General features: G+C 37.4%; 5 protein-coding genes and 1 pseudogene across 6 annotated transcripts in view; 2 read left to right on the top strand and 4 right to left on the bottom strand.

The window, feature by feature from the left end:
* Positions 1–5104: 5104 nt before the first annotated feature.
* LOC121991265 (protein ROH1-like) lies at positions 5105–6274 on the top strand. Its single transcript, XM_042545274.1, has one exon. The coding sequence runs from the start codon at positions 5105–5107 to the stop codon at positions 6272–6274; it is 1170 nt and encodes a 389-aa protein (XP_042401208.1).
* A 7234-nt stretch (positions 6275–13508) lies between these two features.
* Positions 13509–30775, top strand: LOC121993263 (transcription initiation factor IIB). Of its 2 annotated transcripts, XM_042547989.1 has the most exons (7): positions 13509–13949; positions 26540–26564; positions 28808–28937; positions 29006–29136; positions 29297–29385; positions 30185–30261; positions 30322–30775. In XM_042547989.1, the coding sequence occupies exons 1-7, from the start codon at positions 13597–13599 to the stop codon at positions 30453–30455; spliced, it is 939 nt and encodes a 312-aa protein (XP_042403923.1). In that variant the 5' UTR covers positions 13509–13596; the 3' UTR covers positions 30456–30775. The 2 variants fall into 2 exon arrangements, with proteins under 2 accessions (XP_042403923.1, XP_042403922.1); XM_042547988.1 differs by having other exon boundaries at positions 30185–30775.
* Positions 30776–34050: 3275 nt separating this feature from the next.
* Positions 34051–35173, bottom strand: LOC121993264. The gene is made up of 2 exons (XM_042547990.1): positions 34917–35173; positions 34051–34695 (listed from the first exon to the last, which is right to left on the bottom strand). The coding sequence occupies exons 1-2, from the start codon at positions 35121–35123 to the stop codon at positions 34300–34302; spliced, it is 603 nt and encodes a 200-aa protein (XP_042403924.1). The 5' UTR covers positions 35124–35173; the 3' UTR covers positions 34051–34299.
* Positions 35174–42507: 7334 nt separating this feature from the next.
* Positions 42508–46128, bottom strand: LOC121990449 (annotated as a pseudogene).
* Positions 46129–65800: 19672 nt separating this feature from the next.
* LOC121991264 lies at positions 65801–67300 on the bottom strand. The gene is made up of 3 exons (XM_042545273.1): positions 67118–67300; positions 66417–66797; positions 65801–66340 (listed from the first exon to the last, which is right to left on the bottom strand). Exons 1-3 carry the CDS (start codon positions 67298–67300, stop codon positions 65801–65803), a joined length of 1104 nt encoding a protein of 367 aa, XP_042401207.1.
* A 2970-nt stretch (positions 67301–70270) lies between these two features.
* LOC121993262 (protein disulfide-isomerase-like) overlaps positions 70271–72089 on the bottom strand; it is a 9518-nt gene continuing 7699 nt past the window's right edge. The window contains exons 10-11 of the mRNA XM_042547987.1: positions 70997–71229; positions 70271–70499 (exon numbers count right to left, since the gene is read on the bottom strand). Of these exons, the coding sequence (XP_042403921.1) occupies positions 71005–71229 (225 nt within the window). The 3' untranslated portion in view covers positions 70271–70499; positions 70997–71004. The remainder of the gene's footprint in view (positions 70500–70996; positions 71230–72089) is intronic.

Below are 72089 nucleotides of genomic sequence, written 5' to 3'. Positions count from 1 at the left end.
GGGTGGTTGCAGACCGAACCACGCTGGATCATCGCTGATCGGTCTGCGGACCGATCATGAACTATCTGATCGGTCCCGGACCGATCGAGGTCGCTCTTTCGAAGGTGCGCGCCGATCGATGCGGACCGATCGGGCACTAATCTGATCGGTCCCGCGACCGATCAGATCGCTTCGGTGATGCTTAAAGCCTCCGATCGGTCTCCGGACCGATCAATAAACTCTGATCGACTGTTGATTACGATCGGTCCGCGGACCGATCGGTAAAATCACTGATGGGCTCTTGATCGATTTATGATCGGTCTGCAGACCGATCGGTAAACGTTCAGTAGCCACTGATCGGCAGACCGATCAGGTATAAAGGTTTCACTGGATCGGTCTGCAGACCGATCCAACTTCTTGACTCAGTCCGGGTCGAGCCCTCTCTGACCTAGTCCGGAGAAATGAGCTCCCTAGCCCTCTCCGACTTCATCTGGTCCTAGAGAACGAGCTACCGAACCCTCTCTGACTCCGCATGCCAAGTTTCCTTCTTGGACTTTTCAACACCAGATGTCCGATCACCCTTGATCCATCTGGATTTTCCCTTGCCCGGCTTCACTCACCAGGACTTGCACCTAGCTTCACTCACTAGGGTTTTCACCTGGCTTCACTCACCAGGACTTGCACTCCCAATGGATCAACCTCGATCAGTAGTCAGTCTGAGTTTGATTAATATCTGATACAAACTTAAATCAGTGTCAACATCAAAACAACAGCCAGGTCAGACTGTATCAACACAGCCGACCTGCCAGTTTTTCTGGTTAAGCCAAGCCAACCCACCAGTTTTCAGTTGGTCTTATCCAAGGACTTTGCTCCTCGACTGGGTGTCCAGCTCATGTTCGATCGATTCTACCGCTTAGACGCTCTGGTTCACCTCCACTCCGACCTGACACCTCCCCGTGCCCGAATATCTAGAACAGCATGTGAACCCCTCGTAGGTTGTCAAAATACATGGATTGTCATAATACATGAGTTGTTAGAACACATGGATATCCAAACACGTAGAGTAGTATATTTGACATAACGTGGCCCCATAAGATCTCCATAGTGCAAGATATGGATGACATCACTCTTTGACACCTTTAACATGACATTTTTTTAACGTGAACATGACATCTTGTTAGAAAATGCACCACCTCCACTGACAGCCACGGAAGTGACATATCACTCCTTCGTGCTATAAAAAGTCTCATCCCCACAGGCCAACATATGTTGAATACTTCTTACATTTATATTCATTACTCAACTATTGTTTATCTTCTCCATTTTGGACATCGTCGGAGATTGACTTGAGCATCGAAGTAGAAGGTCGGGGCAATTCAATCTACGTTTTAACCTCTTCCCTCACTCTTTTACTCTTCGCAAGCTCTTCTGACGACAGGGACAGCTCCCCCTCTTCTTCGGAGGTCAAATGTTCGGATCAATATCGAAGACGACACCCCCCCCCCTCTCCAGCCTTGTCACGACGACTTGGTCCACATTCCATTCAGCTCACGAACATTCTATCTCTTATCATTTTCAAACGGGATCATTTATGAATAATTTTAATTACTCAAACATTTTTATTTACATGACCAGAAGCTAGCAAATACCTTTAAAGTTGTGGTCATAATGGGATGATTATTTCCTTTAAATAACAGGATATAGCATCTCTAGATTATACATCGTCATTCACATTCGAAATCCAAAAAGCTCTCATCATTCCAATGGGTCAAAATCTTGTGATCGAGATATCATTCTCAAGCAACAAAGCTTTTTGTGTGTGTAATTCAAGTCACATTCTTATATTAATCTTTATTCTTTAAAATGAGACTTGATTTCTTACTTTTTTTTATTTATTTATTTGAGAGAATAGTGACTTCTAGGGATTATATTAAGTCGTTGTTTCTACTCATGTTAGAAGAATCTAGATATGTTTTTTTATATCATTGACATGTTGAGGTTTTGAGGTTTCATGCTAGTAAGGTCTTATCATTGGATTTTTTTTTTTTTTTATCTAAATATTCTGCTCTTTGAATTTATTATTCCTGGGCATGATCAATCTAATTTTATAGAAATTTTCTATTAATTATCGTGATAAATCAAAAAATATTAATGGAGACTCATCTAGTTGGCCAACACTCTTAAGTCCATTTTATTAGAGCAATCTGTGTACCCTTAAGTTTTGATATTTGGACAAATGATTTAAGTTAGAGTTTGTATCTAGATTTGATATGCGCTATTAAGTATGCACGTGATAAGTGCAAGGAAAGACCAAGTGTGATCTTGACAAAGGTGAAATCCAAGCATAAGAGTATTGGCGGTGTAAGTCCAAACTTGAGGCTTGGCTGTGTAAGTCCAACACAGCCCAAGTATGACTTGGCAAGACCCGAAGCGAGGAACTCTTGGCATAGATGAAGTCCTGGAGCGAGAAGCTCTTGGTAAGTGAAGTCCCAGAAGCATGGAGCTTCTTGGCAAGGATGAAGACTCGGAGGTAAGGAGTCTCTTAGCAAAGATAGATTCAACAACAAGGACAAGGCCAATGAAAACTCTTAAAGGTAAGATATGAAGAATGGAGAAGCATTCGAGGGACATAAGACTGATGGAGGGGACTAGAAGGTAAGGTCAAGGTTGTACAGACAAGAACGAGTGCATGAGTTATTGTACTCGGGGGTAAAATCCTAAGTTAGGATTTACCAATCGACTGGTGGTTAAGAAACAGCAAATCCGGAATAGAAATCCAAGGTTTGTGATTCTAGGGTTACTAGTCGACTGGTAAAGTTACTAGTTGACTGATCCAATCGATTGGGAGCAAACAGAATGCTTTTGTTAGCTTAGTCCATGAAAATCAGTCGACTAATCCATGGTGAGCAGTCGACTGGAATCAAGTCGTTAGGTTGTAACAATCGCATTCCAAAAAGGTCAGTCGACTGGTAAGTATAGCAGTCGATTGGTGGCGAAAACACAGCTTGGATGTTTCCTCCCAAACTCCATATAATATAACTTGGATTGGCTGACTTTGGTGATAAAATTAGAGGGGGTTACCTCCTAATAGAGTCTTCAAAGCTCAGAGCAATCCAAGAGTTCTTGATCGAGTTTGTGATGAGGTTTCTCCACCGACAAGAAAAATTGAAATAATCGGAGTTCCGAGGACTAATCCATCGACGGATTGAGGGATCGTTTATTTTACGGGCAGCTGTGAAGTAGGAGCATCATCTCGGAACCACATAACTAAATGTATTAGGGTTTGTTTTCTTTCTTCTTGTCTCTAGAATTAGCTTTCATATTTGGTTGTGTGTATTTCTGCTGCGCTAACAAGTATAAAAAAATGAACAAAATGGGTGACCGTCTATTCACTCTTCTCTAATTAGTAATCAAGGTTATAACATACTTTTTATTAGAGAAAAAATTCCTTACAATATACTACAACTAAGATTTAAATCTTAAATCCTTTGATTATTTGTTAGAGGACCTAATCATCACACTTTTGATCTGGAGGTATTTTATATATGAAAGCTGAACGTTTGGATGCATCTTCATGGATTTATTTTTAAGCTCTACAAAAGAGCTTCACACCAATGAATATATCTTTCCTCTTTTAAAATTTATGATCTTTTTCATATATTTTCAAAATAGGACTTTGATTGTATTCTCAATAATCCTCTCCTCAAATAAGGGACACCATTACTTTCATGATTTGGATCTTTTCTCAAACATTCGGTTACTATTGACATGCTCTAGGTCTCCCCGTAAATATTCGGTCACTTAATTTTGTTAAAGGTCATTTCTCATGATATACAGTCTGGAACATTACTCTAATACCACTTGTTATGATCAAAATAATTTACATATCTCAACAATGGTAAGTATTCATGGATTCCATGAATTCATTTTTAAGTTCTACCTAAAAGATTTAATACCAATGGAGATATCTTTTATCTTTTTAAATTTATGATGTTTTTTTATATATTTTTAATATAAAACTTTGATTGTATTCCTAATATTATATATCCTAAATTTATCTTGGTGGTGCATGGGAGTTTTCGTGAGGATCACGCGCCTCCCGAATTAATTGGGATTGTAAGATTTAGACATCTGGATGATTAAAAAAAAGTCTTTCATGACTCTCATTTCATAACAGACCTAGCATAATACCATTGATCATCACATACAAAATTTTTAATCTAATTTCAGCTCAACCGTGATCCTCACAATTGCCTATTTAGGTCTACTTTGTAGATCATAAATTGCTACCAAAATAAAATAACAAAAAAAAACATTATTCATCGAAATAATATATCGATCGATAGTTGAATATATAGAGATGTGTTGGAGAAGATAGTCGTGCATTGTGTTGACTTTCTAATGCTTGCTTAAACAAAAAAAAAAACACTAGAGATATTTGATATTGTCATCAAGAACAGCTAGAGCTTCCCTCATCAGAGGAGGGCAGATCCTCTGGTTCACAATTTGTGGACCAAGGAATGGTCCACTATTGTAGACCCTTGATTTGGATGGATCCTACCAATTTAAAGATGGGCTCCATCCAAATCAATGGTCCATATACAATGGACCATCCCCTGGTCCGCAAATTGCGGACCAGAAGATCCGGCCTCTCATCCAGAGAACCTTCTAAATCTTCATTGGTTGTTGAGGCGGATGTCAACCTTAATTAATTACCTTTCAGTCTCGCCAACAACGATAATACTTTATTCGGTGGAATAACATTACAATTAATTACATTTAGAAAGATCATTCGAGCTTACTACTTGACGATGAGTTCAAAATGTGAAACCGTGTGTTTCAATTTTTTATATGAACCATATTATTTCAGGTATTATAATGATATCTTTGATTATGATGTGATAGGAAATTGAAAGGGGGGAAGGATAGAGGAAAGAGATTAAGCAGAAAAAATCTATATAATTAATGTTTGATAGTGATTGGACCGAGTCGCCAAACCGGATCCACTATGGACCGAGTCGCTCCAAACTGGATCATTCTCCGGTCCTGACCCGGTCTACAAATCGGACGCTATTTGTTTATATCCTCGCCCCCTCTTCCCCTTTCTGTGTCTCTGTTTGTTTCCATGGCCTTCCGCCCCTTTTCCAGCCTCCGCCGCGGCGCGCAAGTCGTGTCCATGGATCAGGGCCAGGAGCAGGATGTCGACCTCTTTCAGAAGCACGTCGCCGATCACCTTCTCTCCCTCCTACCTTCCTCGGCCGCTGCCTTTGAACCGCCTTGCCAGCTCCAGCCGCTGCTCACGCTCGCCTTCCTCTCCAAGCTGCTCGACGCTCTGCTCTCCTGCGAGGAGGAGTTCCTCTCCCTGCTCGGCCGTACCCAGGCCAGCCTACTCGCAAGATCCCCCGCCGATCGCGCCGTCGCCGATCTCCTCGACCGCGCCGTGAAATCGCTCGACGTATGTAACTCGGTTTCGCTCTCCCTGCACTCGCTCCACCACTGGTATCGTCCGGCCGTCATAGCCTCCTCCGTCCTCCTCCCGGATCGGTGCGGAGAAGATGCTCCCCTCAATCGCGCTCGAAGGGCCCTCGGAAAGCTTCTCGCTTCCTCCCATGAATCCTCCTACACCGCCACCGCCTCCGCCGGAGGCGATTGGTCGGGGTCCTCTAGCCGCTTCGGCAACAGACAAATCCGCGCGTTCTCGTGGGGCTTGTCGAAGAACTTGTCGGCCGGGCGGACGATTCCGCCGGTGCTGGCCCACCTGGCCGCCCCGCATGGCGGTGAGGCAGGAGGCGCCAGTGCGGCCCTCGCGGTGTACGCGATGAGCTCCCTGCTGGCGTTCACCATGTGGGCCCTGGCCGCAGCCGTCCCGTCCCAGGACAGAGGCTCGACGGCGCCATCGAGTCCGGTGTCGCCGCGGCAGCACCTTCCGTGGGCAGCAGCGATGATCGAGCTGCAGGAGCGAATCACGGGGGAGTGGCGGCGGCGGCGGAGGGGATCGCCGGCGGGGCTGTTGGCGGAATTCCAGCGAGTGGAACGATCCATGGGGGAGCTGATGGAGACAATGGGAGAGCGCGGGGCAGCGGCATCGCGGGCGGAGGAAGTGGCGGCGAGGGCGGGGGAGCTAGCGGAGGCGTGCCGGAAGCTCTCCGAAGGCGTGGGACCGCTGGAGAAGCAGGTGAGGGAGGTGTTCCACCGGCTGGTGGCCAGCCGCGCGGAGGTGATTCGGTGCGTCGACCACACTTCGCTCGCTGCTGTTGCTGCTGCTCCTCCAAACCCTCCCTTAACCTCTCTTTGATTTGGGAGCTAGGGTTTCAATGGAAGGGCCAAATGCTCTTGTAGGGTTTGAGCTTGAAGATAGCAGTAAACTAGATTCTAAGTCTGTATGTACCTTTGCCGATCGATTTGTTCTTTACCTTACTCATTTCTTACCTTCTTCCATTCAGTTTGTGCGTCGTTTTACATGCAAATTGATTGCTCTCTTCTCTCCGGAGATCAACAAAGTCAGCTTGTATCAGAAGATAACACGCGGCTTTATTTGTGCAGCGTGTCATAAATATTGTAATAAATCAGTTAAGTTTAGTTGGTTCAATCAATTTTAATCGATTAGGAAAGATGCGACTGCAAACTTATCTTCTCAATGATAGTTTTCTAATAGGTCTTCAATTGACTTGAGCCCAATAAAGAGTTTCATGTTTGAAGCAGTTGACCACCTAGTCGATCAATAAATCTTTATAGAATGCACTTATATATATATATATATATATAATTAATTTTTAATAGATATAAAATATGTTATGTAATGTATAATTTTCTTCATGCAAATGATCCTGTACTAGAAAAAAATTTCTTTTCATGATTTATATGGACTGATGATACTAAGTCGTTTGAGATGAGTAATGATTTCGTCTGGAAATTGAGTCGGATGAAGATGGACCTTGATGTGGTGAAAGTTGACGGAAAGTCGTCGCGGAGTCAGATCTACCTGGCACCCCTCGGAGAGGTTGAAACGGGCGGTTGACGACGGCAGATGTCCAGGACGATGACGTTGTGACTTTGCGCATACTCAGACGAGTCCACCAGTCGTTAGAGACCAGAAATCAAGGAAAAAGTCCCCGGGTCAGGCCCTCCGACGCTCAAGTCAGGTACTTTTTTTCCAGAAAATACAGAGAAAGGATGAAAAGTAAAGACTAGTGAGAAATGACGAGTGAGCGTCCCTGCGTAAGAGACGAAGCATCCCTTTTTATACTGGAATGGATGTTTCTGGGTCTGACGGGTGTCAGGGAATGTCAACTGTCAGGCTTTGTCTGGCGGTGAATGACACGTGGTGATTTTTCATAGGCTGACGATGGAGTCAAAAAGGGGCAATGAGCCCCGACTGTGAGAATATTCCCTGACACACTGATTACTTTCTGACATTTTCTGACGAGCAGTTACGATTCTCTGGCTTGTTTGTCCTGTAGTATCTGAACGCTGGGTCTGTACACTAGGCTTGCATCCCAACCTGCTTCTGTCCCGGCATCCCGACCTGCTTCTATCTACTTGCTTTCATTGGCTAGTACGTCCCGACCTATACGCCCGGTCTGTGTCCCGACCTGCTTCTATCCGCTATTATCCAAGGCTGACTCTTCCCGACCTGCACGCCAGGTCTGTGTCCAGACCTGCCTGTATGCCTGTTATCCTTGGCTTGTACGTTTCGACCCGTACGCCAGGTCTATGTCCCGACCTGCTTCTATCTACTATTATCCATGACTGGTACGCTTCGATCTGTACGTCAGGTCTGTGTCCCGACCTGCTTCTATCTACTGTTATCCATGGTTGGCCTTTCCCGACCTGCACGCCAGGTCTGTGTCCCGACCTGCTTCTATCTACTGTTATCAATGGCTGGCATTTCCCGACCTGCACGCCAGGTCTGTGTCCAGACCTGCCTGTATACCTGTTATCCTTGGCTTGTACATTTCGACCCGTACGTCAGGTCTATGTCCAGACCTGCTTCTATCTACTGTTATCCATGGTTGGTACGCTTCGACCTGTATGCTAGGTCTGTGTCTCGACCTGCTTCGACCTGTATGCTAGGTCTGTGTCCCGACCTGCTTCTCCCGACCTGCACGCCAAGTCTGTGTCCCGACCTGCTTCTATCTACTGTTATCCATGGCTTGCCTTTCCCGACCTGCACGCCAGGTCTGTGTCCAGACTTGCTGTATCCGCTGTTATCCAAGGATGGCCCTTCCCGACCTGCACGCTAGGTCTGTGTCCAGACCTGCCTGTATACCTGTTATCCTTGGCTTGTACGTTTCAACCTATACGCTAGGTCTATGTCCTGACCTGCTTCTATCTACTGTTATCCATGGCTGGTACGTTTCGACCTGTACGCTAAGTCTGTGTGTTGAGTTTATTCTACAGTAGGGGTCTTCTTTCCTTTACCTTTAATTGGCTTGTAGGCTCAGTCCTCAGCTATATCTGGCCCACATGCCCGGTCCTTGCCCACTATCAGGGCTGGTTCTTACCCGACTTATAATCCTCTCCTTTGACTATCGCGTCAGTTGAAACTTTGACTTTGGCCACGTAAGCTTGACTTCTGACCTCCCTGATCTTCATGTCAGCTTAATTCTTGACCGGCCACGGTAGCTTGACTTCTAGGTCAGCTTGACTTCTGATCCTCTTGACCTCCAGGTCAGCTTGGCTTCTGACCCTCTTATGGTCTGGACTCATAACCATATCATCTTACCGACCCCATAAACATGCATCATATCAATCATAGATACAACTAGTTGTTTGAAAACATTTAAGGATGTCTTATAATTTTAGAATGTTTATTATGCATATTTATACGTATTCCCATACTTTGATGGTATATTCACATGATTTTCTTATTTATTTTTGAAATGGAATTTATGTATCATTGGCTGGAGTGTATAATTATAGCCCTTAGGGCAATGACTGAGTTGACTAATATGTGATAATATTGTTGTAATGGGCATGAGTCGAATCTCAATAAAAAATTATGTATAAACGCTCACCCACATGCCCTAACTATAATTTCCTGACTAATCTCTCCACATATAACCTTTTGCTGCAATTGAAGTGTATAATTATATGTTTATTTAATATATGTTTGATCATTATACTTGTTTTTTTTATTTTTATGATCGATTACATTTTTAATACCATTTGGTTATACTGATGTGTGATAAAAGGGAAGAAGTTTAAGTTAATAAATTATTCTCCGCAATCAAAAAGTAAAGATTATCTCGATGGTAGTTCACTCGGGGATGGAATCTCAAATCGGTGGGGAAACTTAGGGCGAGGGAAAACTTAATTTATTTATTTTTCCAGTTGCATATAAACTTTTTCATTTAATTTATGCACTAATAAAAAATAGTCTTTTGTTAGTACAGCCCTTAGATCTCCTAGGGCATCCCAAAAAAAAACACTTCTCATTGTTTAAATGCTTGGCATATGCATCACAACCCTTACCCTTTTTATCTCATATAAGGTATGTTCCATAGACTTTGAAGGCACTTTATTATATGTTACAATCTTAAATGTAAATCCTTATGTATTGAGGGGCAGAATACTATGACTCATCGTGAAATGAAACATACCTAATAAGGTTTGCTTACTCCTTTTAAACACACCATTATGATGTGTCATTGTGTTGTTCTTTGAGTTCACTAGACAGAATCTCTTTTAAGTGACCCAAAAACTTAATGAAAAAGTATTCATCACTTCAATTTGATTAAAAGGTGTTTAATACTTCTGTATGTTTTTCTCTACTTTAAGTCACAGTTAATGACTTATTTTGGCTACCTAAATTGTACATTAGAGCTAAGTATAGATGGAATAAGTTCTCATGACTTAGGACTATTCTCAAGTTGATCTTCTAATCAAAGAAGTTTGTAACATTAAACACATTTTTTACCAAGGAGAGATCCTCTGGACCGCTTGTCCTGATCTGCTCCTGGACCAAGACAAACGGATAGATGAGATTTAATTACCTTCACCTGTTTATGTAAGGAATTATAGCGCTAAACACGCAGAAAGCGTAGCAGAAAAATATGTTCATTTCCAGAAGATCTATGCGAAGGAAAATCATATACTAAGTATTTGTTAAAGGGAGTTATACCTTTGGTGGTGAACACGAACTTCCGACAGCTAGGATCTCAACATGATCAAACGTTTGCGCCTCTTTCGGTATCCACATGAACAAGCCTTCCGTCCGTCTCACAAACTCAAAAAGTGGAGAAGAAAAAATCACCTAAAGTTGTGCTAACAACCACATTAGGAGGTTTTAGCCAAGAGAGGGAAGAGAGGAAGAAGAATAGCAAGAACAAAATTCACATCATGAAAATGAATTAAAAATCCCCTTTTATACTCATTTATGAAATTACCTTAATGTCAATTGCCTTAATTGACATTAATATTTGTCTTCATCCAATGCATCCAATACATGAGTAATTCAAAATTGACTACTCTTCACCCAATGCGTGTTCAATTCTAAATTGAACACTTCTCTTCCTTCATGAATTCAAATTCATCTAATCAATCAATGAGTCTAACTTATTAATCATAGATCCAAATAGACTCAATGAGTCTAATTCAAATTGGACTCAATCCAATAGTTGGATCCAATTGAGTCTAACTTAATGAGTCCAATTTGAATTAGACTTAATCCAATGATCCATCATATGAACATATCTCCAAATCAACTTGTTCTTTGTGTGTGACCCAATAGGTTCTTGTAACGTTGACAATGTCTCTAAAACTATTTTGATACATAAACAATGAGTGACATCTAGCAAGATATCATTGCTACCCAAGTGATGAGAATGCATGTTGAGATCCGATCTAACCCTTCCGTGTCTATCATCTTGTATGACTCAATTATTCTATTCTTGATATTTAGATTAATCAATGAGACATAGACCATCATACTCTTATCAATCTTTGTGTTTCTTGATCTCTAAGTAGACACACTCAATCAAATAAGCTCAATATCGTATATTGACTCATTTAAGCATGACCAAGTATTCTTGTGTCCTACTAATCAAGGGGCCCACAGATATCACTTCCGTCATATGAAAGGGATAGATCTCATCTACATCACTCACATCCCTCACAATAACTTATTGCATATCCAGCGATCGACTTTATGGTCTATCCTATGAAAGGTGACGTTTGTTGATACTAAAGTATACAACTTCTTATGTAGGGAACTGTAATAACTTCAGGTCTAAAGACTATTCATACTAATAGTCACGTGAGAATGTTTATAACACTCATATAATGATCCATAAAACATTCTCATAGCGAGTCATTCAGTACATATTCTCTAATATATACCCATGTATCAACCTGATATCTCATATCCATGAATTGTGAGATTAAATCATCTGTTAACCTACATGCTAGTCTCAACATATTAATATTGTCCTTGTATATTAATAATTGAATAGGAATAATTATGTGTAATATTCTATATATGCACAACATCTCATTATCAATTTAACCAATTGATATGTTGTAGACTATAACCTACTACCCTATGACATTATTATACTTATTCATTCGGTACTGAACTAAAGCAAATATAATAACAACTTTATCTTTTATTAATAAGTGAAATATGATACAAAAATATCCTTGTCAATCATCTCATAATTAATATTAGGGCTAATACTAACAATTTAATAGGTGCGGGATCATCAAATCCCACCAATAGAATTGGTCCAATATTTACCGACTAGAGGATCCTCACTATTTTTAGATTGTAGTGATATGTTTCTAGTCAAACAATTATTCATTACATATCATAAGAAAAATAATTATTTAGTAATTACATTTAAAGGTGTTTTTTATACAAAATTAGAGAGGAAATGGAAACGAATTGATAAATTGGTGAGATTATATATAAAATAATGAAGGCAAAAGAGGAATTCCAAAGTCGAAAGGAGAAGGGAAGCGAGTAATCACAATGCAACTCCTCAAAAATTAATTGAATTATTAAATAATCATGTAATTATTGTTGATAATATATAATATTTAAAATATATAATTATTAATTAATTATATGATATATGGTTTGGTTAATATATATATATATATATATATCATATATAATCTAGCAATTAGATCTGGATTTTGGATCTCACGTGAAAACTTAAAACACTCAAAGTCTCAAACCCAAAAAACAAATATATAATACTCTAAATATGACACTAAACCTCAAATGCCTAGTTTTTAACTTTTTAGCTTTCTTTAAAGATTCTTTCAATTTGATTTTTAATTTGGTTAAAATACATTAATTTTTTTAATAAGAATCAAAAGGACTCCCCATATTTAAACAATCATCTATTTTATAAAAATCATTAAATGGGCACTCTACTATATTTTTTATTGAGAACATCTTTACTTTAAGTGGTATTGTAGTATTCAATGTTATTATAGTAGTTACGAAGTAATTATTACAATGTATAATAAATAACTATAAGTTAGTTACTATAATATAAAAAATGGACTATTTTACTTTAAACAAAATTTAAAAGTACTATTATATCAAAATACTCTTATTAACTTATATAAAATTACTTTACTCTATCAAAATTATTTTAACTTGGTTAAAATTAATTTTTTATAGTAACTATTTAATAGCCGCTATAATACTCTATTAGCTACCTAAGTAGCTAAATAGCCGCTACAATACTCACAACATTGTAGTAGCTACTATAGAATTTTAAAAATAATTTTAACCCAGTTAAAATAAATTTAAATAATTTTAATCAAATTGATAAATATTATTTTAATATAAAAATATTCTATATATAATAATTTTGATTAAAATAAAATATTATATTTTATCATATTATAAGTTAGTTGTAGTTGTTACACTCTTATGAAAGTATGATATTCTCGGGATAAAAAAAGATAAAATATTTATTTAATGACTTTTTAAAATGAAATATCAATTTGATAATTCTTTAAATGGGGTAGAGAAAGGATACATTGAGGTACTTTTATAATTTAATTTTATTTAGAAAAAAGAAATATGCATTCTGTCATCGTAGTCTGTCACTTTAAAGAATTTATCGCATAAATTCGGTTGGCATTTCTGAGGGACGAGGACCCTTTTGGTCCACTTGTTATGAATTAAGGAATAATTTATAATTTAATTATGATCAGAATGTGATCGTATTTAGTCATAATTGATTGTGATTTTTTTTATTCATCTTTTTATCCGGATTGTAATTTAGATTGGGACAGACGATAAAAGCCGTCCGAAGGTCACCGTAATGGGCAGATGACGTGGCTATCAGCACCAAGTAAGAAGCGATTTTCGACTATTTATCTTAATACAAATTATAATTTAAATGGAAAGATAAATTTAAAAAATTTATAATCTAATTATGATTAAATTATGATATCATAATTAAATTGTGGTCGCTGACTTAAAAAAAAAAAAAACATGAGGATCCGATCTGATTTACGAGGGCTGGCTTATAATTTTGAGCCGGTTTAAGCCGATTTAAGAAGCAGCGCGGAGGACCAGAGACTGAGGAAGCAGCGGGAGAGAGAGAGAGAGAGAGAGAGAGAGAGCGTAGAGTTGAAGATAGCAGCAGTTTGATGGCGGACGCTTTCTGCCCGGACTGCAAGCGGAGCACGGAGGTGGTGTTTGACCACTCGGCTGGGGACACGGTGTGCTCCGAGTGCGGGTTGGTTCTCGAGGCGCACGCCATTGACGAGACCTCCGAGTGGAGGACCTTCGCCAACGAGTCCGCCGACAATGACCCCGTCCGTGTCGGCGGCCCCTCCAATCCTCTGCTCACCGACGGCGGCCTCTCCACCGTAATATCCAAGCCCAACGGCACCCAGGCCGAGTTCCTCTCTTCCTCCCTAGGCAGGTGGCAGAGCCGCGGCGCCAACCCCGACCGCAACCTCATCCTTGCTTTCAAGACCATCGCGACCATGGCCGATAGGTACCTTTCACCTGTCTTCATTTTCCCTTCCATTTCGTTACTCAGAGCGGCGGAGAGGGCAGAAAACTTGTGTTTTTTTTTTTTTGGCAAAATAAAAAAACTGCAACGACAATTTTGGTGGTGAGCTGAAGTCCAACACTAGGGTTTAGATAATCCGCTAGAGAAATGAGGTAGGGTTTCAAAGGCGAGTTAAAAGGGAACAATCATGAAAATTTGGAGCTTTACCATAGAGAATTTAATGGGAAAATCTGTAACTGCAAGACTTGTAATCAGAATTTCTCAGTTGATTTCATAGTGCTACAATTTTCTGGTTCGGCTTGCATTTTCTTCTTAATAGAATGAGTAGGGATTTCCCCTCCCGTTTCTTTCCTGTACTATTATCTCTGATTGCAACCACAGTGAAGGGAATTATGACTTTAGGGTTCTATCTGATGGATCACACCATACACTTTGATTGTTGAATTCAGGTTGATTATACCCATCTTGGCATGACCCGAAGAGCATCATCTTTATATGAGGGATAGCCTCTTTGCTCATGACAATATCTACCACGGTATCATGATTCATAACCACAGAATAATACCACAAAAGGATGCAAGAGGTTATAATAATAATAAATGTTGCAACTTTTATTAAATATGTTAAACACGTGCTGAAACAATGTGGCATAACTAGATTTGTATCTTATGTTTGTGGACCTGAAGGATAAAAGGAAAAGTGGAGAGTGAGCACACAAGTGTAAAGTAGGGTATGAAAGGATATGCATGATATGATATCATAAAAGACAACAACAAATCTCTACGAATGTTTTCATGTTCTTTTAGCATCATGGCATCATCAATCATGTCCTTTTTAAATAGTTTCATAATTTTCTCAACATTTCCATTTTTGCAATATTACACATTTCCTCTCCGTCTTATTTTACACAATAATGAACATATTTTATAAAGAAGTGAACAACCCATAATCCACCTATATCAAAGATAACTATCAAAGGCAAGAGTGTAGAGAATTTTTCAAAAGTTAAGTCATCCCATGTGTATTACCCACGTGTATATGTATCTATCCAAATGCATAGCAGGAAACAAATAGTTAACTCTATATAGGAACCTACATACACAATGACATTGACACATTCAAAGGCTTCTCCTAAGATGCACGAGGCTTCCGTGATATGGTGTATGGTTAGTTGCTTCCATGCAAGAACTAGGGAGATTTTATGAGGGGATGATGGCTTCTGCATGAGGAAGTGAAATCTCTCTATCACAAGTGTTGACAGAGAGTTATAGAATGTTGGTTTGGAGGGCTGATGAAAGTTGGCAAACCCTTGATGGAAGAGAGAGGTTGGGTCTTGCTGCTGTGGGAGAAGTTGGATAAAGAAATACCTAGCAACAGAGAGATAGAAGGTTTTCTCTAGCATAGGGGCCGTGTGTTTAGGGAGAAGGGGTGGTATGTGTTGGAAGACCAAGGTTGAATTAGAGGCTGCAATTGTGACATCTCAAGCAAGGAAATTTCTTTTAGGCAGCTGTTGATCAAAGAATGTTTCCCTTGTCACTTGTGGGTGGGAGAAGCAAAGAGTGAATTGCTGATTAGTGATAGATTTTGGATTAAACATGCAATTATGACTAATAAATCTTACTACCTAATAACTCTTAAAAACTTGCATGTGCATGTAACAGAAATGTGACGGACATGTATCTCCAAGTCCTAACAATGCATATTGGAGAAGTTGACTCTATTGGTCCCTTTTCATTATTGTCTACTATTCTATGAGATAAACAGAATTGATAATTTTTATTGAAGAGCGAGGCATATTTACATACAAATTAGGAATCTATCTTAAGAAACTATAATTAGGCTAATTGTTAATTAGTTAATTGACAGATATATCAACTAATATATATAGATAATATGGTAACTAATATATATAGATAATACTCCTCTCAAGTTGGAGTATAGATATTAATCATATCCAACTTGTTACAAAGATAATCAACCTGAACCCCATTTAAAGTTTTTGTGAAGATGTTCCCTAGTTGTTCTTCGGTCTTCACATATCTGGTAGAAATCAAGCTGTGCTGAATTTTCTCATGAACAAAATGACAATCAATTTCAATGAGCTTAGTTCGCTTATGAACACAGGATTTGATGCAATACGAAGAGCAGCTTGGTTATCACACCACAATTTTGTTGGTACTAAAATTTTAAGTTCTTCTTCAGTCAAGAGTTGATATATCTAAATTATCTCATGCCATAGACCCAAGGTTTAAAATCTTGACCCGTGCCGAGATTTTAGTCCCAGATCGGAAAGATACCGGTTCGATATCGTATCGTGGTGTGTTGATACAATTTCGGTATTTTTTATTTATATATAGTAATTATTAGATAAATATGTTAATTATGTATAATTTAAAAATAAGTTGTATATTGATTTTATATAAGTTCTCAATTATTGAACAATTTAATATTGTTAGAAGAACAATTAAATATAGTTTCTTATTAGAAAATTGATCTATCAATAACTCGAATTGAAATTGATACATCATAATATGTTACCTTACTAATACCAAAAGGAGTGACTGAATCAGATGGAAGCATTGGTTCTTGCAACATTCTATTTAGATTAACTCCATAGTTTTCCAACACCCAGATTAAATATTCATCCCATGATATGCAATATTATGTTAGATTTGAACTGACACCACTGAAATCGAAACGGGTACAAACACATGATAAGGATAAACATGAAAGCTGAGTGTATGATGAAGTTCAATTAGAATCAATCTCAGCTAAACTCTCTCGCATATCTTGATAATTATGAGCTTTCTTTAACTCCATAGTTCTCCAACACCCAGATTAAATATTCATCCCATGATATGCAATATTATGTTAGATTTGAACTGACACCACTGAAATCGGAACGGGTACAAACACATGATAAGGATAAACATGAAAGCTGAGTGTATGATGAAGTTCAATTAGAATCAATCTCAGCTAAACTCTCTCACATATCTTGATAATTATGAGCTTCCTTTTGTTTGTCACCCTTATATTGACGTTGATATTGAATAGTTTTAGCTCCATGATCATAGTCTTGAGTTGCATATGTGTAATTTTTCTCACATGTCCATGACTCCGATGTCGGAGTAGGGGGAACATAGTTTTTACGACCATCATATGCATCACCTCTGTTATCACTTTCATGAGTACTTGCACTGCTATCAACATCACTATCCTTATTTCGAACTTATCGTCATACTACTGTGTCAGAAAGTGATGATGTTTCATCATTGTCACCATGTTCTTGCTCATCAATTGTATCGAGTGGATTTTCACTAATTCTCAATTGACCCCTTCCTATAAAAGTAGGAGGTTTGCCTTTTTCTTTATTTTTAGCAAAAATTGTAGGAGTTTTACCTTTGCCTTTGCCTTTATCTATGGACTTTGGTTGGGTTTGGGGGTTGGGATTAGGGGTGCAAACGAATCAAATCGAGCTGAATAATTTGAAAATATTGATATTTGTGTTTGAGTTCGAAAAATATATATGATATGTAAAGCTCGAAAACAAGTAATTTTGGCTCGAGCTTGATTCGAAATAAAATTCGAGCTCAAGTTCGATTCAAAATAAAATTCGAGCTCGAGTTCAATTTGGATTGTTAGAATCTTGATTCGAGTATATTCGAACTATAATTCGAAATGACTTAAATTCGAATTATTCAAACTTGAATTTGAATATATTTAAGTTAAAATTGTGTAAAAATAATTAGAATTCAATTCGAGTTCGACTCGCGAGCGGCTCGTGAACAATCGATTAAATATGATGTGTTCAAATTCTGCCAAAAAATTTATCAAACATGTTCGAGTTCGGCTCAAATTCGATAATTTCGAATACAAAGTAGATATTTTTTGAGAGGACTCAAAAAGCTCGCGGACCAACTTGATTCATTTGCACCCCTAGTTAGGATGTTTGAGAACATCCAGAAAATTGAAATTCTTATCAAAACCTTCATCATCATCTTCTTCCTCACCGATATCTTCTCTAGTTTGTATTTTTTCAATATGTTGAATAAGAAATTAAGATGGTCATGGCGGGTCTCCTACTTCATCAAGTAATGGATTCTCAGCCTCAACAGTGCTCTACCAATCCATCATTGGATCATTCTCAGTTTGGATAAATCCAATATCAAATGGGTCTATATCACCATATTCTTGTTCTTCCTTCTCTTCTGTTATTACACTTAGTTAAAGACGCATATTATAATGAACGTAGACTATCTTCTCTAAGCAACGATAAGAAAGACGATTTCGTACTTTTGTATGAATGAGGGAGAAAGTTGACCAATTTCTTTCACAATCACTTGAAGACGTTGTCTGTGAGAGAATTCGTATTGGAATCTTTTTCAAATTTAGAGCTGATCCTCCATATTGTAACCACCACTCAGCTATAAGATAAATAAGAACAAAATTAAAAGCGTATTTATATTTGTTAACAATATTAGTAATAATTTTTACTATATTTACCTCCATTTTATATTTGCACGACACTGCAATAGGATCACTAAAAGAATCATATGTCTCTCAAAATAATCAACTTTTATTACATTTCTAAGGGTCACCAATAAATCATCATTTGTGTCAAGATTATAACGGTATTGATATGTTGTATTGAGATAATAACCTAAAAAGAAAAAAAGGGCAGCCCGGTGCACGAAGCTCCCGCTATGCGGGGTCCGGGGAAGGATCCATTGTACGTAGTCTTACTTGCTTTTTTGCAAGAGGTTATTTTCAGGAATCAAACCCGTGACCTTTTGGTCACAAAGCAGCAACTTTACCTTTGCGCCAGGCTCTCCTTATGATAATAATCTAAAATAATTAAAAATTAAATATATATAATTATTAATAACAATATTAAAAATTCTTTATCATTAAAAAATGCGTACCTGCCAAATGAATATATTTTCCCATTTGGTGGGCCAATCTTGCAATGATTATATTAATGTAATGTTGATACTTGGTTGATGATTGTAGATGTCTCTTCATTTTCTCTTTTTCTTCATGAATTAGGCGGTAGATGTTGCTCATTTGTTGCTTCTTGTCCATATCGACTTTACATAGAATAACGTACAAGGGTTCTATTGCTATAAGAATATTTGCGATATAGTCCCAAAATTTAACAAATATAATATTTTTTTGCACCTCATTACCTTCGATCGTATTAGAATATCGAGAGACTTTCCAATTCTCAGAAGAGAACATGACCTTCAATCCGCCTTTTTCTGATTTAACGATTTTAACAAGAGAAAGTGAGTAGCAAACTTAGACGCTCCTGGTCGCAATATCTCCCCATTAATAAATTTCTTCATTAATCATGAACCCAATGATGATTATAGAGGAATTTTGTTAAAGATTGATCTTTTTTCACTACTTTCTTCATTATATCAAGTTATCGATATCTAACATCATCAAATTGATACAGTGTGTTGTGCATGATGTCCAAAATAATGTTGGATACTTTTGTTTCAATAACTCTCCAGTTCTCTTAAAGTTGACACCATTATTTGCAATCTCTTGCACTATATATGCTGCACCTATCTCTTGAACTACATTATCCATCAAACCATATATGTAGGGTGCATCATGATAGTCTGTAGTTGCATCAATAGATTTATGAAATATCACCTTTCTATTGCAACATAGTAGAAAGTTGATAATGTTTATTCGTGTAGGTCGTGTCTAGTCATCATACATCAGCGTAATCCAGTATAAGCTCCATTGCTTCTTGCATGATAGAATCCAAGTTGATCTTCTCCACTTATTCATCTAAAAATATGGACCGTCAATTTTATATGCAGTCGAACGTTGAATACCAGGATCAGATTTCTGGATGTTGGACACCATGCTACGATATTGTGTTGTTTACTGCATTTGGGGAAGTATGATTAAAATGAAAAATTTAATAATACTTTGACAGATTGATTTCTTCTCTTTTGTATATGCATCATCAATACTAGTCTATTTGCTCAATATCAACAATATCAACTGTACGTTTTCGTCCCGTAGAAGGAAAAAACGAGCAATACCACATTGTGTTGAAGTAATATGAACACTTGTACTCCTTTCCAATGTTCTTGTAGCTGAGCCACTTCTATGTCGCATATTTTGCTCATATTCATATTGAGTTCGAGAGGTACTAAGAGCTGCTAAAAATTCTTCGTCATTTAGAACTTTACCATGACCTTCAAATTCATTACAGATTGGTTCTTTAGAGCTTCGGCTATGAACAAGTTCACGTTGTTGTTATTGTGTATACTTTAATGTTTTTTTGCCATCAAGTTCCTCTTTCATTGCACGACGAATTTCTTGAGAAACTTTTAGACAATTTGAAAATTCAGATATCCACTAACAAGATGTTTTAGACGTGTGACCCATTGTCGCGCCCAATCAGATCGCAATGCATACATTGCCAATGGATTCAATTCTCTAATCGATGTGCATGTCTCCAAATTGGATTATAAGATTGTTGGTGTCATTACCTATGCATTATAAAAAATTAAGAATAATACACATTTCTATGTCATTTTATATTGTCAAGAATGTCTTTATTATTGTAAAGTTGCAAATTAAGTATATAAAGAACAACTTTCTAAAAGCAATCTTCTCTAATCCATTTTTATAAAGTAAATTTGAATCAATCTCCTAATAATATAAATTCAACCTTCACAATTTAGAAGGATTAGAAGTGCATAAAATTATAAATGTTTTATTAGGAATCATAAACTTGACAATATATCTTTATCAAAACTTCTGAAATAAAGGACACTTAATATTTCATAGGCAGATTATATAGAGATATTTAAGACAAAAATATATATTTCATATACTTAGGAAGCAATAATACTAAAAGTAAAAAATTAAATATGTTAATATTCATGGATCTAAATCTCAAATTAATTAAATTATTTATAATCAACATATAAATTAACACAAAATGCTACTTTATATATAATAATGATATAAATTAACTATTTATTTATTTAATTAATTATTAATTTAAATAATATATTTAAAATAGTAAAAAAAATCAGAATATCAATTAAACCATCAAAGTAAAAATATATATATATAAAATAATAATAATAAATTGTCATAATATAAATCTAATTTATTTGTTTTTTTTAGAATTTTTAAATAATATTTAAAATATTGAAAAAAGAAATTTCGATTTCAAATATATTTTTTTAATATATTTTATTGAAATAATTTAATTAGGATTTATAAAAACCTATTTGAAATACTTCATTTAAGTTGGGAATTGATTGAATTAATTAAATCAGCCGCCCCAATTTTCAATCGTGAATCGTGGGCATCACGGAGTCTCGTGATGCTTTCGACGAGCGTCCCGCATTGCTTTTGGCGGTGCCAGAGGTGTCTCGCGATGCCTTTAGGTCACTGTGTTTTGCGAAGAGGGGTTGGAGGCATCCGGGACGCCTCCAGTACACCTTGGGCTTTTGTGAAGAGTGATCGAATTCGGAGCTGCCTTAGGGACACCTTGGTCCCGTGATGCTTCCGACGGTGCCGAGGCGTCCTGTGATGCCTTCGGTATGCCTCCGCTCGCTTTTAATGCTAAAATTGAAATCATACCTGCCCGGATATTGGTCGCCGCCCTTGATGTTGCCTCGCCACTCTCTCTCGCTACTGATCTCTCGTTGGTTGCCTTCGCCGCTACCTTCCCTGCTTTATATAATGTTTTTTTATTAATCGATCGACAGAAGGAATTGATTTGATTCCTTATGTTGCGCATCGTGATTCCTTCTGTCACATGTGACGCACACGATGACGCACACGACATTGTCGTGTTTGCTGTGTTGGTGCTACTCCTGTGATGAAACCGTAAAATTATCTGTTTCGGGCAGCACAAAATGATATTTCAATCGCTGCATAGCCTAATTGCTGACCGTGCACTAGATTTAACTCAACATTTTGCTTATTACTCAGGCTAAATTTCCTCTAATAAAAATATAATAACCTGAAATGGATCTTCTATCCATTTTTAAACCTACCTAATCTGCATCTGTACAATATTTAATATGAGTGTGCCCATGATTTGTCTATACAATATCCCATCTCGGTGCTCCCTTTAAGTAATACAAAATTTACCCTAACCCTATCCAATGATGAACAGTTAGAGATGACATAAACTGACTGACAACACTAACCGAATATGCAATATTTGGACGAGTCACGGCAAGGTAAATCAACTTCACAATCAACCTTAGATATCTCTCAGGATGTTCAAATAACTCCCCATCTCCTGTGAGGTGCATTTTCTGAGTAATTCGAGCACTACAAGGCTTTGCCCCCAATTTTCTTGTCTCAGTTAATAGGTTGAGGACATATTTTCTTTGAGATGAATATATATATTTTTTACTCGTAACCGCAACACCCAAGAAATACTTTAGCAATCCCAAGTCTTTCATGTGAAACTGAGTATGAATAAAATATTTAAGAGATGAAATTCTCTTAGTATCACTTCTTGTGATAACAATATCATCCACATATACAATTAACAAAATGATACTAGCTCTTGACTGTTTGTAGAACAACAGAATGGTCAAACTTTTCATCATATATTAAAATTTTCAACTTGACTAAATTTTCCAATCCAAGCACGAAGACTTTATTTCAAACCATACTTAGATTTTCAAAGATGACAAACTTGCCTTGACTTCCCCTAGCAACAAAACTAGGAGGCTGCTCCATATACACCTCCTCCTAAGATTACTACGAAGAAGAGCATTCTTGATATCAAGTTGATGTAAAGACCAATGATGAGTAGCAACTATTGAAATAAACAATTGAACATATGTTAACTTAGCAATAGGGAAAAAAATATCAGAATAATCCACACCATAGGTCTGAGCATTGCTTTTAGCGACAAGACGGACTTTTAATCTGGCAACTGACCCATCTAAATTGACTTTAACTTCGAAAATCCATTTGCATCCAATAGCCCATTTCCTTGAAGGTAGATCAATCAAGTCCTAAGTGTCATTGTCATTTAAAGCATTCATCTTCTCTATTATTGTATCTTTCCAACTAGGATGAGATATGACCTCACGGACAGTTTTAGGAATAGAGATAGAGTTAAGCGAAGCAATAAAAGAACAAGAGGAAGACGATAAGCCGTTATAAGAAACAAAAGTAGGATAAGTACACAACGTTTACCTTGTGTAATGCAATAGGAAGATCATCGCTCGAGATTGGATCTGATGACGAAGTAGTAGGTGCAAGACATGAATCAAGAGGTTGGTGCCTGGAGTAGACTTGAATAATAGGAGGCTTGACAAAAGCTAGTTTAGTGACGGGTGCAGAGAATGTGATATAATATACCAACAAATCATTATCCTCCCTTTGACGAGTCGGAATAGGTGAGGATGAGAAATAAGGTGTGTCTTCCATGAAGGTAACATCAATTGAGACAAGATATTTGTTAATATTGGGACGATAACACCTATAACCTTTTTGAAGACGAGAATAACCAATGAAGATATAATTCGAAAACTTGATATCTAATTTAGCGACATACACATGAACATCCTAAACAAAACAAGTGTTATCAAATATCCTAGGGTTAACAAGAAACAATTTATTGGGAAAAATTATTTTATAAGGGATCTCACCATGAAGAATAGAGGATGACATGCAGTTAATGAGAAAATATATTGTAGAAATTGTATCATCCCAAAAAGGTTTGGGAACATTCATTTGAAATAAAAGGGTTCGTACAATTTCAATATGTCTATTTTTACATTCAGCCCTACCATTTTGGGATGGAGTATTAACATAAGAGGTTTTGAAGTATTTCGTTCTGATCCATATAAAATTGGAATAAACTGGACGTATATTCCTTGGCATTATCACTTCACAAAGTAGACGCATTGAACTGAATTTTAATTTCAGCACAAAAGGCTTAAAACAGATAAAATAACTTAAAATAATTTTTTCATTAAATATAATCAAGTTCCACGAGAATAATCATCCACAAAAGTAATAAAATACCTAACATCAGGTTTAGACAAAATAGGACAAGGAACCCAAATATCATAATAAACTAATTCAAAAGGAATAGTAGCATGTTTATTTACTCTAGGATTCAAACTAAGACGGTGATGTTTACAAACTGTCATGACTCACAATCTAATGAAGACACCTTATCATATTGTGAACAAAGCTTTTTGAGCTAAGGGAGAGATGAATAATGAGTCTCGAAAGGAGAAGTTTGAGCAAACAAAAGAATTTGAGAGCGTTGTGTCAAGCATGTATTGGCCTCCAAACTCACGTTCTTTACAAATAGTCTTCTTCGTCAAAAGATCTTGAAATAAGCAATAATCATGAAAAAATGAGATACAACAATTAAGATTACGAGTTAGTTGACTGGCGGAGAGCAAATTAAAGAATAGATTATGTAAATGTAAGACAAAGGACAGAGGAAGAAAAGGGGTAGGATTGATTGTGCCAGACCCACGAACGCAAGATAGAGACCCATCAGTTAAAGTAGCAGTAGGAGTGTTATCTTTGGACTGACAAATAGAAACGAGACTAGAATTATTTGTTATATGATCCATGTCACCAAATCCATTTGGAGGATGAGGAAAGAAGACTTGTGTTTTGTTTACTTGAATCAACAATAATAGTGACAGAGGGAGATGAAAATTTGAGTGATTCCTGATAGTTTGAAAACTTGGCAAATTCATCTGCAGAGATAAGGACCAATTTATCAGAGACATCATTAGTGGATGCAATATGAGCCAAGTGTTTTGCTGATTTTTATACTGAAGCTTTCTACACTCAAACTTCGTATGACCCGACTTACGGCTGTAGTTGCACATAATACCACCTAAACTCGACATTCAAGTTTCAAAGTCCTGCGAGCCACCTCCTTTGTTTCCACCATAACTAGTTGATCTTCCAAGCACATAATTAGTATTATGACTCACCAAAGCACAACTAAGAGGAATGAGTGCAGTACTTTCTGTTTGGAGAACACGACTAAATACATCTTGTAAAGAGGAGACCTCAGAACCAGAGAGAACTTGTGACTTAGCAGACTTAGGAGGTAGGCCGGCGAGGAAGCGCAGATAGCCATCTGCTCTCGTTGGCGTTGTTGAACATTCACATCAGTAGCATATTAAGCTCCTCATATGTCTTCTTGAAAATAATTGATCAGAGGTTGATCATACTTTTCCATACGGTAAAATACTTTGCAAACCTTATATATATGCCTGGGAGATTTCCTTTTCTACAAAAATTTCAAATAATCTATTAGTTCTTTAACAAATTTACAGTGATTAATCAAACCAATTACCTCACTATCAATACAATTCTGAATATGAAAGAACAAGCGAGCATCTTCTCTAAGTCATGTTTGATTCGAATCATCTGGAGGAGGGTCATTAGTTAAATGACCATTTTTGTCAATATTTCATAGATAAAGACGAACCATTTAGCTTATAGTCACAGGCATTACATCCGTAAGAATAAAAGACTTATTTTCAGTCATAAGACTATCCCAAAGGAAATCAAATAAGAGAAGAATTCGAAGAAAGATCCAAACCAACAAACGCATGCGTGCTTAGGTGCTGCCTGTGTTGAGGAAAGCAGGGCAACATGTTTAGGTTGGTGACAAAGATCACTAGCGGTCGAGATTGGGTGATGCCCGTGATGCTTTTGATAACGTGTATCGGGAGAGCGACGGCGGCGGTCTCCGGGGATAGGTCTGACCTATTGGTTTCTCATCGGCCGAAATCTGAGATGACGATGACATGGAAGGAGAACCGATGCGACAGTGGGTCAGCACAGGAACATCCATGTGCATTGTGCGCCAAGGAACAGGAGGCGCAACAGCAATCGGTGCGGCGACGAGCAATAGCCGACTTCGTGTGCGAACAAAGGAGGGAAGGAAACAGTGCCAGTGAGGAGGTCATGGTTGGTCGGTGGAGGCGCGTGCACATGGGCAATGGTAAGGCGGTGATGTGCCATGGAGATGAAAATACGTGAGAGGTAAAAGAGGCGGAGATGAAATCCTAATTTTGAATCCCTAATTTCGAAATGGCTCTAATATCATGTTCTTTGAGATAAAAAAATTGATAATATTTATTGAAGAGGGAGACATATATATATATATATATACAAACTAGGAATCTATTTTAGAAAATTATAATTAGGTTAATTGACAATTAACTAATTGACAGATATATGATACTATATACGGATAATATGATAACTAAAATATACATATAATATGGTAACTAATATATAAAGATAATATCTCCCATAACATAACATAAGCATACATCAGTTTAATTGGCTCATTATCTACCAGCATTGTGATGTTAGATTGCTTAAATGGTACAGACTTAATTAATATCTTCCTTCCTATTGTTCGTAGTTAGTCCCTAGAAAAAATTATACATGCAAAAAGGAAAAAATAATTATACATGCATATTGTTCATATGGTTGTTATTATTGTGGTTGTTTTAGTATAATGATTACTAAAGCATGTCCTGACCTATTTAGTTATTTTTTTCCAGGTTGGGACTTGTTGCCACCATCAAGGTACATAATTTACCTGGAACTAGTTATTACATTTGCTTACTTTTATTACTCTCCAAGGATTAAAAAATTGCAGCTTTCGTAGCATCTAATTGACTAGGGAAGCTTTCAAAAAGCAAATTGAATAAAATCAATGTGATCGAATCTTTCTCAAGCAATGGTCTTGAGCCTAACAAGTTTTAGAAAGGTTTATCTATGTGGAAGTGGTTGACCTACTGTATTGCACATATACAATATGAGGGAGCATATGCTCTTGATTTAAAACATTTATATTGATAAAAGTTACTAACATTTATCCAACAAAATATATACATGAACAATTATATGTCGATCAAATATAAAACAAATAATATAACAATGTAGAATAGTTCATATTTATTAGTAACATGCATATATATTTAATATCTAAACTGGTTATCATTTGCAAAATAAATGTTTTGCACTTACAAGTTGCTTCCATATCAAAAACTTAGATTGGTGTTTCATAATCAGAAGATTTGATCTTATTTAGAGCAGTCCGGTGCACGAAGCTCCCGTCATGCGGGTCTCGGGAAGGATCCATTGTATGCAGCCTTATCCTGCATTTTGCAAGAGGCTGTTTCGCGGATTCGAACCCGTGACCTTTTGGTCATATAACAACTTTACTATTGCGCCAAGGCTTCCCTTCTAAGATTTGATCTTATTTATTGGAGAAAAATCATCATAAAAGTCCTCAAGTCCTCAAAATGAACTGAATCAATTTTTTTTTCCTTTTCATCTGATAAGATAATCATCTGGCCCACCTTGATGCGTGAACTCCCTTAAGGGGTTGCTTATTGTGTGTATGATGCACTACCTCATCTAACATGCTTATCTGGCTACCTTTTAGAACATTGGTGTCTAATTCTTCCTCCAATGGTAGCCTTAAAGAGTGTTGATAAGCATAATGTTTTAGTAATGCAAAACCTGTCAATGGTCAACTCAGTTGAGTTTTTTTAAATCTTTTTTTTTATTAAAAATAATCTTTAGATTTTCAAAAACAGACTTTGATCAAATATAGCCAGCCCCACCTAGTGGGATAAAGTTGGGTTATTGTTGTTTGATCAAATAAAATGTTGGGCGCTGATGTCATTGGAACATTCAAAACGTTGGATTGGTTCTGTGGCTTGGAAATTTTTTGACAGTAACATTTTAAGTTATTCATCCTTAGTCATCATGGAAATAACATTACAAAGTTCCAATGCTTCTGACTTCATTGTTTCTTATTCCTACAGTTAGGTTAACATTAGTGTTTGTTTATCTTAATGTTTCTAGCTTGTGATGCAGGATTTGCTTTTGGTAGATGGACCAACATAAGTCTTTTTTTCTCTGACTTGGATTCGTTTAAGATGTCATAGCATGATTTTTTCCCCAGTACTTATCTGTGTTGCACAATTTGGCACTTTCAAATTGCTTCACCAATCAAGATTTCCCTAACTTTTCTACTTATCCTGCTGAAATTATATTCGCCAAATACGTAAAATATGTAATAACATATGAAATGCAATATTCAATATTCTTCTGTAAAATAATATAAGTAGGATGTATATAATCAATACGTAAAGTGCTTTTGAATAACTTAAAGTTTCAACTTACAAGTCAATTTAATTTTGTCTAAACTGGTTTTAAATGGACCAAATAGGTTTTTTTTTTTAAATGCAGATGCAAACCACATTTGCCATATGCGTTTATACGCCCACTTTGTGGGTTCATTCAAAATCTACTTTGCGGCCAAATGTGCAGCCCAACTGTTTTTTACAACCATGATATGAAACTGCGCTTGTATAAGGATAAGCAATGATTTTCTTAGATTGGCATTTGCATGATGGACTTTTCACTTGTTTCTTTTTGTAAAATGTAATTAGGCAAACTATATACATGATGACATTTTGCAGGCTTCTCAAAAGACATACATCATTTGCTGAACTTGGAAGTATTAGATCAGGTGCATATTCAAATATGCACTAGCTTAATATTTTGTTCAACATTTCTGTATTTTACTTGTATAAGCTGTCCTCTTTTGGTGATTTTTCACCTTTGCATCAAAAGTGCATTTCGATGGAAAAAATACCCCATAATTTTATTATGCTGATCTGGTAATCTCCTAAGAACAGTTTGTATGGCAATCATCATTGGTGTGTAAGTAATGATTTGTTTGGCAATGGTGCTGTGCATTGTTTTTTTCTTTTTTGATCCTTTACTCCAGTTAATCTTATGTCTTATTCAAGGATCGGGCTAACGAGATATACAAGAAAATTGAAGATCTTAAGTCTATTAGAGGGAGAAACCAAGATGCAATTTTAGCTGCTTGCTTATATATTGCATGCCGACAAGAGGACAGGCCTAGGACTGTAAAGGGTATGTAGTACTTTTTGTTTAGTTGTCTGTACGCTTGCAAATGTAACTGATATATTTATTCAAATTAGAAATTTGTTCTGTTGCCAATGGAGCTACGAAAAAAGAAATTGGTCGGGCTAAAGAGTTCATTGTAAAGCAACTTGAAGTTGAGATGGGACAGTCAATGGAGATGGGAACAATTCATGCAGGAGATTTTCTAGTTAGTTAAATAAACCACTAGTTCTATTATTTAATTATTTGATGAAATTTGACCGGTGTTTCTCTGACTTTCAGTTTTTGGGGGCTACTATTGTAGAATTTCTCATTTAGAACATTTTTTTTTATTTGCTGTTTAACGTGCCTCATCCTTGAATTTATAGAGACGATTTTGTTCACATCTTGGCATGACAAACCAAGCAGTGAAAGCCGCTCAAGAAGCAGTGCAGAAGTCAGAAGAGCTTGACATAAGGTATTGTTACAAAAGTGTTTTGGTATTGGTGGCATGTTTCTGCATGATCTTTCCTTTGATCTTTCTTTCTTTCTTTTATTGGAATTTTATAATTATAAAGTAATGGTTTCCTCTAAAAGTTGCAGTTGCTATTGAGGCATTTTTCATTTAGAAGCTATATATAACAACCTATTCCATTGGAAGAACAAATAAGTTAGAGGTTGAATGAGCATGGATGGATAGATGAGATGATGGGGGCTTTGAGGCACGAGGAGAGGTCGATGGTGGGGGTTTTGTGACACGATAATGACGACAGTGGCTGATGTAGCAAATATTATACAAAATATAGTAGTGGCTAGGAAAGGTAATAACAAAATTACTAACATCTGTCCCTAGCTTTGCCTGATTTGAGTGGACCAAAAAGAAAAGATATGTCAATTTCTACAGTTTGACCTATCCTTTTCTGATCCATCCTCTGGATCTAGTAGGCTAATGTAAACATATGCACATCTACAAGTGAATTTTATGCCTACCCGAGGAACTGACTGATATGATACGATAAAAGTCGGCTTGCATAGCAAACCACCCATGATCATGGTATGCTATGATGGGACCTGGGGGGCACTATATAGCATATTCATTACCCAATTCACTCTTTAATTTGAAAAAAGTAAAATCATATTTTACTTCGAGTTGTAGATCAAAATGAACAAAATTCCTGACAAATAACAGATTCTCTTATTGATCCTATTGCTTGAAATTCTGTCCTCTTGCAAAAGTATATCAAGTCGGCGGTTCTGACTGCAGAAATCTTACGCAGGAGAAGTCCCATTTCAATTGCAGCAGCTATTATATACATGATAACACAGTTATCAGATGACAAGAAGCCCCTCAAAGGTTCTTCAGTCTTCTTTACTCTTAGCCATATGCTCTGTCCTTATATATCTTCATTCTCAGATATTTCTCTGGCAACTGGAGTAGCAGAAGGCACCATAAGAAATTCCTACAAAGATCTCTATCCGTACGCTTCAAGAATTATTCCAACCTCCTATGCAAAAGAGGAGGATTTGAAAAGCTTATGCACCCCATAGCTTGGGTGGAGTTATCTACTACCTTAGAAGTGTGTCAGGTACCCTTCTCATTCAACACTCGAGCCATTTACTGTATCTACCTTGTATATATTTCTTCTGAGATCGAATACTCTTGTCCTGTAGTATCTGATTTCCAGTTAATCTAGTTTAATTAAATGTGCTAACCTAGGATGAGAATGCTATCACTGTAGTGGTAGATGAATTTGCAAAATGTTGTTGATGCCGATGCTGTTGTATACAAACAATGTATTGTATTAGTTCAAAACAGATTCTAGTATCTTGATAATTTCAACAAATTTAATTCTCTGGTCAGGTAATTATGTTTACACCCTTTCCCCATGTTTAACTGCATTGCCTATGCGACTTTCATCATGTATTTATGCCTGTGATGCGCTAGCAGTTTGTAGTTTCTTTTGATGTGGTGGTTCAAAAAGAACTCATCTTGTAGATTTGAAGATGCCACTAGAGAAATGTTATAATAGGAAAATCCACTAGAGCATGTGAGTTCATCCTCAACTTTAGTGTCCTTGAAATTGTGCTTCTTTTGATAAAGTGAGGAAAATTTTCAATTCGAGTTTGGTATGAATATGAATTGTTCTTCTTGGATTTTTATAAAAAAAATAATCAATATTCATATCATTATTTGGCTTCTCCAAAATGTTGTTGGAAGGATAGGATCTACTAGAACTCGATCACAAGAGGTCCAATTTTGGATTTTTTGAAAACTAGTCGTGATTTATTTATCCCAGCTTTTTTATAATTATAAGTTATGTAGAGCAATAGGAATTTAATTAATGCATATTTACGAACATATTTTTCTTATGTTTCATAAAATTGGTTAGAGGAAGATAACTTTGCTATAATGAGGTAGGTTAATTTCTAGCAGATGCATGCTCTTGAAAAAAAAAAATCTCTTCTTTCGTCTAACCATTTGAAGTTGACTTTGTAATTTACTTTCTTTCACATAGTTGGGGATGAACTATGAGAGGCATGTGTGATGAACGTAATCATCTTTTGTTATAATTATATTTTATAAAGTTATGTATTCCTTAAAATATAATTATACTTATTGTGTTGTACATGTATCCTGGTCTGAGGTCGCTTGTGGTCACCTTGCGACTGTGAACGACCTCACAAAGGCCACTTGCAGCCCCACTCGTGTGCTTGAGGTTGCTCGTGCACCCAAGGTCGCTCATAGCCGTGCTTACACGGTCGTGGTGGCTTGCAGTCATGAACGGCCTCACAAAGGCCACTTGCAGCTGTGCTCATGCGCCCAAGATCACTTGCGATCACAAGCTAATGCGACCACGAATAACCTCTCAGAGGCTACTCGTGGTCGTGTTTGCGACCGCGAAAGACATCATAGGGGCCACTTAACCTTGCTCGTGATCATGTTCATGACTGAGATGTTCCGCAAGGCTCAACTTGTGGTGGCAAGGTTAGCCCTAGCACGGCTGCAATCGTGTCTTCTTTCTTCTTCATTTCTTTCCTTCATCTTTTCGACTCCACCGTGGATCATTTCCCACTCCTTCCTTATTCTTCTTCATTCATCCTTCAGGGTGAACAAATCATTAGTGTTATACAATCTTAATACAAAAGTTTGCCAAACCCTGTGAGAATGAAAACCAATGATTCTGTTGCTAGAAATGGTTCAAGTCCAACTATTTTCCGATGGCCTGATCTGACGGGATCATCATCATCCATATGAAAGGATTTTTGGTATGAGACTGCCAATAATATTTTCAAAGATTATAAAATCTAACACCGTCCAGCCCTTTCGATAAAAAAAACAAAAGTGATTGCACGACTGACCTATGAACTAGATCGAGTCTTATATAACACGAACCAAATTTTAAGATGCTGGCTGTGTCAACCACTGCCCGACTTAGACTAAATCGGGTCGGATTGCACGATGACCGAGATAAGAGCCGGGCACGAATATTCATGTGACATGCATGGACATGACCTCGTTCCATTGTTGAACTTTGTCACATCAACTGACAAATGTGATTTCAATGAGCTCCCAATTAATTAATTTAATTGAGATAATTTCTCTATCAAATTCTAACTATCAATAGGTTTTCTCAAACAGTTGCAAACCACTTATTAGTTCTATGAGAATTATCATTCATATGTTTGAATTAGCATTCGACTATTCATGTTTATACACTTAAACATTGCTCGTGCTCAAACTTTTATGCCTTTGTCGAATCAAAATGGACCACTTTATCACTTAAATATTTTTTTCTATATTTATTTTTTATTCGTTTGAGAAATTAGTTTACAATGGTGAAATAGTCTATCCATGTACGTATTTAGTTGATTTCAGTAACATTGCACAATGAAAATTATAGGGAAGTATAAAAGGCTTAATTAAGAGTTGCATAGGGAAACCATTTCATGTGGAGAGATAATTTGCCACTTTAAACCTTCTTTAATGGAAAATTATCAGAGTTACATAGCTACTTAGTGAATAATATCTTGAAACATTTAATCGTTAGTGTAAACTAAGATAATCATACTCACACAATACCCTTTGGATAATATTTGGAAATTTATAAATGCTTTCAATTTGGATAGTCCTCAATTCAACTTATATAGGTAATCTTTTGTAAAGAATGTTCTATGATATTTTATCATACCCTTAGTGATATGTTTAAAGGAATGGTTGAGAGGATGGTTTAAAGTAATATTTTATCATACACTAGAAATGATCAATTGTTTAATGGTATTATATCATGTTGATATTTGTTTAATGGTCGACTATGATGGTGTATTATATTTGTCTAATTTGGAATGCCCTTTAAGAAGTTATAGAGCCCTTCTACTTCTTCTCCAACTCATGATATGTTTGATATACCTCAACACACTCTTTAGTGTTTTCTGATGATTGATACCCACATTGCTCATTTATCTAAACTTATTAACTTGTATACTATATCAGGGTGAGTACATGATATACATGACATGAATATTATAGTTGTGGCAAGAGCTCATGATTATTTTCCATGAACGTAGACTCTGATCTATTAGAGTTTTTAGTCTAGACTATCACAGCATTATACTTCCTTAGAATAGTCCTAATGAGATTGCATAATACTAGTTTGGATGGGTTCTATGTAGATCTCTTCTTTGAGTTTTCACATCCATTTGATGAATTTTGAGGTTGTGATTGTTGCAATAGCAATTAGTATTCAAATTGAAGTGGTCCTGCTCATAGGCAAGTAGGTCTTCCTTCTGTTTATCACACTTAGCTATAAGCCATGCCTTGTGTTCATATCATCCACCCTTCCTGCTAAAACTAAGAAAACTATTTCAAACAAGGCTTTACTGCATCTCTAGAAGATACAACAGTACCAAGTCATCATCCTCTCCTACATTTATTTCCAGTCTTGTGTCATCTTGTTCAGTTACAATAACTACCAGATACAAATTGTCAGGAAGGCCAACTGTGGAGAACAGGCAAAAGTAGCTAACAGTTTGTGAACAACAAATTCTCAATCACTAATAGTTATCACCCCCATCATTTAACTAAGATCATTCATTACAAGTAAACAAACAATCACTTCCATAACTGTAAGAAACTACTATGTCATGACTAGGAAAAACCAGAGCTTGTAAATTAACTACTTGTTAAGTAGGAAGCTTAAAGTTACAAGCACAGAGATATATAGATTGGGTCTACTACAACCATGCGTCTGCAATATATAATGAGGGAATTGCTAATCTATCGAACAGGGATATTCTACATGTAGTGATATTTACACTAGCAACTGGCAAGTAGTCCTCAATCTAAAGGTGTCAGCTTTATAGATTGAATGAGAGGAATCGAGCGACTTTATTATTAATACTTGCAGCACAAAATCTTTACCGCTGGCTTGATCGCCGTGGAGAAGCTGTGATCCGGCGGGTTTACGAACTTACAATTAGGGCAGGACAAGGCCGGCTTGCTCATCATCACCAGCATGTGGCAGCGGGCGCAGACCGCCGCGACCATCTCGCCGGCGCCGGCGTCAGCATCAGGCGAGGCCCACGACAAGGAGGGGCCTTTGGAGACGTCGCGCTGCGATTTTGGGCGGGGCGCCGAGTCGCGGCCGGCGAGGTTGAGCTCGAGGTCGAGGCTCAACGTGGATGCCGCCGCCGCCTCCGCCGGCGTCGGCGTCGGCGGGTCCAAGATCAGCCGGGGGTCCGTCGACGTCCGCCGCTGCGTCCTCGTGTTGTAGAAGTGGATTTGGCCGGACTGCGAAGCGACGAGCTCCGTAAGCACAGTTGGCAGATTATCAGAAAGGTACACTAGTTTTTCCTAATTGCACCGGCCTTTTTTTGAAAATTGAACGAGCTATTGAAAGTACTAACTCTATATATAGTTCCACAGAACAACAATCCTCATAACCTTGTTAAGAAAAAATGAAAAATCTCTGTTCATCGATCGACAAACATGATACATGCATGGTTAGTTACCTTGATATCGAGGCATCGTTGCCAATCCAAAGGCAAGGGAACATTGAGGCTAAGCTCAATCTCCTCTTCTTTCTCCACCTTCATCTTCTTAGGAAACGAACCTTCGCTCTCTTCTTCATCTCCCTTCTTCCTCTTCTTAGAGAAAAAATTCTCTACTTTATGGCACCTCTTCTTTTCCAAGGGAATGGCTTCTCGAAAGGACACCATGAGGAACTCTCCCCTTCTATTCTATGACTGTTTGGAGACTTGAGCTTAGCTTATATGTATATATATATATATATATATATATAGCATGAGTCATTGAATTTGAGGGCACAAAAATACAATCCTTATCCTCATAATCTTCCTTCATTGCTCATCATATTGCTAATCACCCAATTTAAAGTCAATTCATGCTTATCATTGAGGATTAGTTTGGAGGAAGGCATGCCTGTTGGATATTGTCAAACTCAACCATAAATTCAATAGAAATAAATATATATTAACAATGGAATCTGAATAGTAATGGCATGACATGGTTGGTGTGCATTTAGAGGCTATAAATGAGTGGTGGCAATGCTTAAGAAGAAGATGAAGGCATGCAGTTGAAGTAGTAAATGCAGTCCTCTTTAGCTCCTCTCATTAACTCCAACTTCCTCATCTGCTTCACCAAAATTTAAAGCAACCCAACACCCATTTTTAAGTCCTAATTTAAAACAATCACATCCCGTGAATTAAATGGCCCTTCCTCCCCTTCTTAATGCCTATTCAATTCCTCTGCCTAAATTTCCAAGTAATTTATGCTTTTTTCACAGAAAAATCAGTGACACATCAAATAAATTCCATACCTCCTCTGTTTCTTTTGCTTCCATTCATTAAGGAAGGTGGAAATGAAGGTGTTCTGAGTTACTTTCTAAATAAGATCTGGTTCAGAACCATGTCAGAAGGATTTAGATTTCTGCAGATGGTTTAACTGAAAAGAAGAAGAAGAAGCAAAATATAAATTATGGATCAGGATTCATGGATAAATTGGACAATGTTGGAGATTTTGAATCATGGGATACTGATGAAGCTGAGATTGAGGACTACTTGATCAAATGTAATTAGAGATCAAAAAAGGTATCAGTTCTTGAACAGTTTGATAACTAAACCCAGAAGTAGCTCTATATCTGTAGAGAGATTGTTCGTATGATTCAATCTAGTTTCCATAAATACAAGCTCCACTACACAAATATAATTAGACTTATCATTCAGATCTTTCTCTCATAAATATTGGGTCAGTAATATAGTAAATTAAGTGATAGAGGCGACTTGATCGGCTTACCATTAGAGAGCATATCAAGGGTCCACCAACCCAACAGCCTAATATTCTTTTTTGGCCTTTTGTGTAACGGTTGTCAGAGAATCATGGGAATATTCCCTATGCAGTCTTTATGATGGAAGTTTCCATCCTATAAAGTGCAAAGGTAGTGGGTCTATTTTTGGAAAGATATCATAGCGTTAGAATGGTCAATCCTTTTTTTTGAAATGCATCGATATTCGAGCACAAAGAAAAATTAACACTATATAAGGGGTCTCCTCCTAAAGGTGCAGGTACGCTATGCCATGCGACATTACGCACTCAGAGCTTACTGTTCCTTTATACTATTCACTACATTCTTTTTCCTCTCGATCACTTAACTGACTTGAGCGTCGGAATGTTTGTGCCAGGGACCCCTCCTTGGCCCGATTGTTGCCATTTTCTTCCCTCCACATTCTTTTTTGACACGCAAGATCGTTCGACGCCCTCTGCTTCTGTACAAAAGTCTTCTCATGATTAATAACGAAGGCACCTATCCAGCGTACCATCTTCCCCGATTTCAGACAGGATCAAATATCATATGATGTATCTAGAAATTTGTCAGGACAATAAATGTTTTAAATTAACCAGCTAATAAATTAAAGTAAGTTTCAGAAAAGAAAGAGATGTAATTACGTGACACTAATTTACTACTTAAAATAATTTGCTTTGTACTAGTTCAATCCAGACATTAGAAAAACCTAAGCTTGCAAAAAGACTTGAACCTGTAATATGGAAGCCAAATAAAACTCACAGATAATTGTTAGAGAATTTATACCTCTTTATATGGCAAAAGAGATAAATAATGTCATATAGAAAGAATTGATCTCACACAAAAGATTGATTGCCTAAGGGAATTGATCTCCTTTTGAAGGACCAACCCAAATAAAATTAGAAAAAACACTGACGCAAGCAAAGAAACAGCTCAATATCTAAAATGGCTCAATCAAACTACCAACTTGTAAACCACTTCTAATAGATTGTAGTCTTAAACCTTAAAAAGTCGTTTTATGTAGTTAGCCAAATTCAAATGATGATTTTCTAAGAACAAAAGAGCAACTACCGTACTTCATGAGGGGCTATGTTATCTAAAAGGTTGAAATTCATGTAAGTTTTGATCCTGTAGGCTGTAGCACACTTTAGCATTGTAAAGGCCATCACTAACTGAATACTAGATGATGACACAACACTCCGGCAAGCATCGGTAAACAGATTTTATTTTCAAGTAAGCTTAATTTTGGATTGAACAGAATAGCAGTCATGTAAGAAGCTTGCTGGAGGAGCTTGACATTAAAAGCAGGAAGAAGGTCATAGTTCATAAGTTTGAGCTCCACCTGCCACAACCAACTCCATCTTCTTCAATTGCCTTCAATTCAATGCTGGTTCCTTGCTCGCACAGCTACAGAGCCATCAATCTTCCACCAGTTCCCGTTAAATGCATCTCCTACCTCTTGTGCTCTTTAGGCATGCCATTAAAAGATTTAGCCATCACACAACAATAAGATATCAGAGAAGTAATGTAGCATATAAATGCTGGAATAGACTAGAGCTTCATGAAGAGACTAACTAGCAAGCAAAGGATTTGCAGAGTTTATCACCTGTTGATCACCATGAGCTGGTGATTATGACATGCCCAGAATACTTTTTAGCGCAAAATCTGGCAAGTCAGTATCAATGTATTGGTGAACAGTTTTAAGTCGCTTGTGCATTTAAAAAGATAGTTATTGTTGCCAACTAATCTGGTGGGAATTAAAACTTGAACTAGTTGGCAGTAACAGGAGTTGAAGCTTCTGGTAAATAACCATGTGTACTCCTAAAATTAAATTAAGTTCCATGAATCATGAAATATACAATCAAAGGATTTGATTCCATGAATCATGAGATATATAGCATAGCTAGTTTCCTTTTGTATTGTTAGGATGGTTATATGATCTTCCTTAAAATTCCATCACACATTTGGCTTGGTTTTCAGTTTTCTTCTTCCAGCCTTCATCGGTGTTTATTTTTTCAGCTTTTTTTGAATCACGTAGGTAAGTTTTTGAAATTACTAAATCGCGTAGGTTAGTTTTAAAATTATGAAATCACGTACGCACTTTCCATTTTACCCCTAATCAGTCGATTGATAAATCAGTCGAATCGATTTCTGTTTGAAAATTAGTAGATTGATTTTTGACACCAATCAAATCGATTTCTCTCTGTACCGAACTTTCGAGCAAATCAATTGACTGATAATGAAAACCAGTCGAATCAATTTGCTTCTGTATCAAAGTCGGTTTGCCCAAAATCAGATGATGGACCAAACGACATCGGATTGACATAAAACTAGTTTTTATGCGTTCGGCTAGTTCTCCTGATTATATCAAGTTTCTTAATTATATCCATGCCCTCAAATGTCAATTTGGTTCAATATATTGAGAGCAGTGATTTTTTGAACATGAATTGAATTTTTCGAACACATTCATGTTAAAAAAAATACTACTTTCAATATATTCGGTCAAATTAATGTTTAAAGGAATCAATATAATCAGAAAAAATTAGACGAACACGTAGAAAATAGTTTCATATCAATCCGAGAACGTTTGATCCATCAGTCCTTTTTGTCCAAAATTAGCTGATGAACCAAACGACCTCGGATTAACATAAAACTGACTCCTATGTGTTTCTCTGCTTATCCTGATTAAATTCATGTCCTCAAACATCAATTTGACTAAATATATTAAGAACAATGATTTTTTTTAACATGAATGTATTCGAAAATTCTAATTCGTGTTAAAAAAATCACTGCTCTATATTGAGTTAAATTTATGTTTGATGGACCTAGACAACTCAGAATGATATGGAATTATTTCCTATATATTTGTCTAGTTCTCCTGATTATATTCATGCTCTCAAACGTCAATTTAACCTAATATATTGAGAGTAGTGATTTTTTGAACACAAATGTATCTGAAAAATCTAATTCGTGTTTAAAAAATTATTGCTCTCAATATATTGAGTCAAATTGATGTTTGAGGGCATGAATATAATAAAGAGAACTAAATGAACACATAGGAATTAGTTCCATGTCAATCCGAGGATGTTAGTCCATTAGTCGGTTTTGGATAAAATCGATTGATGGACCAAACGACCTCTGATTGACATGAAACTAGCTCCTATGTGTTCAATTAGTTCTCTTGATTATATTCATACCCTCAAACATTAATTTGACTCAATGTATTGAGAACAATGATTTTTTGAACATGAATTAGTTTTTTGAATATATTCGTGTTCAAAAAATCACTACTCTCAATATATTTGGTCAAATTGATGTTTGAGAGCATAAATATAATTAGGAGAACTAGAAAAACACATAAGAGATATTTTCATGTCAATCTGAGGTCTCTTGGTTTATCAATTGGTTTTTCCCAAAACCAACTTTGATACCGAAGTAAATCGATTTGATTGATTTTCATTATCAATAGACTGATTTGCTTGAAACTTCAACACAGAGAAAAATTGATTCGACTTATGTTAAAAATTAGTCGACTAATTTTTAAACAGAAATTAATTCGATTCATTTTTTATTAATCGACTTATTAGGGGTAAAACAGGAATTGGATATGTGATTTGATAATTTTAGAAACTTACCTACGTGGTTCGATAAAAACATGTTATTTTTTTGGTGCTATTTTGCTCTTTTTCTAAAGATAAAACATTATATTTCGCTTGTGTTCCTTTCACCTGCCTTCATAGTTGGATTCCTTTCTCTATTCTCCATTAGTAGCGAGTTATCTTTGTTGTTCAACATTCATTGCCAATTTTTTTCCTATTTCTTACTTGTTTTTCTACAAGCTTTAGCTTATAAAAATGTCAGAAATTGTATGCATGTTCTTGGTTACTACTGAGTACTCAAAAGTAAGAGATGTAACACAATTAGAGCAAAAATGATATCGCTCATTCTAAATGGTCTAGTATCGCTGGCCCCACCATAAGATATAAGCAAGTACATCATGAGGGGCATTTTGCCCTACCGTAGTGACCCTTTGTATGGGAGAGGTCAGACACTCGCACCCAACGAGACATTTTGCCTCCACTGGAAATTGACCGACCTATTGGAGCAAATACTTATGTAAGTACCAACTGTGTCAACCCGTGGGAGCGAAAGAGAAGGCAAAAACAATGGTTGCTAAACAAGGTAGTAAACACTTACTAAATATGTCAATCAATTGAAAAGGTAATGGCAAAAACTTGATTATCACATGGTGATAAAAATTAAATGTTTTGAAGATGTTATTTTAAATGACTTGATTGAGCAAGATAGATTTATGATTTTCTCGTAGGATTTAATTCAGAATTTGATCAAGTGAGAATCAAGATTCTCGGTATTAGGGAAGTTTGTGGTAGCATTGATTTGAGGGGAGGAAAACAAAAGAGGCCTTAAAGGCTTAGTAGCTAATGGTGGGTCTTTATCCCACTAAGCGGAGTCAACTTAATAATTGAACCACAAACATACACATTACTTCCTAAAAGTAGAAAACTTGGACATCCAAAGGCTCGTAATCATGATAGTTTATCGTGCACCTATTATAAGAAGGCACACCATACTCGTGAACATTGTTGGAAACTTCATGTCAAACCTCTCAGCCGATATTGAAGTCATAAAAAAAGAGCAAAACAAGGGTCAATTGTAACATGCATTTGGTGAAGATACAACAAAATAACGTAGCACCAAAGAATTCAGGTGGCTCAACCAAGAAGAGGTCGAGAGGTTGAGATCACCGTGACAAGCCTTTAAGTAGTTGTTCATTGGTGTACTCAAGTAAGTTTCTTCCATTCACCGCTGGATTAAATATCTCAGATACTGATCTCCTTGTCCAAACAATAGAAAATTAGTCATATGATTCTTCATGTCCCCAAATTATCCACAAGCATTATCTCTATCCAAAAGTTTACTCGACATTTATATTGCAATTGATTTTTCATCATAGTTATTGTACATTTCAAGACAACGAATTAGCGACGATGAATGAACATGCTAAAAGGGGATCAGCTCAACTATTTTGAAACTTTGGGTCAATCAAACATTACCAAAGGTAAGTTCCCTTCCTCTTTAGTTTTAGAATTTTATTCATCTAATACAGATAAGATTTGGCTTCACCACCACTAACTTTGACATCCCTCATTTAAAATCATTACAATTATGTTTCCCGCACTATTCCAAAGTTTTGATTTGAGATTTCAATTATGAGGTGTGCAAACTTGATAAAAACAAAAGTTCTTTTCCTTTTTATCTCATTCACAATGATATTTAAGGTCCGTATGCTACTTCTAATGCTTCTGGTGCAAAATGGTCTGTGTCGCTCATTGATGATTGCCCCCGTATTATTTGAATTTTCTTAAACATAAATCTAATATCAATAATATCCTCCTAATTTTTTGTTCCATGATAAAAAAAGAATTTGGGGTCAATATAAAAATGTTTAGAATAGATAATGCTAAGGATTATTTTAATCAAAAATAATGGAAACATGCTATGAATGAAGAAATGCAGACACTAGAGAAAGAACAAAACATAGAAATTGGTGAAGTTCTAGTAGGTTGTGAGGTGTAAATGGATCTATACAGTGAAATGTGAAACGGATGGATCAATATAGAGGTATAAGACAATCAATTTGATGTCAATAATGGTGTATAAAAAATAACAATAAACTCAGTTAGTTTATTGATAACGCGCAAATATCTGGGTAACAATAAAAGCTCAACATTCTTTTGGTTGCACGTCCCATTTAGAGAAAAAAATCTTATAAATACGTCATAATTGAAGATCGAATCGCGAGTGTATGGATAACAATCTGAATATCCTACCATGCTATAATAGCTAGGGGGACAATAATGTTGCATAAAGAACTATATGGAGGTCCAATCAAGGTATAGAAATAATTTTAAAACTCATATTGTATATAAATTGAAGAAAGACTTATATGGACGTAGGCGATCACCACAAGCACAGTTTGAAAAATTGTAGGGTCTAATTCCATAAACCTTGGAATATAATCCTAGGATATGATTGCAACAGTCATAGGATATAATCATGGAACCTGGGGTTCCATGAATCATAGAATTTGATTCCACTAATGGATATGATGGCGTAGCTAACTCTACATATTTTTTTACTTTCTGAATTTATTCGGATGACCGATGACCAATGGAAGCTTCCGTGAGACGGAGTCTATCATCTTCAGAATTAGTCAGATTGTAAAACTGAGATACCTCGATCATTATAAAAAAAAAAAGACAATAGAAAATCTTCCATAAAATTATTTTTCAACTTCTGTCAATAGCTAAACAAAAATTATTAGCCACAAAAATGTTGACCAAACCAGGTACACTAAGTAAATCTTCATGTTTTAGAGACGATTACAGGGGGCATGGACAGGACTTAGAATTTACACACGTTTTGGAGGCACATACTGGACATTGTTATCAGAACAAATAGCCTGCAAGGATGACAAAATATCAGATCGGAGTTGAAACTTATAATGACATTTTCAAGCAAACAGCAAGATATGTAGGAATTCTTACAAGTAACATCACATACCTGATATTCTTCGGGAAGTTCTTCAGAGACAGCAAGTGTGTAACATCCAGGTATGAACTTCCCTGCAGAATTTGCAAGGTTATAAGTTGGTTCATGAATCAGAACATGTCAGGCTTTCAGGTTTCTTTTGCTTCAGGCTTATTCAATCATCGACCATGTCAAGACATAGTAATTGTGCAAGCATATGTTGGAAAAGAAGACATACGGTCTAAAACTGTACTCTAGAATTATATAGAAAAGCCACAACCAGCATCAATGAAGACCAAAACTCCTTTCTTACCTGTTACACCAAGACTAAATTTTGCATCCGTTGGAGATTGCTCATCTAGATCATTAGCATGCAGTGCAATACGATTGTGAAGAAAATATCATAACCAGCATAACCAATACCAGGTCTGCAATTTCATATTGCCAAATGAATAAATGAGTGAAACCTTAATGATGAAAGTGAGTACCAGATAGCATGAAAAGTTTGCAGCAACAAACTACTTATAAAAGCATAACCATATCTCTGAAATTAACCTGCGTATTAGTTTTCCTTGGTGTAACTGTAAAGCTTCAAACTCACCTATTCTCAACCATCTAGAAGCCCAACTTCTGCTTGGTCCATCATTGAAATTATTCTGCAGTCATATGAACCATTACAGTTGCGACTTAAATTTGACAAAAGATCAAACATTTCGTTTTAGTTTATACATCAGACCAATCCAAATAAACACATAAACAGAACTACATACAAATACAACCAAATCCCCTACAATTTTGCATAAATGTAGGATTCAGCACATTATTTTAATTTTTTTAAAAACATGATTTACTCTATTGAAGCAAAAGGTGATAACGCTCATTTCAGACGGCCTAGTATCGCCGGCTCCCAGCTAGATAAAAACAGGTAAATCATGGGAGACATTTTGTTCTAGCGCAGCGGCCCTTCGCATAAGGTAAGTCAGGCACCCAACGAGATATTTTACACCCGCTAAGAATTCACCCCAAAATTTATTGGAGCAACCACCCATATAGTTACCAACTGTGTCAACCCGTCGGGGCAAACATGATTTGCTCTAGTCATTTGAACAAAAAAAAATCAAGAAATAATAAAATAAGATAAAATTTATTTAAATATAAATAATGATACAGTAGGGAATATAACTCAGTGGTGTAAAAAAAATCCATATAGCCGATCCCATCTAGTGGAATAAGGCTTGGTTGTTGTTATTGTTTATTTACTCTAGTCATTGGAACAGGAAAACATCAAGAAACAAGATCAAAAATATAAATAGGAGAAATAGTTGGGTACAAAATGATCTTAATAATTCATTTGACAATTGTTGTTAACGTTATTGACAAGGCAAACTGCCTGAAGTTAAAAATGTACTCTTCATTATATCCCCAGCACGTCCACTGCATACCATATTCATACAGAATATGACAGTGAGTAAAAAGTGCAAGAGGTGGAAGAAGGATTAAGCCAAAAGTATCTCAAGTAGGCTCTTCTCCTTCATAAATCATTTGTTATAATGAGTTTAGATGCAGGGACTCCTTCATAAATCATTTGTTATAATGAGTTTAGATGCAGGGAAGGGAGTACATGCAAAATAAAGTAATTTAAGTAAAGAGAATAGAAAATAACTCAAATCATTTATGTTAGTTCCACTTTCCATTTATTGAAGGAAGGGAGGGAGCAGCTTATAGTCGACTGCCAAATGGCTAGAGGGTGAGGGGAGTTTTCTCCCGAGGACATGCACCCGTCGAAAATTAATCTATGACCCATTGTAACAAATTTGTCACCCTCTCACCAACTAAGCACACCCGTTGGGACTCGCATCACATCATCACATATAGCATATATGGAGGATCACTTCAACGGGTGGGTCTGCATGGCCTCATGCAGTGACATGTGCATTATGTAGCCTATATATCCAATGAACCAAAGTGTGGTCCATTCAAAACAATTTGAGTTGAACCAAATGAAATAAATAAAGATTGGCTATTATTTCTCTAGGTCTCTTAGCAAATAATAAAGGTTTTTACTATACTTCTCTCCTTCAAGGATGAGTTCTTGTGATTGTTAATGGTTTGTTAAGCTATACATTTGGTGAGATAACTTCTACATGTTAATTTGAACATTTGTTTCACAAGTATTCAGTTATATGCATCTTACTTACATGATATGTTCAATATTGTTAATTTAAACACTTGTTTCACCAGTATTATGTAATAGATTATAATTCTAATACATGTAATTGGCACTGCATGTGATTCAAAAAATATCAGAATATCAGGAACTCTAGCAGAAAAGATGTGTGCCAACAATCCCATTCATAGAAATGTGTGTTATGTAATTGCATAATTGCAAGTTAATATGGAAATGAGAACTCAATGAAAAACTAACCAACAAATCTAGATTACACTTGTAAATATCAAACAATCACAAGAAAGATATTGATAATATTATTGGATAACATGTGGTAGTTACCTTTCCCTGTATGATAATTGATCTTTGATCTAATATCATCATTGATGTTTGATAAATTAAAAAATAATGTCAACAGGTTTGTATGATTTATCTATATGGTTTATGATATTGTGGATGATATTACGTATTGGTATATGCAATGAGGATTCATTTGTCTGGGATTAGCAGTGTCAAATCTGCCAACATTACAACATCTAGTTCAGAGAGGTTCCAAGCAGACCAATGCAGACACCACAAATGGAAGAATGAGATATGTTGATATTGGTCTGTTATGTTTACAATGTAGGATGAAGTTTAATCATGATATTATGTTATTTGTACAGGAAATAAGTTTGCCACCGACTCACTATTGTGGTGCCTTATGTAATTTTTTTCATTTTCTATGCATAATTTATTGAAACTTTGGTATTTGCCTTAGAATGTTACTCAACATTAGTGCTCAATCGATTTTTACGAGATTTTCTAGAGCCAAAAACTCATGATTACCAAAAGGAGAAAGGGAACCTTCGTGTAGTTATCATGTTAGCATAATATTCTTGGAAGGTCGATCGACTGAATGTAATTTTTAAGATACTAAACTGAAGGCATGTAATTGAAATACTACTTGAACTTTTAAAATCAACCTGGAACTAAATTTTAGCTTCACGGAAATCTTGATATTGGAACAACTGGATGGGTATACTTGGAGTGTGGGTGTGGCATAAGAGCGTCAAATAAAACAACCCACAATAATGATAGGAAATTTAATGACTCACCCCGTGAAGTTGGGAGTCGTACAGTTGACAACGTTGTCATGTTCCTTGTCCATCTCCCAAATGGGGCAACTCTCACAGCCGGATTCCCTGAACTGAATCAAAGTAAAGGAATCAATATCAATACCCTAGAAGCCAACAGATATAAAAACACTTATTTGCTTGTAACCTTACAATCCAATAATCCCCCCTCAAACGAAGGACCATAAATTTCCTCACGTTCGAACCTTGATTCATCAGGTCTTCTTGCCCCTTGGTCCACCTGACTTACTAGGACTTCCTTGCCTAGACGCAACTAGGACTTTCTGCCTAGTGTCTGGTACTCTTGATCTGAACACGAGAGTTGCCACTTCTTTCATTCGAGGTCAATATTTCACTCACATGGTTCGATCGGACCATGACTTTTGTGCACTGTTGGCAGTTAGCCCTTCTGACAGTTCAAACTCTGATACCAATTGTTGGAACCAAAAGAAATTTAGATATCTCCGTAATGATATGATATTGTCCACTTTGGACCTAAGCCCTCATGATTTTATTTTTAGACTCTACCCAAAAAATATCATACTAATGGAGATATCTTTTTCTTATAAACTCATGATCTTTCCCATGTGTTTTCAATGTGAGACTTTATTTACAACCTTACAACCCAACAGTATGTCCCAGTCGATTGGTCGTTGAGAACCAGTAAAACCCAGAATCGAATTCTAGGGTTTGTGGTTATAAGTGTTAGGATCTTGGATGGCTAGAGGGGGGTGAATAGCCTCTTCAAAAGCTAAAACTTAAAGATAAAACTCACACGAGTGGTTAGCGCAGCGGAAAACAAGTTAAGAACAGAATAAGAATAAGAGAAGAAACAAAGCAAACCACAGTGACTCAAGTGTTTACGAGGTTCGGGGATAACTTGCCCCTACTCCTCGGTGTCCGTAAGGTGGACAAGCCGATCTTCGGTAGATCAACCCCGGTGAACACCCGGCTCTGAACTTTCTCCTTCTCGGTGGAGTGACCTCTCAACAAAATCTCAACAGGTATGTAGAATATAGCACAAGACTTACTGAGCTTGGTGACTTAGGAGAATGAAAATTAAGCTTACAGTCACGCGAAGGTCAGTGAAACAGAGAGCAAGTCGAGACAGCCGCTTCTCAGCCCCGAGCGTCAAAGCTTTTGCACCGATCGACAGAGAGTTTTGTTTTTCTTAACCCTCTCTTCAACCAGCCTTTTATGTCTCTGCCATCTCTGCCTTTCGCCCGCAACGGATCCCTGCCAAACTGCAGCAAATCTCTGCATCCAGCCATAGCATCGCCAATCACGCTTCTTTCTCATCTGATCATCTGAGCTCACACCAATGGAATTCTGGTCTTCACTGGTGTCTCTGAGCTCCACCCAATCACCATGAGTTGAGCTGATCGATGCCCGATCACCGCCAGATCGCAGCCACGACTTTGCTGCTTTAACAGGTTTACAGTGGAACATAGCAAAAGTCTCTCTGGTATCCTCTATTAATGAAGCTCAATTTGAAATCAACCAATTGCAAATTACCAGTAACCTGCACCTCAAAATCTTGCAGCAGATGGTTAGAAATATTTAGGCAAAAGCAACTTTGAATCAGAAAGAATCGGAGAAAGTGCATGCAAAACAGACTATAGTATGGATCGGTGACCGATCCATACGTTCAAATCTCTTTTCGATCGTTCGATCGGTGCGGACCGATCAGAACTAACTGATCGGTCCTCGACCGATCGGTGTCACACAAGCTGATCGGTCTCGGACCGATCGGTCATCAATCGGCCGGTCCCGAGGACCGTCGATCGATAGCATACGGTATTCGCGAGATGCTATCGAGTTCTCACCGATCGGTCGGCGGACCGATCGAATGATATGCTATCGAGTGTTTGCGATCGGTCCGTAGATCGATCGAGCACACCTTTGGATCGGTCCGCCGATCACCCGCTACTGTGCCCTGGATCGGTCATCGACCGATCCAAGGTGATTTAAGAGGCAAGCTTCCAAGCTTGCTACCCTTAATCTCGACAGACCGAGCTACCGAGCTCTTCTCCGACTATACATGCCAAGTTTCCATACTTGGACTTCCCAATACCGGATGTCCGATCACCCTTGATCCATCTGGATTTTCCTTCGGCTTCACTCACGGGACTTTCCAATTGCCTGGCCTCACTCACCAATTTTCAGCTTCACTCACCAGGACTTTCCAATTGCGCAGCTTCACTCACCGGGACTTCCCAATTGCCAGCTTCCCACCAGGATTTTCCAATTGCTCGGCTTCACTCACCGGGACTTCTCCAATTGCACGGCTTCACTCACCGGGACTTCTCCCGTGCCAAGCTCCTTGCTCGGACTTTTCCCAATCAGATTAATCAGTCAACCAAGTCAACCCTGATTTGTCTGAGTTAATTCAATATCGATTGAAACTTAAATCGGTGTCAACATCAAAACAACATCCATGTCAGACACAATCTCTCCCTTTTTGTTGTTTGACAACACGATTTAAGTTTAGATCAGAAATGCTTTCATATCCATAATTTTAGGGAAATCGGGATCCTTCCCCTAAGACGGATATATCTCAAATATCTTCTCCCCCTTTTTCATATTGAGTTTACAATTCGTCTCTAAACTTCAAATACTCTCTCCCTCTTTGTCAAACACCGAAAATATATATAAAAAAAATATGAGGACTGACAAACACCTCCCCCTTAAACCCATATCATAATCCACAAAAAGAAGTAAGATATGATAGAACTCAAGCAATGTCATATACATAGCATGAAAAAGATATCATAGGAGTACAAAACGCATGAAAATAAACATAATGTCTAAAGTAGCAACCATCCAGGACAGGCAATCAACATCGTATCTAGAACAAAGTAGCACAATCAACAATCAATCACATAATCAAAATCAACTCGCATCCTCATCATGAGGAGCAGTGTCATCAGCAACAGGATAAGAGAATCCCTGAGGGGGCACGCCGCTGCCTGAAGATGGATCGTCTGTAGAAGGCTGAGGTGGTGGGTGGCTGGCCATCCATCCCATAAACGCCTGATGAGTAGCCAGCTGATGTCTCTGTAGGGTCTCGAAGCGCTGATCAATCTGGAGGCGCAGGCCATCGAACTCTGCAGCCACCATCTCCTCGTGGCGGTCAAACCGGCTCTCCAGCTCAGCGATCTGCCAGCGCAGATCTGGATCCTCCTCGCCATATGCAGCAGCAGCAGGAGGACGAGCAACCTGTCGTGGAAGTGGTAGCTCACCCAGTGCCCTCCCATCCTTCCACCTAACCGTCCCATCCTGACTTAGGATTCCGGACTTGGAAAACGCACGTTTCCCAAGTCGACAATCCTGCCTGACCATCTTCACTATCCTCCCCCTAGAGACGTCAATACCCATGGACTCGAGCCAATCAGTAATTATATGCCCAAAAGGCATATAGATGTTGTCGCCGCTCGGTTCGCTATGGGAAATGATAGACATATAGACACTCGACATAATATCAAAATCTAGACGTCGACGTAACCCATAAAGCATCAGACAGTGATATGGTCGAATTTCTGCCAACGGTTTAGAGGTGATAGGTAGAAGACATTGTGTGACAATTTTGAAAAGAATGTAGTCAGGAGCAGAAAGTCTAAGGGCTGCAAATGTAGGAAAGTCGTCATCTAACTCATCTAAACCATCCAGTCTCGGATGACCAAAGAAGTACTCATAGATTGAGTCAGAAGAGACATTAAGAGGATGAGGTACGGGTTCAGGCAAAACAGGATAGATGGAGAACACCGTCCCCGAACACAAACGACAACCTAAATACCCAAAGAAGGCAATTATGTCGAGATCAATGTTTTGCTTAGCCACTCTTGTTCTATAACTACCATCAGGAGTCTGATGAAGATTATTATAGAATTCCGAGACTAAGTCAAGGTTGATGTCTCTCTCCAAATATACCAAGGTGTCAAGTTTGTAGTAGGCGATAGTTTCGGTTATGGACGGACAAAATTCGTTCATGTACTTCTTATCAACCGACCTACACGGGAGCAACTTGAAAGTCCTGTCCTTAAAGTTTTTCTCAAACTGTTGGTTCGGGAATCTCCCCGAACTGGATGGTTGAGGTCGGGAAGAGGTAGGAACCTTAGATTTGGACTTATCCGACTTAGAGGTACCCTCCCCTGCAGATTTCTTCCTAAGGATGGGAAATGGGACATGACCGGGGTACACATGGGAGCACAAGACCACAACAGATGAGTACCGACCCAGAAACGCAAATGCAGTGAGAACTAAATTAATGCTAAGGATGAATGGAATGGGAAGAGGAAGTTACCTTGGAGGCATTACTTCGTTCGTCGGAGAAAGAACCGAGGGTCGGCCGGCGCTGGGAAGAAGAAACGAGAGAAGCGGAGAGGTAGGGTTCGCGTGAGACGCCAAAGAGTGGGAGGTTTTAAGAGGGTAGGTGACCAACCCGATCGGACGGCCGTCCGATCAGGAGAAGGATTGAACGATCAGATCCTTGGATCGGAGATAGCGGATCGGTCCCTGGACCGATCAGGCATCCTTCAGATCGGTCCCGGGACCGTTCAAAACGCGAACAAACCTATCGGAATTTCCTGATCGGTCCAGCGACCGATCAGTGTCTGATACTTCAGACTTCTGATATCTGAAACTCGTATCAAAAGTCCTAAATTTTGTTCCAACAACTTCCTAGGATCCTAGAAGCCCATAGATTATAGTTAGTGATATCAGATGGATAATTCCTAATGATTTGCTCTCAAGAATTGAACTCATTCAAGGCTTAGAAATTCAAAATTTAAACCTTCTCGATTCTTAGCTTCAAAATCAGTGAATCTCCACAAACTTAGGAAATTGCTGAAACTACAATCTGTAGTGAAGCAAAGTCCCAAAACTGACATAGGCTACCTATAACCTATTCCAAAATTCGTCCTCTCTATGATTAGTTTCAAGTTTGTCAAAATAAGTCTTAGTTCCTAATACTTCTTTATCAACTTGTCCTAACATCAATCAAAGTCATGAAATGTATCAAGCAAAAAGTATCAACCAAACACATTAACTATGTTAGACAATTTCTAGACAAAAGTCCAACCAAGATTCCTTGGTTGGAATGTATGAGTAAGATCTAGGAACCAAATACACATGAATTGTGTAATGGTGTTCCCCAAACTCAATTAATGTCTCTTCAACCTAATTATTCAAGGGATGCATGATACATTTTGAATAATTTGGTTGATCCTAGCATCTCACCCCATTTCTAGCAAACAAAAACATTTTGTTAAACCTTATAGTGTATGTGAGATGTTCCCAAGTTGCCCAAATTTTTGTCCCAATTACTCTTGTCATTTTAATAGTCCTTATTGATCATGGTGAAACTCTAATGACCTAAGGAGCCAAACACATTCCCAACTCCCTCCTTAAATGACTAAATTCATTTCCGGAAGGGTTTGGTGAAAATATCAGCTAGGTTTGACTTTGACTCAACATATGTGAGTGCAATGTCTCCCTAGCTACATGATCTCTAATGAAGTGATGACGCACTTCAATGTGTTTTGTCCTTGAATGATGGACTGGATTTTTAGTTAGGTTAATCGTGCTAATGTTATCACATAGCACTTGTACACCCTTGTAAGAAAATCCATAATCCTCTAAGGTGTGTATCATCCACAACAATTGCGATACACTCTCTCCCATGGCAATATATTCAGCCTCGGTCGTGGAGAGAGCAACACAATGTTGCTTCCGACTTGACCAACTAACTAAAGATGACCCTAAAAATTGGCAACCCCCACTCGTACTTTTCCGATCCAATTTGCACCCAGCATAATCGGAATCGGTATAACCTATCAAGTCAAAAGACTCGGTACGAGGATACCAAAGACCTACTCTTATTGTGCCCTTAAGATATCTCAAAATTCTTTTAACTGCAATTAAATGAGATTCCTTTGCACAGACTTGATACCTAGCGCACATGCCCACAGCAAAAAGTATATCGGGTCTACTGGCTGTGAGATATAGAAGACTACCGATCATGCTTCTATATTGCGTTAGATCAACTGGTTTTCCACTCTCATCATTGTCAAGGCGAGTGTTTGTCGCCATTGGAGTGGACACTTCCTTAGAGTCACTCATATTGAATTTTCTGAGCATCTCTTGAGTGTATTTTGCTTGATGGACATAAATACCATCTCTAGTTTGTTTGATTTCGAGTCCAAGGAAGAAAGTCAATTCTCCCACTAGACTCATCTCAAACTCACTCTCCATGTGAGTGATGAACTCATTTAAATAGCCCTTGTTGTTTGAGCCACAAATTATGTCATCGACATATACTTGGGCTACAAAAATATTTTCACCATCTCTACGTAGAAATAGTGTTGGGTCTATTTGTCCTCTAACAAAGCCCTTCTCTAGTAGGTATGTTGACAACCTTTCGTACCAAGCTCGTGGTGCTTGTTTAAGCCCATAAAGTGCTTTCTTGAGCTTGTACACGTGATTTGGAGATTCGGTATTCACAAATCCCGGTGGTTGTTCAACATAAACTTCTTCCTTAATGAGACCATTTAAGAAGGCCGATTTTACATCCATTTGATAGAGCTTGAAACCTCTATGTGCAGCAAAAGCTAGCATTAAGCGAATGGACTCTAATCGGGCCACTGGAGCATATGTCTCATCATAATCAAGGCCTTCAACTTGACTATAGCCCTTGGCTACAAGTCTTGCCTTGTTTCTAACTACCTCTCCCTTTTGGTTCAATTTGTTCTTGAAGACCCATTTGGTTCCAATAATGGTGGTCTTCTTAGGTCTGGGAACCAAGTCCCATACTTGGCTCCTTTCAAATTGACCTAATTCGTCTTGCATAGCTATGATCCACTCAGGATCATGCAATGCCTCATCAATTAATCTAGGTTCAATTTCCGAGATCAAAGCGACCTCATTGGACTCATTTCTAAAGAATGACCTAGTCCTAACCCCTTGATGGATGTCTCCCACAATCTGGTCTTGGGGGTGACTAGTGTCTAACCTAGACTGCCTTGGTGCTGATGGTGCCTCATGAGTGGTCTCACTTGGCACAGACAAGGACTCAATATCAGGCAATGGATCCACCTGAGTTCTTTGTTGTCCTTGCTCATCATTATCAGAGTCAATTTCGACTCTTTCGATGTTTTGGTCATTCAAACTTAGCCTTCTAAGTTCGAATTGAATTTGTTCTACATCCCTTGATTGATCATTTAAATTAGGGATTTCTTCAAAAGCTACATCAGAGGACTCTTCAATCAATTTAGTCCTACTGTTGTAGACTCGATAGGCTTTGCTGGTGAGTGAATACCCGACCAGTATCCCTTCATCAGCCTTAGCCGTGAACTTCCCAAGATGATCCTTTGTGTTCAAGATAAACACCTTACAACCAAACACCCTAAGATGTTTAATTGTAGGTGGTTTCCCAAACCAAAGTTCATGAGGGGTCTTTCCTAAAAATCTGTGTATTAGGACTCGATTTTGCACATAGCAAGCTGTACTCACCCATAAGTAGCTCGGCAAAGAGTACTCATTGAGCATGCTTCGTGCAGCCTCTTGGGACTCGGTTCTTTCTCTCCACAACCCCATTTTTTTGTGGGGACCTTGGAGTAGAGAACTCCTGTCTATAACCCTTCTCTTGACAAAACTCTAAAAACCTATGGTTTTGGAATTCACCACCATGATCACTCCTAATGGTTTTAATTGTGGTTGATTTTTCATTTTCCGTTCTTCTACAAAAAGAAATGAAAATATCTATGGTTTGGTCCTTATGTTTCAAAAAGAAGGTCCAAGTATATCTAGTGAAATCATCAATAATCACAAGACAATATCTACTTCCATTCAAAGATATTACACTACTGCAATCAAATAGGTCCATGTGCAATAAGTCTAACGGAGTAGAAGTACTTACAATGCTTTTACCTTTATGAACCGCTTTTGTTTGCTTACCCTTTTGACATGCATCACATAGTTTGTTCTTTTGATTTTTGATGCTTGGTAAGCCTCGCACTAATCCTTTGTTTGCTAGCTTCCGGATGTTCTTCATGTTTACATGTGCCAACCTTCTATGCCATAGCCAAGACTCTTCTTCTTTCGACATGAAACACTTAATCAAAGCATTAGTAGCACTTTTAAATGATACTTGATAAATATTGTCTACCCTTGTGCCTACTAGTACTGTGTCAAGTGTGTCAATGTTTTTAACCAAACATTGACTTGAATGAAATTCAATTGTGTAACCCGTATCACACAATTGACTGACACTTAGGAGATTAAAAGTCATTCCCTTGACTAGAAGGACATTCTTGATATGAAGACATTCGGATATATGAATGTCTCCAACTCCTATTACCTTAAGACTACCATTGTTACCAAAAGACACATTACCTCTACTTTTGTTTTGAAGAGAAGCAAATAGAGATTTGTCCCCGGTCATGTGCTTGGAGCATCCACTATCAACAAACCAAGTTGATAGGTGCTCCCCCTCGATCAATGCCTACAAGATACGAAAGATAGATGTTTTAGGTACCCAAATCTTGGGACCTAATGCATCTACAAGAAGTGACCTAGGAACCCATGCTTTGGTCATACCCTTCCTAGTTCCATGAACCCTAGAATCATTTGATCTATGGTATTGGGTCCTAGACACTAATGAGATAAAACTCGATTCTTTGGGTTGATAACCTATCCCGGCTTTGTTGTAGACTGCCCTTTGGGCATTTAAGATCATGTCTAATGTCTTAGAGCTAGTTGAGAATTTCTCAAGCATTTTCTTGAGCTTCTCAACCTCACTCTTCAAAGCCTTGTTCTCATCTTCAAGAAGCTCTAGATGAAGGTCATCAACCTCATCTTCCCTAAGAGCCTTTAGCATTTCTACTTCTTCTTTTAACAATTTATTTTCTGTTTTCGACTTTTTAAGTAATGTAGATAAATGAGTAATAGTCTTATAACATTTTTCTACATGAGAAGAGGTTACCTCTTCACCATCCGAGGATGATGAGGCCGCGTTTGAAGCATCACTTGAGTTGCCATCGCTTCCGGAGTCCTCCCTTGCCATGAGTGCTAAATGGCGAGTGCTCTTCTCCTTCTTCTCTTCTTCCTCGGATGAGCTTGAAGATGACTCATCCCAAGTGGCCTTAAGGGCCTTCTTCTTTTTGCTTCTTTCTTCTTTCTTCTTGGCTCGTTCTTCCTTCTTCTTGGCTCGTTCTTCCTTCTTGAGCTTAGGACACTCACTTCGGTAGTGCCCTTTCTTACTACATTCATAGCACGTAACGTTAGATTTATCAATGTTCGGATCATTAGGTTTACCTTTGTATCTTCGGCTTCTTCTCATGATCCTCCTCACGAAATTCGCCATTTCGCTTGATGACGATGATTCGCCTTCGTCATCGGACTCGGAGGAAGAGGTGGATGAGGAGATCTCCTTTTCTTTCTTCTTTTCCTTCTTCCTTCTCCCATCCTTGCTCCTTTCTCCTGCAACAAGAGCAATACCTTTCTCCTTTTGGCCTTTGTTAGCAAGTTCATGTAATTCCATTTCACAGAAAAATTCATCTAACTTGACAATTGAAAGATCCTTGGATACCTTGTAGGCATCTACCATAGATGACCACAAGGCATTCCTAGGAAAAGCTTTAAGTGCATACCTTACAAGATCGCGGTTTTCTACATGTTCATCTATGGAATGGAGACCGTTAATGATCTCTTTAAACCTACCATGAAGTTCACTTACATTCTCATTTTCCTTCATGGTGAGGTTCTGGAGTTGGTTGAGGAACAAGTCTCTCTTGGCAATTCGAGAGTCCCGAGTCCCTTCTTGAAGCTCAATGAGCTTGTTCCATAGATCTCTTGCACTAGTAAAAGGACCTACCTTGACTAGTTGGTCCTTGGCGATTCCACATTGCAAGGTGACCATGGCCTTGGCATCGGCTTGTGCTTTGCGGAGTTGTTCGGTAGACCACCTTGACGATTCGAGCTCCTTACCTTCCTCATCTCTTGGTGGTGTGTAGCCTTCCTTGACTGAGAACCACATGGCAATGTCCGTCTTTAGGTAATACTCCATGCGTCCCTTCCAGTACTGGAAATCTGCCCCTTCAAAGTAAGGTGGTCGATTTGTGCTAAAACCTTCCCTCATGGCCATCTCTTTGCTCTTAGGTTGTTAAGCCGGATGAAGAGCTCCAAGCTCTGATACCACTTGTTAGGATCTTGGATGGCTAGAGGGGGGTGAATAGCCTCTTCAAAAGCTAAAACTTAAAGATAAAACTCACACGAGTGGTTAGCGCAGCGGAAAACAAGTTAAGAACAGAATAAGAATAAGAGAAGAAACAAAGCAAACCACAGTGACTCAAGTGTTTACGAGGTTTGGGGATAACTTGCCCCTACTCCTCGGTGTCCGTAAGGTGGACAAGCCGATCTTCGGTAGATCAACCCCGGTGAACACCCGGCTCTGAACTTTCTCCTTCTCGGTGGAGTGACCTCTCAACAAAATCTCAACAGGTATGTAGAATATAGCACAAGACTTACTGAGCTTGGTGACTTAGGAGAATGAAAATTAAGCTTACAGTCACGCGAAGGTCAGTGAAACAGAGAGCAAGTCGAGACAGCCGCTTCTCAGCCCCGAGCGTCAAAGCTTTTGCACCGATCGACAGAGAGTTTTGTTTTTCTTTCTTCCCCAAAGAAAAACTTCTCTTAACCCTCTCTTCAACCAGCCTTTTATGTCTCTGCCATCTCTGCCTTTCGCCCGCAACGGATCCCTGCCAAACTGCAGCAAATCTCTGCATCCAGCCATAGCATCGCCAATCACGCTTCTTTCTCATCTGATCATCTGAGCTCACACCAATGGAATTCTGGTCTTCACTGGTGTCTCTGAGCTCCACCCAATCACCATGAGTTGAGCTGATCGATGCCCGATCACCGCCAGATCGCAGCCACGACTTTGCTGCTTTAACAGGTTTACAGTGGAACATAGCAAAAGTCTCTCTGGTATCCTCTATTAATGAAGCTCAATTTGAAATCAACCAATTGCAAATTACCAGTAACCTGCACCTCAAAATCTTGCAGCAGATGGTTAGAAATATTTAGGCAAAAGCAACTTTGAATCAGAAAGAATCAGAGAAAGTGCATGCAAAACAGACTATAGTATGGATCAGTCGGCAGACCGATCCATACGTTCAAATCTCTTTTTCGATCGTTACTGATCTCTGCGGACCGATCAGAACTAACCTGATCGGTCCTCGGACCGATCAGGTGTCGCACGACAAGCCTGATCGGTCTCCGGACCGATCATCATCAATCGACCGGTCCCGAGACCGGTCAGTATCGATACAATAGCGCAGTATGCTACTGAGTTCTCATGCTCACGATCGGTCGGCGGACCGATCAAGAATAACACAAGATGCTATCGAGTGTTTACCGATCGGTCCGTAGATCGATCGAGGCACACTTAGTCACCTGGATCGGTCCGCCGACCGATCACCTGTGCCACTTAGCATCGGATCGGTTCACCGATCCAAGGCTGTGATTTAAGAGGCAAGCTTCCAAGCTTGCTACCCTTAATCTTGACAGTTAGAGACCGAGCTACCGAGCTCTTCTCCGACTATACATGCCAAGTTTCCATACTTGACTTCCCAATACCGGATGTCCGATCACCCTTGATCCATCCGGATTTTGCCCGGCTTCACTCACCAGGACTTTCCAATTGCCTGGCTTCCCTCACCAGGACTTTCCAATTGCCTGGCTTCACTCACCAGGACTTCTCCAATTGCCTGGCTTCACTCACCAGGACTTCCCAATTGCCTGGCTTCCCTCACCAGGACTTTTCCAATTGCCTGGCTTCACTCACCAGGACTTCTCCAATTGCCTGGCTTCACTCACCAGGACTTCTCCCGTGCCAAGCTCCTTGCTCGGACTTTTCCCAATCAGATTAATCAGGTCAACCAAGTCAACCCTGATTTGTCTGAGTTAATTCAATATCTGATTGAAACTTAAATCAGTGTCAACATCAAAATAACATCCAGGTCAGACTGTATCAACAATAAGGTTACCAATCGATTGGACTAGCCAACTGCACAATCGACTAGGAACAAACAGAATGCTTCCACTCGCTTAACCCATGTGGTTTAGTCGACTGATCTATGTTTGGGCAGTCAATTGCAATTGAGCTATTAGATTGTAACAGTCAAATTCTACAAAGGCTAATCGACTAGTAAGTATGACAGTCGACTGGTGGCGGAAACACAGCTTGGGTGTTTCCTCCTAAGCTCTATATAATGGAGCTCTGGGTGGTAGTCTTAGGTGATGAAAATAAACTTGGTTAAAACCTATTAGAGTCTCCAAAGCTTTCAATGTGATCCTTGTGTATGATCAAGAGATTATGGCGAGGTTTCTCCAACAAGAAGGAGGATTGAGATAGTCAGAATTCTCGGGACTAATTCACCGAGGGATTGAGAGATCGTCCATCTCACAGACATGTCATGGAATAGGAACTTCATCTCTGAATCACGTTAAATCAACGTGTTAGGGGTTTGATTGTTTTCTTTCTTGTTTTTAGTATTAGCTTTGTATTTGTATTAGTTATGTATTTCCGTTGTGCACTAACGAATACTCAGGAAGCGAATGATTTGGGTGACCGTCTATTCACTCTCCCTCTAGTCAGTGATCAAGGTCCCAACACATACAAGTTGACTCAAGCCTATTTGAGGCACTGGGCAAAAAATAAAAAGACCTTTAACATTGTTTAAAAAAAAATTCCTCCCCTTTTTCATTCCAATTTGGGATGGGTTAAAAAAAACTTGAACAAATTAAAATATTAATTTTTTAAAATAAATTTTATATAAAATTTATTTTTCTGAGATGTAAAATTATTAATTAAATTTTCATATAATAATGAATTTTTAGGAGATAATAAGTGTACAATTCACTTAGTAAAAAATAAGTACATTTAGAATTATTTAAAAATGAAGGAAGTTAAAAATATGTCTAATTATTTAATTAAGACTGAGAGAATATAGCCCTTACAACAAAAATAATATTGAGGAAAAAAACACAATGGAACGGGACAACAATATAAAGAATAATGCTCCCGTCCTCAACTCATCATCATCCATGAAGCACAAAAAAGCAAATAAATAAAAAATATATGTACAAATGATAAAACTCAATATAATTCCTAGAAAATGAAGATTGTAGCAAGATCAAATAGATCATTATCATTTATCAAGAATAAAAAAAACTATATTTTTCATCATTTAGATCAGAACAATTGTAAATGATAAAATGGACACATAGGAGAAATTGAAAATTTTATTACTATAATACATCTAGATAAAAGTTAAACTTAATTTCTATCAAGGAAGTGAAATAGTAGAGTTTTCTAACTCACTATTGTTTAAAAATAATAAATCCTCAATTTTGATCGAACATATACAAACGAATGCATCAGCATTTAAACTTAATCAAGCAAGGAGCATAGTAGTATCAACCAGATCAGCATGATAACGTTAGGTGCAATTTTTCTTCTCCAATCTCAACGAGCGAGAGAAGCATAGAAATGGTGAGTTGGAAAAGGAGAAGAGAGGAACTAAAAAAAATCTAACATTTTTATTTTACATTGTATGGATAAAAAAATTTTAATTCATGTTTTTGCTGATCAAGGGTGAAAGCGTTACCAATGAAGGAGAAACATAATGAGAGAAGACTAGGGTTGAGAGATATTGAAGAGAAATATATTATATCTTATAAAATAACATACATAATTTCAAAAAAAGTTTAAAAAAATAGCCTCTTTATGACGCTATCCGTGGGAACCATAATGAGATTTTTATGAAATTTAAATCTTTGACCATGAGATCTTACAGATTTAGAATTTACGATTCAACGATTCAGAACTGTCAGTTCGACAGTTCTTATCATATAAGACGGTTATGATTCTTTGTTTGAAACTACTGATTCCTGGTTTGTACATGGTTTGTCATAATTCACCATGATTCGTCACAATTAAGATTATTATATTATTTTTAAAAAATATATATATTTACTAAATTATTTATCGAAATGAAATGTAACTTGGACTTATTAAGAATAATTATATATAGTGACAAATATTAATTAGTTATTAAATAATTAATTAATATGTAATAAATAATTATAAATTAATAAATAAATATACGTTTTTTTAATTATTAAAAAAATATAACAAAGAAACTCATTATTAAACAATTAATTAACATATGAAATCATTAATAACTATAATGTAGTTGGTTAAGATGTTTATTTTTAATCTGAAAGACCCTACTTTGAAATTTGAATGTATGTACCAATAAATTATTCTTTTAATATATATATATATATATATATATATATATATATATATATATATATATATATATATATATATTAAAAAAGTAGAAATTAAAAAATAATAATAATTTGGGCCTTGTCGAGCAGTTCTGGCTAGAATTGCCCCGTTGTCCCGATTACAGACCCAAGTATGATCCAATTTAAACTCAGCTCGAGTCAGATCTATGACGGAGTGTATAAAGAGTCTCATGCACTTACTATTGTACCGAGAAAATAATAATAATAATAATAATACTCTTAGGCACCGTTTGGTAGGGGTAATAGGATTAGGATTATGTTTTCAAAAAATTATTATTATGTCGTTTGGTAGGGTTGATTAGGGGTAGGATTAGGGTTGATTAGGAGTAGAATTCACAATACCAAAGTGATTATTAATCCTACCCTCAACTAATCAACCCAATCCTAATTCTATCACTCCTATCAAACGAAGCCTTGGCGTTTGGTTATTTCATAGGAATGAGAATGAGAATCATAGTATTATGGAATAGGAATGAGTATGAGCATGGATATCATTTTTAAAAATAATATTTGGTTAGTTGAATATTTTATATCGGAATAAACTAATTTTTTTTTTACCTTTATAGGAAACTAAGAAAAGATTAGATGGGAGAGAAAGTGATAGAAGAGAGCATGGTGAGAGAGGATGAGGAGAGAGAAAATATGCTGAGAGAGAAAGTGTAATGAGAAAAAATGATGAGAGTGTGTGATGGGAGAGATTGAAGAGAGAGAAAATATGATGAGAGAGAAAGTGTGATGAGAAAAATGACAAATGATATTGTGATGGGAGAGAAAGCATGATGAGAGAGGATAAGGAGAGAGAAAGTGTGATGGGAGAAAATGAGGAGAGAGTGTATGATGGGAGAGAGGATGAGGAGAGAGAAAATATGTTAGAGAAAATGTGATGGGAGAGAATGAAGAGAGAGAAAGTGTGATACGAGAAAATGAGTAGAGAGTGTGTGATGGGAGAGATTGAGAAAAGAGAAAATATGATGAGAAAGAAAGTGGGATAAGAAAAAATAACGAAAGATAATGTGATGGGAGAGAAAACATGGTGGAGGATGAGGAGAGAGAAAGTGTGATGATAGAGAAAGTGTGATAGGAGAAAATAAAAAGTGAGAGTACGATGGGAGAGATTGAGGAGAGAGGAAGTGTGATGATGGAATAAGGAGAGAGAAAGTATGATGAGAGAGAATAAAGAGAAAGAAAGTGATATAAAAAAAATAAACAAATATATTAAGAATATTTTCTTTCAAAACTTATTTTCCATTCTCATTCCCATAAAACCCCAAGGAAAGTAGTGAGTTTCATCAATACCTAAATTTTTAGATTTCATTCTAAAATTTTAATTCTATTTTCACTAACCCAACACAATGTTTAAGAATAAATATATTCCTTTATTTATAAACCCTTACATCAAACATCACCTTAATATTTTTGAGTTTGTTTTCATGTTTTGTTTCTAGATTTAACTTCTTTAAAGTCATCATGTATTTTTGACCAAAAGTTATTAAGCACTTTTTGTTAGATCTCTTCAAAGTTAACATTCACGTACTCTTGCTAATTCCTTGAATCCACACTTAAAAAAAAATGTATTAGTGTACCTTTGATAATCCCTTAAATATATTTGTGTTATGTTTTTATATTTAGATTTCTTTAAAATCATTAATACATTTAATCAATGACTATCAAACACTTTTTGATAAAAAAAAAAGGTTAAATGACGAAAAATGTTTGATGACCTTAATGTCAAGGGACTACCAAATGTGCAAAGGTGCAAGTTTACAAATCCGAGTTTTTTTTTAAAAAAAATTCATTAGGCACTTTTGCTCAAAAGTGACCAAAGGGTACTTTATCACCCTAAAGTGCTTCAAATTTAAAGAAAAAAAAAACTCAAAGGTCACCAAGAAGTAATCTTTAGAGTCCTAAAGATTCAAAATTTAAAAATAAAAATATGAAAAGGCTCGGGAGCACTAAAAATGTAACTTTATTCATAGCAAAAATATTTGATAACCTGAATAACTCTAAATTAAGGCTACGTTTGGTATGACGTAATGTAATCCAGTTTGTAATGTAATCAATCTTGTAATGTAATGTAATGTAATGTAATCAGTATTACATTACTAAGTTTGGTAAAATAATTATATACTATGCATGTAATCTTTGATTACAAGGATGATTGCATTCTCTTGTTTGGTGTACATTATTTTTGATGGGAATGTAATTCACATTATTATAAAATGACAAAAATAACCTTATAACAGAATTTAAATAATTTTATTCTTCCTCTCAATTAAATCAAATTTAATCCGACTAAATTAAATAATATCTTAAAATGTTTTTGTCTCTCAAAATGCTTTTTTAGTCCTGTTATAATATCTTAGCCGGCTATTATCCGATGGAAATCCATTATCAATCACACGTTCATCACACAAAATGGCAAGATCTCAATGTTATGGTCTTGACAGTTCTTGAGGTAGAAATGGTGTGTACCTTGCAACTACACACCAATGCTATGAACGTTAATTAAATTATAATAAGATATCTCGATTGATAAATAAATTGGTCATGTACCTTGCAACTACATCACACTTTACAACAGGGGCCAAAGACTGAAAGGAATCAACTGTGTTGGTGCAACCTTAGGTCAAGGTTGACCTGGTTGACCCGGCTCGAGTTGACGTGACTCAAGTTGTATTTTGATGTTTGACTTGGGAAGATTGTCGGTGCAACCTTAGGTCAAGGTTGACCTAGTTGAGTTGCATGTTGATGTTTGACACTCGTGAGAGAATTCTATTCTTGATATGGGACAAGAATAGATGTTTGGGAGATTATTGGTGCAACCGTAGGTCAAGGTTGACCTGGTTGACCTGATTCGGGAAAAAGTCCAAGTATGGAGACTTGGCAACGGAAAAGTCCAAGCAGGGAGCCTGGCACTGGAAAAGTCCAAGTATGGAGACTTGGCACTGGAAAAGTCCAAGCAGGGAGCTTGGCACGCGAAAAGTCCAAGTATGGAGACTTGGCACGGGAAAAGTCCAAGTATGGAGACTTGGCACTGGAAAAGTCCAAGTATGGAGACTTGGCACGGAGAAGTCCAAGCAGTGAGCTTGGCACGAGGAAAAGTCCTAACTGGGATGTTAGGCAATGAGAAAGTCCCACAGGTAAGGCAAGGAAAAGTCCTAACTGGATGTTAGGTAATGAGAAAGTCCTAACTGGATGTTAGGCGTGGAAAGTCCCGTGAGTGAAGCCAGGGGAAAGTCCTAATCGGGATGTTAGGCGGTTGGAAAGTCCCGTGAGTGAAACCAGCAAGGAAAATCCAGATGGATCGTGGATGATCTTCTGGTGTTGGAAAATCCGGATGGATCGGGGATGATCGGACTTCGGTGTTGGAAAATCCAGATGGATCAGGGATGATCGGACTTCTGGTGTTGGAAAGTCCAAGTAGGTCAAAGGGATTGACCGGACACTTGGTGGGGAGTCTTAGCAGGTCAAGGGAGTGACCAGATGCTAAGCATGATGAACCAATAGGTCAAGGTTGACCGGATATTGGTTTGGACTTGGTTTGGGCAAAAACCAAGCTCTGGATCGGTCTCCAGATCGATCCGGTGATACTCAGAGTTTCCGATCGGTCTTGTGACCGATCGATTCCACCGAGCATATCAGGAGTTCTGATCGGTCCACGCACCGATCGTGCAACGATCGAAGCGGAGAAAGAAGCTCCTGATCGGTCCGGTGACCGATCAGTGTATGCCGATCGGTCTCCACGGTCGATCAAGAGACGAAAAGCGATTCTGCGTGAGAGAGCTGAGAGCTGGATCGTCCGGGACCGATCAGATAGAGCTCGATCGGTCCGCACCGATCGAGATTGATCGCGACACCGATCGGTCCGGGACCGATCGGTGTCAATGAGGGTTCATACGCTTAGGCTGATCGGCCCGGTGACCGATCCAGTTCCGCTGCGACGCAACGGCTAGTTTCTTCACTGCTTCTTCTTCGCAGTATAAAAGGAGGGCATCTTCCGTGCGACAACTCTTCTTCCTCCTTCCTGTTTGCTGTGCTTGAGTTTTGTTGAGCTCGTCCAAAGCTTCGCGTGAGCTTCCCCGACTGGAACAGCTGCTGCTGCTGCTTCATCCGGACTCCAGTCGACGAGAAAGCAAGATTGGTAGAGTGCTTGTGTATTCTTATTGTATTTCTTGCTTACTCTTTGTTTTTGTACTCTTTGTTTGCTGTTGCAAACGTTTGTGGCGAGGTTTCTCCACCCACAAGGAGTATATTGTATTAGCCGGTTCTCCGGGGACTCATCCACCGACGGATTGACTGGACTCGTCCACCTTACGGACACGCCGAGGAGTAGGAGCCCTAAACTCCGAACCTCGTTACATCCTCGTGTTAAGGTTTGGTTTTCTTCTCTTTCGTTTCTTTGTATTTTCCGCTGCGCTAACGAATTGTAGGAAGAAACGCGAGAGATTTGAGGTCGGCTATTCACACCCCCCTCTCTAGCCGTACGAAGGATCCTAACAAACTGGAGTAGTGACTGCAAATGCTTTAGCTTCCAGATTTCATCAGAATTGCTGAGCTACGACAGCTTGTCAGAACTTTGAAAGGATACAAATTACACATATGTAAATTCTACCAATTGTTAATAGGAACAAAAAAAAGAAAATTCTACCAATTGTTAACAGGAACAAACAAGAAAGATATTTGGTCCAGTAAGTGAAAATATCAGTCCAGTATACTGACTAATACTAGAGAAAATGACATTAAATTTTTCAGGTCAGACCAGCATCGTACCATGACGGAAACAAATTGGATCGTTGTTACAAATACATCTAACATGAGAAACATAGCAGCCGCGTCTACATATGCTATACAATACGTTTTCTATACAATACGTTTTCTGACTTGATGCATGCACGAGCTGCTAAATTCCCTGCAAAATATCAGAATCATATACATGATTCTGCACCACCTTTTCAAAATCTGTAGCAACATGTCCAACAATACCATACCATGTTTTGGAAGCTCCACAATGATGGTAACTAACACTGGAAAAATAAACCAGAGCATAGGATAAGTCAATGAACTATTTGATTTAACAAGAAACAACAAAACTAGCAAGGATAGCATAATTCTGCTACCTATACAAATAATGAATTCCAAGAATGAACACATATATATAGTTTTTAAACAAGATCAAATTAAATCAAACTAAATTTAATCACAGGAACAAAATCAAACTAAACTAAATCAAATCAAATTTTAATAAATCGAACAAAATTAACCACCAAGTTTGCATTAAAAACAAAGTTTAACCACCAAATTCTCTAGGAAATTACAAGTTTAACTTGTCCAAAGAAATGACAACAAAACCTACAAGTCTATGCCTCAAATATCTCCATTCAATAATACTTTCACAAAAACTTCTTTCTCATCATCTGGTATGGTAAAGAAAATATCTGTAGTCTCACGATCACAACCAATTTTTCTTGTCGCTTTGTGTCGCTCCAACATGCTAAGCCCAGGTAACTTTGTTAAAACCTCATTGATTTTCATTCTTTTTTCAGTGCCTTCATCATATTCCAATGCTTTACTTAATCGGTTACTTGCATTGTTAAGTTCTTCCCCAAGAATAGCTGTCGCCTCTCTAATAACTTGAGACAAATCTTTAGTGCTCTCGGTCTTTCTCCTTTTTGGCTTAGAATTCTCTTCGTTTGATCCAAAATTGAAATCTTGGCCATATGAAGCATAATCCCCATCAATGCCTATACTTTCATCATTATCAACTGCAACTTTGTCTATTTCTTCCACAATATTAGCAGGAACTTGAGCATCTTTCCCAGATGCACGGTCTCCACCAAAGATGACAGAAAGTTCCTCATAGTAAGCCAATGACTTGTATCTAAATTGTTCTGCATCTCCATGAGTCTATAAAATAAAATTTATATTACTAACTAAACAAAGTAAAATAAAAATAAACCATTTTAATAATAAAATAAATTACCTTAATATATTCATCCCACACGGAATTCTCAGCCGTAACAAGTTTTTTTTCTGAGTCCCAACCAAAACCACTGCTACCAACTCCATACAACATGTCATGCACAACATTGTGCAGCTTCTGGAAAGTTCTTAACCTTGATTCAATATGTGGTTTTGCCTTAATTCCATGTCCAGGCAAGCTAACCTCAAGCATTTGTTGTAGCTTTAATCCATGTCCTGGCCTAAAACCTTTCTCATTCTTGTTTCTAAGATCTCCAGCATTATTTAATTGCATCAATGCTTCAATAAGTGCAACATCTTCTATAGCAGACCATTGATGTTTGTTTTTTCCTGGTCTTTTTGGGTTGTAAGATTCTCCTGAAGGATTAGAAGCCATGTTCACCTATAGCACAAAAAATTACAGAAAAGACCTAAGAAAAAATAGAAATGATTGATGAGGAACTCAAAAAGAATATGCTCCTACTAATTACAGAAATCATTTCTGTAATTATTTCTGCAAGGATCCTTCTATTGGTTACTATTGTGTTTCTTAATGGGCTGATCAGGAAATGCAAGCTTGAAACATTGTAATTCAACATACTCAAAATAAGTTAAATGCATAATTAAAAATTGTAAGACATGCCACATGTAAATTACAAAGAAACAGAATAAGGACTATGGTCTTTGTCCATTTACAAAAATTTAATAATCCATAAGAATTACACAAATGATCTCATCTAGATCTTTTCCATTCATTAAACATGTCATTGGCCAAATTATCTCGCCAATCGCTAAATTCACTCGAAGTCTCAATGGTAACACCATGTTTTCACCAATGTCATCTACATCATTTGGTTGACTATCCAGCCTTCTCTCCAACCTTCTTTCTGCAAGATCCCCAGCCATTTCTCTCCTTATAAAATTGTGAAGAAGGCAATATGTCATAATAATTCGATTGTGAGTTTGGATCGGATAATAAGCTGGACTTCTAAGTATTGCCCAACGTATTTTCAGTAGGCCAAAGCATCTCTCTATCACGTTTCTAGCAGCCGAATGCTTCATATTGAAAAACTCTCGCGGGCTTCTAGGTACTCGACCTTCTTTCCACTCATTTAAATGATATCTTTGGCCCCTATATGGTGCTAAAAAACCTTCACAGTTTGTGTAACCGGCATCGACCAGGTAATAATATCCTATAAATTGAATAAATGTATTAAAATATATCACAAACTCAAAACACAGTAAAGTATTTAGGATATTTTGAAAAATTAATTAGCAAACCATGTGGGACTTTTAATCCATTTTTCCTTGTGATTGCATCTCGTAGTACTCTACTATCTGCTGCTGAACCTTCCCATCCAGACAACACATATGTAAATTGCATATCTTGGGAACAAGCAGCAAGCACATTAGTAGCAATTTCACCCTTTCTTGTCCGATATCTAGGTCTATCCTCTGTTGGTACTCTAACTTTAATATTTGTCCCATCTAAAGCTCCCAAATAATTCTAAAAGGAACAACAAGAAGAAAATGAGAAAAAAAAAAATCATAAATCATTACTTTAAAAACAAATATAATAATTACCTTAAACTATTTCCATCTCCAATCTATTGAGTCTGCTGCAATTGGCTCTGGATTTTTGAAAAGTACATTTTGTAGACGAATAACAGCACTCAAAAATAAGGAAATATGCCTACTTATTGTTTCACCAGACCTTTTAAATCGAAATTGTATAGTTCTATTCTTGACATGATGAGCTAGCAAATGTAATGATATTGCTACTTGCTCATCTACCTCCATAAATCTTGTTCCTTTCAGGCCGCCTTCACTTTCGAGCATACAACACAACTTTATAAAACTACTCATATTCATTCTTAGTTGTGCTATGCAAGTAGCGTCACTTTCATATGCTAAATTATATATCATCCCTCTCCTAGCAAAAACATCATTCACATATCGTTTTTTCAAGCAAAACGATCTATTACGCCTTTCCACTAAAATACAACACAATTGAAAAAACCAATTCACTATATTTAAGATCTCCAACCAATGCATTAACACAACAACTAGTTTCCTTTTTTTCATTATATTCCTGGTCTTTAAACTAAGACGAGTCATGGCTGCAAAAGAAAAAGATAAGCCATTTTAGAGGGTAAATAAAAGGCCCACTAGATATAGATTATATACAAAGCAGTAACCTAAAAACAATGGGAGTAATGGTTGTAAACTATTATTATATCTCTTGCACTAACAAAGTCCATTTTGGAGTATGGTATATATAGAAAATTACGAGAAAAGGATACGACATTTTATTTATACCTTGCAATGTTACCTATACCTAGATGGAGGTGGTGTCAGTGTCGATTCTTATGGAGGCGCTGCGATGAGTGCGCAAGGCGTGGGAGAGGAGGTGTTGATGTTGTCGCTGGAGGCGCTAGGATGAGTGCGCGAGATGAGGGATGTGCGAGGCAAGGTAGAGGTTATGTCGACACTGTTGCGAGCCGAGAGAGGGGTTCTGCCGAGTTGAGGGAGAGGTCTGTCGGCACCGTTGCGAGGCGAGGGAGAGGTTCTGCCGAGACGAAGGAGAGGTTCTGTCGGCGCCGTTGCGAGGCGAGGGAGAGGTTCTACCGAGGGCGAGGGAGAGTTGTGTCGGCGTCGTTGCGAGGCGAGGGAGAGGAGGGAGGGTTGTGTCGGCGCGAGGCGAGGGAGAGGAGGGAGGGTTGTGTCGCGAAGCGAGGGGAGAGGAGTTGTGTCGGCGATTTTGGGGAGAAATTGGTGAGATGAGATTAGGGCTAGATTTGGTATTAAAAAATTTTGAATTGTAATGTAATCAGATTACTTGCTGTTTGGTTTGTAATCCATATTATATTACATTACGAGTTTAGAATTATACCAAACAAATTAATTCATCTTGTAATGGAGATTACATTACAAGACAGATTACGACATACCAAACGTAGCCTAAGAGGATGGCAAAAGAATAGATACACTCAACAAATTACCACAAGTACAATAACATAAATTTAAAAATAAACTTAAGCTTTTTGAACTCGTAATAAACTTTTAACTAAAAATGCTTAATAGGCCAAAAGACTCGAAATTAAAAAAATAATAAAATAAAATAATAATAATAATATTATTATTATTAATCTAACTATCTAAGATCTTCAATGTCATCAAATACTTTAAAAATACATATATTGAATAAAATAATTAAAATTCTTCAATTTACTTAATATATTTGAACATTCTAAAACTTCATTAAACAAAAATAATTAAACATTTTTTCTCCACTAAGAGACTTCATCATTGATAAAAATTTAAAGCCAGTTTTTTTGGCACCCATTTCCATGTGGAAAGCCGTCTCACGAGATAATAAATTTTCACAAGCCAATCTTCTGCAACGTACCATATAGAGGTTTAAATCTACCATTTTCATCAACATATCTTTAGAATTGATTTCCACGATAATTCGAGCGTCAACATTAATGCACGTTCAAACTCTTAAAGCTCGACAGAGGACAAGATACCCAAAAATAATAATAATAATAAACAGACCAAAATAGTGAATTTAAATGATAATATAATCCAACAGAGCATTTGATCTCTAGTAATCAATCAACCCGTCACTTGACTAATGTCTGGTCGTTATGATCAACTTTTATATGCTTTATATCAAAAATGGATAAATTGATTTGGTCCATAAAGCAATTCCAAAAACAAAAAATTTAAAAAAGATGAATACAGCCGGAGATAAACAATTTGAATCAATGTTCCACAAAAAAAAAAATAACAGATCGAAATCAAAAGTTCAAAACCATAAAAATGAGGAAATTGAGAAAATTAAAACCATGAAATCAAAATTTAAAAAACAAATGAAACCACAGGGACAAACAGGAATTCCCTTTTGTAAAGATGGTTTTCCATACTCCGGAACATAATTAGAACCATCTGTCCATATCATCACATATACGGATACAAAATCCAAAAGGGTAAATCAGGGCTTTTCAAGAGCCTTTATTACTCAAGGCTATGAGATTTCAGATACTGACATTGTTTCTAGTTCTGCAGTCCCCTCCCTCTGCAGCTAACACTTACTAGGTTCCTGCAGCCAAAAAAGGACAATCAGGAAGCAATTCATCGAGGTATTTCTCAAACAAAGACATCGAATCTCAGGATAAATAAATAAACAAATAAAAATATAGCGTTTGATGGATGGGGTCAATGCAAAGGAGAAATTCCAGTTTAAAGTGTGATAAGTAATTGCTGTATTTTGCCTCTTTTGCTGCAAGAAGAGCAAAGTAAATAAAACATATAGGGCAAGTTTCCGTTTACCAAAGTTTACAGTCTACAAACTTGCATATTAGTTTGCCCAGTGCAATTTGTTCATCACTTTGTTCCCTCGAATTTCCAAGGGAAAGCACTACTATGGTGCACGATGGTCAAAGTGACTCAAAATTAAACAAAAAAAAATAGTTGGGAAGTGATAATGAGAAGCTTCAGGGACTAATGTGATGTTTTTTAAAATCTTTAACAGAAAATGGGGCCGAATCAAAAAGTATAGCAGTTGATAGATTTTAGTAACAAGGTTGAATGACTGACCGCCTTGATCATAGCTCATCTCTTACAGAGTCGGTTGATACACTTTCAACTTTTACAGAGTCTGTTGAGTCAGAATGACTAGTTGTATCCTTATTTGCTTTCAGAAAGTTAATGATGCCCTCTGCTGTTCTATCTCCTTCAAACACTGAAAGCTGGCCGCTTGCTGATGAAAAGTACAACGTTGGGTAACCCTTAACATTAAATTCGTTGGGAACATCATTTGCTGTAGCATCCTAGATTTCATGAACAGAACAGAAGGAAAAAAAAAAAGGTTAAAAGAAGTTACTTCGTAATATGTGGGGAGAAAAAGGAACTATAAATAACAATGTTTATGCCATGAATAAAGTTACTTCGTAATATGTGGGGAGAAAAAGGAACTATAAATAACAATGTTTATGCCATGAATAAAGTTACTGAATAACAAATGCAAGGATATATTTATTGTATATTTAATTTTTTTGTCATAAAAATTAACATGAATTCACTAAAAATAACCAAGCTTTTTCAGGTTACATAATTTGGCCAGAGCCATCAATTACGGGAGAAAAATAGAAAACTAATTAGAACAAGGTTAAGCATAGGTGGTAAAGGTCTCAACTAATTTGGCAACCCAATGCATGAAGCTCCCGCAAATGTGGATTTCCAGGACAGGTAGGTGGTAAAGTTATAAACTAAGCTAAACATAAATAAGATGTGGCTTTGCAGAGTCTGTTGAGGCATCTAGAATCATACTAATTGATGCATCACAAAAGCAATCTTAACATCCACTCAAATGAACAGATCCACTATTTTATAGTCATTGCTTCAGACCGACCTTGAATGCAAAAGCATATTTTGAATCTAGAAATCTAGACAGGAGTTTATCACAATAATCCTTCAGCCTAGTAAGTCATCCAAATTTGAAATTTTTGCACATGCTTATTTCACTACAACGGTTTGAACCGACAAATTGCTTAAAATAAAAGCTAGGACCTTATATTATGTAACTTATACAAAATCAATCGTTAAATAAAACTATATATCAGAATATCAGCACAAAAATGAATAATGAATGTGTATCTAGTTTGCAATCAAACTATTACTTCAAAAAAGA

Source organism: Zingiber officinale, chromosome 6B (genome assembly GCF_018446385.1).
Source record: "Zingiber officinale cultivar Zhangliang chromosome 6B, Zo_v1.1, whole genome shotgun sequence".
In the NCBI taxonomy this organism is placed as follows: Eukaryota; Viridiplantae; Streptophyta; class Magnoliopsida; order Zingiberales; family Zingiberaceae; genus Zingiber; species Zingiber officinale.
Note: the sequence above shows the minus strand (reverse complement) of the source record. Positions and strands in the feature narration are given on the sequence as shown.

Excerpts from the sequence above, each read along its gene's own strand:
- LOC121991265 (XM_042545274.1), top strand. The coding sequence starts at position 5,105 with ATGGCCTTCCGCCCCTTTTCCAGCCTCCGCCGCGGCGCGCAAGTCGTG.
- LOC121993263 (XM_042547988.1), top strand. The coding sequence starts at position 13,597 with ATGGCGGACGCTTTCTGCCCGGACTGCAAGCGGAGCACGGAGGTGGTG. Across the intron at positions 28,938-29,005 it reads CAGGCCTAGGACTGTAAAGG|AAATTTGTTCTGTTGCCAAT; the intron begins GTATGTAGTACT and ends TATTCAAATTAG. Across the intron at positions 29,386-30,184 it reads TCAGAAGAGCTTGACATAAG|GAGAAGTCCCATTTCAATTG; the intron begins GTATTGTTACAA and ends AATCTTACGCAG.
- LOC121993264 (XM_042547990.1), bottom strand. The coding sequence starts at position 35,123 with ATGGTGTCCTTTCGAGAAGCCATTCCCTTGGAAAAGAAGAGGTGCCAT. Across the intron at positions 34,696-34,916 it reads AACGATGCCTCGATATCAAG|TCCGGCCAAATCCACTTCTA; the intron begins GTAACTAACCAT and ends GTCGCTTCGCAG.
- LOC121991264 (XM_042545273.1), bottom strand. The coding sequence starts at position 67,300 with ATGGCTGGGGATCTTGCAGAAAGAAGGTTGGAGAGAAGGCTGGATAGT. Across the intron at positions 66,798-67,117 it reads ATCTAGATGAGATCATTTGT|GTGAACATGGCTTCTAATCC; the intron begins GTAATTCTTATG and ends TTTGTGCTATAG. Across the intron at positions 66,341-66,416 it reads TGTGGGATGAATATATTAAG|ACTCATGGAGATGCAGAACA; the intron begins GTAATTTATTTT and ends TTTATTTTATAG.